Here is a 72,089-nt window from a genome sequence, read left to right as displayed (position 1 = left end):
TGAAATTACCTTAAAGTGATTGCAGTTGTAAGGATAATATGAGGTGGCCTGTCCTCAAATAAAGCTAGCTGTGGATGACCAACAATTTTGGTGACATGGTGAGATGTTAGTTAAGCATATTGAGGGTAGAAACTAGTAAGTATTGTGACGGATGAAGACAGATGTTGTACCAGGATTAGCTTTAGAAAATGCTGCAAGTTCAGACAAGACAGAAAGCAAGAGCCAAAAGTGAAGAGAATACAATAAATCTTTTAACCAAATACTTGATTACCAGGATTTTAACACTGACTATGAAAGTAGCATTCTTGAAAGTTGAAAAAAAAGGAGACCATAACAGTATTTTTAAATGAACTTTTAGTCTGAGATTGTCCTTCCTCCAAATGTGCAACTCCCATTACTCTCAGCTGTACCGTGGGCTGAGGGGAGGGCAGGATGCAACCTTTTGCTGTCACTGCTGAGTGGCAGTTCTGTTAGTACTGTTTCAGTCAAGAATCTGTCAGCACTTCCTATGGAATTTATACCTGCCCTATAAAGCACACTCTGCTGCTGGTTGATATACAGTCTACCTCCTAAGGAGTCATTACTATCTATCACTTCAATGATCTGCTGATAATGGGGGTGTATCACTTATGTGTGTAATGGGTCTGAAAGAAACAGGTCTATTGAAATTGCAGAGAGTCTGTGGAAAACGGTAGGGAATCAGTGGGAGTGCCTCAATGCTCCTTGAGATCCTTGGGGGCAATTATTAACAGTCTTCAAATGGGAAAGGCTGTTAAAATCTCCTTCATTAATCAAAGAAAAATCAAACATGCCAAATCTGAACACCGTGTTGTCTAGACAATGGTAGGTACAATTCAGGCTTTTTATTCTGGCATTTGCTGAAGGTTGGTGGATTTTGGCACAGCCATTGCAGAGCTGTAGGAACTTGACTGGTGTTTTTCCAGTTGGATTTGACTCCCAGTCTCTGCCTAAGACTCTTTTCTTTCACATATCAGCTATGTTTGTAGGCTGTTTCTATGCATATATGAGAGCTGTGCACAGCACGGGTGAGTTAAGGACAGAGCAACAAACCTTAACTCTGACTTCCCTGGCTGCTCTTAAAGCATTAGTGTTTTTAAACAGCCTTTTCTATTTCACGAGTGTGCAGCCATAGACATAAATATAAATATGTCTGTCTTTGATAAATTGAAATCTTAACAGGTGTGTGAATCCTGGCCAAGATGGTTATGAGCTGGTCAGTATATATTGCTTGCACTTGGAAGTGGTATGTTAAGAGAACACTTGGCTGTTTCACTGCTTTATAAATAGATGGATTTGCTATTTCTGCAATCTGCAGAGTGTAAGGAAGTAATAAATGGGTAAAAGTAAGTATAGATCTCGTCTCTGAGTCGTGTACATGAAATTAATTGATTCCACAACATGTTCATTCCTATCATTAGCTTTTCTGATCTTTTGTGTCATTTTAGGTTTGACAGGAACAGCAAAGAGGGCAAAGATGTTCTAGCACTGCTAGTCCTAGACCTCAGAGACCCCAGATCAGTTTCCTTTTTTTTTGCCATAGACTTTCTGCATGACCTTGGGCAAGTTTCTGAGCCTGGTTGACATCCAAAAAAGCACTTAGGAACCTGAAGTGTAACTGAAGCTTAATTTAGGCATCTTTGTTCAGGGGATTGCTCCATGAAAATTCAGTCTGCTTAGGTGCCTGAGAGGATGTGGATGCCATGGCTTTGGCCACAAAACAGAACAAAACAAAGCAAGACAGACAAAGATCATTTAAAGGTGTTCCAAATCCTCAAATGGACTGAGAATAGAAGGAACCTCATTTGGAGTCTACTTAGAAATGACAAAACATTCGTATCCCTGAAGGTGCTGGCCTGCTAATTTGTCCTCTGAGTACCTAACATGAAGAAAGACCATTGAATTCAGAACAAAGTGTGGAAGTTTTAGCACCATACATACACACACACACACATATATATATAAATATATAAATATATTTCAAGCTTAGAAGGAGAAAGACCTGTCTTCTACCTTTTGTACATCTCTCAATGGATATAATGCTCTGAGTAGTAAGAGGAAGCGGCTTCTCAGTATGTGGTGTTTAAAATTTACTACCTGTAACTCTGGTCTTCTCCGGGGTAAGAGAATTGCTGTCCCTATTGTAGAAGCTGTGTTACTGTGCAGGAAGGACAGCTGAGATTCACAAGAGAAGGAGTTACCTATGCAGGCAAGGACACATGACAATAAAGTGTGTGGTTAGGAGGCAGAGCCCTTGGTTCTGCTTTCTGCTTCCACAGAAAGTGTTCACTGATTTCATTCAACAACTGTAACACAATGTGGGGAAACTGTCCCTGAATCGTGGCACTGACAGGTTTTGTGTTCACAGTAAAATATCTAATTGGAGTTTGAGCTGGTGGACACCTTCTCTGAATTAATGAAGACAGGAAAACATCAGGGAGGATATTTCTTTGCCAAGTATTGCTCCTTGGGCTGTGGTTGGTAGAAACTCTTGAAGAGTGATTGCCCATTGGAATGGGCTGCCAAGGGAGGTGGTGGAGTCACCACATCATTGAAGGTGTTCAGGTGGAGACTTGACAGAGTGCTTGGTTGCATGGTTTAGTTGATTAGGTGGTGTTGGATGTTAAGTTAGGTGTGATGATCTTGAAGATCTCTTCTAAGCTGGTCTATTCTATTCTATTCTAATCACAACTCTTGCCAGGTTCAATGTACTTCTCTGCCTTGCTCTGAGAAAAGTTTGGGACGTTATAATTCCTGAGTTCATGTTTAGGCTATATCCACAAGTTATTTTTGTTCCAGAGTCCTCAGCTTTTCTCCCATCACTACACACTTTATTTGCTATGTCCCAGCCAAACCTTGTTTTACCTGCTCTCAGCTCTAGTGAGTCATCTTGCATTATGTCCTTCTTCTCTTTTCCTTTGCTATTGATTTGGTGATTGAGAAACTCTCAAAAGGCTGAGACACAAGTTTAAAGTCTTCAGATTTAAGAGGGTTTGAAGTCTAAACCTCTTGCTTTCCAGGCAGATGTGTTCTGAATATTTACCTCCTGGCAATCATGCTCTATCCTCTGCTACCTGATGAAAATTCCACTTTTCTGTTTGCTTTAGATGTCTTTGTTTAGTCTCAGATTTGCAGTTTTGAACCTGCAGAGATACCAAGACCACAGACATCTTTAGGCAGGACAGGTAGGATTAGAGAAAGCCTTCATATTTAGTGCTTTGTGTTGATTGCTGTGAATCCTGTTTCTAAAAGCTGGATCTGCTTTTCATTACAGCAGGGACCTGATTCTGGGAGCCATATGAGGGAGGTGGGAGATAAGTTGTATTATGTTCTTCTGCCTCTGAGGATTAGGGTTGTAAAATAAGGATGGCCTAACTTGCATTAACAGTAACTGTGTGACTGTATTTTGAGCTAGGACAGTACAATTCAAGCAGTATATGCTGCTTGGGTTTCACAGTAACAGGGAACATGTGAAGAAGAAAGAATTGTCCATTGAGATTAAGTGAGTTCAATTTAGCTTACATCAAAAAATAAAAGCCCTTTCTTTCTCTTTCCAAGCATTTTTTTGGTCTAATATAGGATCAATAGAAATCAGTTATGTTCTGGTGCACAGCAAAGTGCCTGTTTACTACATGATCCTTCCAAGTGATCTCAGAACATGTCTGAACAGACTTTTCAAAAGCTCTTCTTTCTATCCACCCCATTGTCTCCATGCCCTTGTCTTCTTTACACTACCGTTTTTCTATCATATGGTGTACAGTTTATATTGGAGTCATTGCAGTTCATGTGCAGACACCAGCATTAGCACTCAACTCATGATAATGTACTTGCAGCAGTATGGGACTGAGGGTGAATTTCGCCACCTGGGTGCTTATAAAGCTTTCTGACTGCAGTTTACTTGTGGTTTTGAACTCCAGTTTGCCCTAGCTACACTTACATGCTAATGTGGCATTTTTGACAACCTCTGCACAAGGCTTAGCCGCTGTGGTTGCTTCGGACAATTACCTACCATTTGATGTGGCTCCCTTGTTAAGTGGGCTTTTGGGTGGTTCTTTCCACACCCAGAGTAAACAAAAGAAGTAATTTTTATTTTTGCCCACAATGAGTAATAAAGGGAACTATTTGGTTAAAAATTATGTAACCAAAACACATCTTAGAATAGAATAGAACTAACCAGGTTGGAAGAGACCTTTCAGATCATTGAGTCCAACCTATCATCCCAGACTATCTAATCAACTAAACCATGGCACCAAGCACCCTGTCAAGTCTCTTTCTAAACACCTCCAGTGATGGTGACTCCACCACCTCCCTGGGCAGCCCATTCCTATGGCCAATAACTCTTTCTATGAAGAACTTCCTAACATCCAGCCTAATCTTATTTATATATACATACATATATATATATAATCATCATATATATATCCTAACTAAATCTTATATACATAAACAACATACTTACAATAGCATAATTTATATCCCCAAATGGATTTTGAAATTAGGCTGAACAAAAGATCATGAAATGTCCTTTGAGCAATTGACTCTGTACTGTCATGAGTGGCTCATATAAAAGACATTTTCCATTTGTGATGTCCATGAGTCACAATTACAACACACATGTCTGAAAAGACCAGCACTCCAGGACAACTTGGCAAACATATGACCAAAATGAAATGTATTTCATTACAAATATTGGTGGATTAAATCACCTTGAAGCACAGAAAACTATTTCCTTATCAACTTCATTCTACCCAAAGCACTGTGATCTTGGGTCAAGCTATCAAATGCAATAATATTATTGGAATTTTGGAAAGAACATTAGTAAACATGGAGCTTTCTTTCTATACCACTCTCTTATCTAAGAGATTGTTTTGCATAGGAAAGTGTATACACAGAATTTGGTGGATCATAGAATTGTAGAACTGTTGAGGTTGGAAGAGACCTTTTGAGATGATCAAGTCCAGCCACTCACCCACTACTGCTAAACAACTACAGCTAAACGATGTCCCTAAGCACTCCATCGATATGTCTTTTAAATAAGTCCAGGGTGGTGATTCAGCCACTATCCTGGCCACTCTGTTCCAATGCCTGGTAAACCTTTCTGCAAAGAAATATTTCCTAATATCTAACTTGAATTTCCTTTGGAACAACTCGAGGCTGTTTCTATTTATTTTAATTTGGAGATAAAATAGCCTCAATTCACCACATGAATTTTAGAAACCATATTTCTCATAATTTTGAATCCCTAATTTATAGAAAATATTACAGAAAGTGTGAGAACTGTGATTTAGCAAAACTGTGACTGTATTGCTCCATCCATTAATTCTCAGTGTTTCAGCTAAAAAAAGGGTTGGGCACCATGTGCAGAACTTATTTCGTTACAGAATAGATATCAGTCTTAGTGTCACTTGTTTACATATCTTTATACTCAAGAGAGGGAGAAGTGTATTTGCAGGGAGCTTGGATCATCTGAACCATTTTAAGCACCCCTTCAACGCAGAATTTAGAAGCTGCTCAGGCCAAATGCCCTACGCAAAATCAGGAAAGGTGGGACACCTATCTCAAGAACTTTTATAGGACACAGCTCATGATTTTATGAAGCTAAGAGGCTTTACCTGTTAAGTGTCCTCTGAAGGAAGTGGGAAGCCTAATTGGTGAGAGTACATGACATAATGGTACCGCAATAATGGTAATAATAATGATAAGGCTGTGCCTTAGAGATGTAGTTTCTTCTGTAGCTTCTTTGGTGATGATCTCAGCTTATATTAGAGATGAGATTAACCCTAGCCTTGGAATAGAGATCTGGAACAGATCTTCAACTGGTGCAAACCATGGTAAAGCTCCATTTGAAAGCACTGGAGTGATGCTACTTACCTTGGCTGAGGGTCTGTTCCATCTGTTGTTGTTTAACTGTAGACAGAATGACATCTCTTTGTTTGACAGCTACCAGAGAGATAATCATAGCAGGCATATCTCTCTCTGGAGATGGATCTGTGCCCGGGTTATCAGTATTCAGATATATCATCAGATTAACTTTGAGCTTGGAAGCTTGGAGTTGTATTCTGCAGATTTTTTTTTCTTTTCTCCCCCCCCCCCAGCCCTGAAGTACTGTACAAGTTGGGATCTTTCCCCCCCCCCCCCAAAAAAAAAGCCTTTTAAAATAGATTAATCTGTTTTGAGGCTAATTTCATCCTTGAACTTTCTGATTCCTGCTTTCAATAATTCACATTTAAAACAAAGTGAATCATTAGCCTGATCTCAGCTGTGTTGAGATATGTTACTTTTTTTAGCAGTGATTGCAATTATTTCTGTTGTGTGGTCACAATGGTTGGGTCCTGTGCTCCAAATTATTGATCCAATTGGACCACAATTCCTCCCTGAGTTTTTTAAAATGGTTTTTCAGTTTTATATTCACATATTCTACTGCCAGAAAAGCCTTTTCAAGTCTCCTAGCAAGTGATTCCAAAGTGGGGCAGAACTGCAGACTGTTTTTTGCTGCTCTCTTTACCTACAATGTTTAAGGTAACCCTCCTGCATGGGCAAAAGTTTGCTACCTATGACCAGAAAGCATTTTTTGTTTTGCTTCTTGAGATGCTTCAGGTAGAATTTTGAGAATGGAAAAGCACCTTCCATTCCCTCTAAGATCCAAACAGAAAAAAAAAAAAAAAAACCACCAAAAATTTGTTTCAAAGGTCTTGTCTGTCCTCATACTTTGAGCAAAATTGATCAGTCTTCCTCCTCCATTACTTCTCCAGCCATCTACCTTGTGTGCCATGGACCTCTCAGATGACTGATTCCCAATCTACTGAGAGCAGTGCCATGCACAGAATCACAGAATCAATCAGGTTGGAAAAGACCTCAGAGACCATCAAGTCCAACCTATTACCTAACACCACCTGACAACTAAACTATGGCTTCAAGTGCCACATGCAATCCCTTTTTGAACACCTCCAGGGACAGTGACTCCACCACCCTCCTGGGCGGCCCGTTCCGATGGCCAATTACTCTTTCTACGAAGAACTTTCTCCTCACCTTGAGCCTAAACTTCCCCTGGCACAGCTTAAGACTGTGTCCTCTTGTTTGGGTGCTGGTTGCCTGGGAGAAGAGATCAACCTCAACCTGTCTACAACCTCCCTTCAGGTAGTTGTAGACAGCAATAAGGTCTCCCCTGAGCCTCCTCTTCTCCAGGCTAAACAACCCCAGCCCTCTCAGCCTCTCCTCACAGAGCTTGTGCTCCAGACCACTCACCAGCTTTGTTGCCTTTCTCTGGACACTTTCAAGTATCTCAATGTCCTTAAATTGAGGAGCCCAGAATTGGACACAGTACTCAAGGTGTGGCCTAACCAGTGCTGAGTACAGGGGCAGAATGACTTCCCTGCTCCTGCTGGCCACATTGTTCCTGATGCAGGCCAGCATGACATTTGCCTTCTCAAGGAACTCAGTATCTATTTTTCCCTTAAAGAAGCTACTGAAGAAATAATGCTTGTGTATTACTTTGGATAACTGGCCTGAACAGTCAGTGTGTATCTAAATTGAGTAAGCTCATGTATTTTGATAGCCCTTGTTTCCATGATGGTGACATCCCTCCCTTCAGCATGAACCCATCACAATCAAACAATATAGTTGTGATGACAAGAATTATCCATTGGGAAGGCAAAGAGAGAGAGGTGAGAGGTGCACCTATGCCTTTTCAGTTGGCATGGCACATTAAGGCAAACTTAGCTCTTTTGTAACAAATTATTAAGATCTAAAATATTACGATTCTGAAAGTAGGAATAATGCACGTGTCATTTATTCCTCTAAATTGGTATTTAATCCAGTTCCTTTTCATGCAGGATTACAATAAATAAATAAGGATCTAGAGAAGGAAAATAAAGATGTTAAATAAGTTGCATATCCACAATTTTGTCTGTAAAAATCAGAATATTTCTTTTTCTTGATTTCTAAACTGGAGTATTGAAATCAGTAACACTGACATTTGAAATCTTGTGCATCTATGTTTCTGATGGTGTAGGTACTCATTGATGCTGGTTATCACAGTTGCAGCTCTTGGATTTCTGTTCAGAACCTTCCCATTTGTAAACTGAGCTGTCTCAGCATCTGGATAGATCTGCAGTTTGGGTATAACTTCACACAATGTTATGAAATTTAAATTCTTGCCCCTCCTATGACTTCCACAGAAATTTCAAGGAGAAGGCATGAGTACGTGAAAATTATGAGGATTTAAACCTACTTCATCTGAGAATACTTAAAACTTCAATAAATTGTATCTTCTTTGTGTTGTCATTTTGGTACAATTGCTGGCAGCTAAAGTAACCATATTTCTTCATATTTTAGATTGTCAGTGTTTGTTTCTTTGATTGATTGTAAAAACTGTGGAAATTTTTAGAGGAAAGGATCTAATCACTCCCTGAAACTTGCTCTTCAAATTCAGAGAAAAAAAAAATCTGGATGAATTTCTAATTAAAACATAAAAAAAAAAAAATAGTATTTCTCAGAACCTTGTTAAAATCAAGACACAAGCATTCTGCCTATGAAAGCACCAACACACAATGGGAAAATAATTTAGGGCTTGCATACCATGGGGAAGGGTAGCATTCCTGTGGAAAAGAAATGTTGCTTTTTATGCTCTGATCATGACACATGTGGAGATGAAACACTGCTGGGAGAAAAAAAAATGAGGGATGAAGAGACAGAATAATTCTACAATGCCATACAGAGGTAACAAAACCTTAGGTAAGCTCAGATGTCTACCTTTTTCTGTAGATATCTGGTCTCCATGTCCATGTCTATGTTGCAGAAGAACTGCTATTTGAATAGTGAGCACCACAATATGCAGAAAAGCCTCCTAAGGCCAACACAAATTAAATTCAATTCCTCTACAGTTTTCTTTAAGACTCTGTCCACAAGTTTCCAACACAACTGGCAGAATAACAGAAAGGTTTTGATCCTGAGCAGTTTATTATCATGGAGCTGGGATTTAGCTGGTGCTCGTTAAAGAAGGACTCGATGACCTTTGGAGGTCCCTTCCAACCCAAACAATTCTACGATTCTGTGATTCTTCATACCAGTTCTTCTTCCATGAAAGGGAGACAGATTTACTTCTCTGCCTCATGGAATCTTCAGTCAGAACCTAATAGGTGTCATTCAGAAAAATCAGTAAAAATCTCAACCTCTATCATTCATTAAATTGATTCTCATGGTCAAATAGGTAATCACATGTTTTTATTCCCCACCCCCCCCCCCCTTCTGCTTCAAGTCTCAATTTACTCTTTCACTTCAGTGCCTAAAAAAATTATTGAACTTTCTTTAACCTGATGAAAAAATCATGATCCTTTTCTAAGTAAGAAGCAAACCAACCAAAAGGCTTATCTATTTATTTATAACTTCTCCATTTACAAGACTCTTTTTTGGCAATATGGCCAACTGCTATCCTGATATGATTGTAGGAAATATTTATAATTCTGTTAAATGAGGCTGATTAATCTTGACTTGCTTTTCACCAAATTTTCTATAGTTAGATGATGGACTTTGGAAGCTAATCATCTGAGAGGAGAGCTGCTACAAGCTAATTAATAATACATTTTGTATCACTTGGCTGTTGATTTAAATTCTAAGATTGAGTTTTCTCTGTTTTTTTGTGTCTTGCAACAAATGTTAGAATTCATGCAGCATGTGTGGAAGATAATTCAAGATGATGAGTGAGAAGAGGTGCTTGTTCTTAAACTCATTTGCTTCTGCTTGTTTTGGTAGAGGGAAGATGTGACCTGTAGTTGTAGCACCACACTTCCTCACAGTGCAGTGAGGATGGGAAACCTCTAAGGCAGTATTGGAAGAATGAGAATGATTGCATGATTGCCTATAAATCTTCCCTTCCTACCATGCACAGATCTTGAGCTTGAAAATGCAATGAGCTGTGGCTGAGTGGCACTTTTCCAAACTATGCTCAGCACCTGGGGAGGACTGGGGTCTGCACATCACTAGACATATTTTCCCAGTTTTTTGTACCCTGTTTATGCCTCAAACACCTGATTTAGGTACAGAACCAAAAGATTCCAGCATGATGGGGGATAGAAGGGACATCTGGAAATTATCCAGTGCAACCCTCTGCTAAAGCAGGGTCACCCACAGCAGGTTGCCCAGGATCACAATGTCCAGGTGGATTTGGAGTCTCTCCAGTGAAGGAGACTCCACAATTTCTCTGGGTAACCTGCTCCAGGGGTCTGGTGCCCTCACGGCAAAGAAGTTTTGCCTTTTGTTTAGATGGAACTTCCTGGATTCCAGTTTGATCCTTGTCCTGTTGCTGGGCACCAATGGACATCACAGAGGAGAACAAGATGTTTTTATATTTACTCTGGGGACCAGGCTAATTTTCAGCTTGATGGATTGTGTCTCCAATGGGTTGCTTCTGCAAATACGGCATTTTGATATTGATAGGGTATCATTAATGGCAGATTGAGTCAATTCAGTAGATTTTAGTGGAAGTTTTCTATAAGATGCAGAAAGAATGCTGTGTGATCATTTTTTTTTTTTGGTCAGGTAAGAAAAATGCAGTGATTTCCTGGCAATGTATAATAAATGATTAAAATGGAGCATTTAAATGCCCCTTGCAGTCTTTTGATGTACCATGTAGATCTTTGTCTGCTATCGAAATGAACAGTACTAAACTGCTATCTTGCTGGTATAAGCTGCTTCTTTCTCTCTCTCTCTCTCTCTCTCAGAATCTGTCCTAAATACAGCCTGAAAGTTTTTATTTATACAGCACCTGAATTAGCTCAGCTTTCTGTTTTATTTGGATCGAGGACTCTAATGATTTTAAACAGCATGATTCATGTCTGGACTTTATTAAATTATATTCTCAGGGTTCAATCTCCCCTTCCCTCCCCACCAATCCCCCCAGTTTATTTTCCTTTGTTTTCCCATAGGAAAGTTACACAGTATAGTTTCACTAATGCCATATATCTGCTTTCAAATAATGTTATGGATTTAGCAGCGATATTTTGCTATTAAAAATATAAAGCATATATGAAAGAACTTTTTTTTTCAAGTAATCACATTTGATTTTGTTGAGAAATTGTAATTTCCCTGTTGACACCATCATCACCATCACAGTTATTGCAAAAAAAGCCAGACAGAAAGCTGCTTAAATTAATTTTACTTCGTTTTATCTGAATATTCAGTCCACTTTAGGCTCCCTCAAAATGCAAGAATAGTTCTGATCCTTGAATGAATAAAGTAATTTTCTGTGCAGTTTTAAGCCTAGAATATATTTTTGAATACCCCTCTGCAAAGGAGCACTAATTACCATTTATCACCATCCATGATGGTTCTCTATCATGAGTAATAGTTGATTTAAATTCAGCTGACAATGACAATGTCTGGCTCAGGGCACCAAATAATTGCAGGTGATAGTTATTACTGGCCACTGAATGGAAGGTATTGAAGCAAAGTAAGGCAAAAAAAAAACCCAAAACCCCACACCAAACCTTCTCTTTTGCAGATCTTTTTGCAAATCTTTTTGCAAATCTGTTCTCATAGCAAGTCATAACATCATCCTAATTCCTCCCAGCTATCCTTCCCACCCTACTTAATACAAATGACATGACAATCAATGTCACAGATTCTTTCTTTGTGGATTATTATTCTAGTTAATTCCACATGTTGCATCCTCAGCAATATCCAAAAACTATGTCTTGCTCTTCTCAACAGATGAAAGCTTGAGTGCGTGGAAAATATTGACTATTAATCAGATAGACAAACCTCTTCTCTTGCTCTCTCTTTCTTTTTTTAAAATTCAAAAAGAAAATCAAAGAAGTGGAAGAATCAACACAGAACCTAATTATTGTGAGGCAAGGGTTGCTGGAAAGGCAAACAGGAATGCTCATCACTTACTTATGCATTTGTTAGAACTGTTTTTCAGTAGGCTCACTCATATTAAGAGGTGAAATTATACTGGGTATGGACTTTTTGCTCAGTGTGTAATTCATAGCAGTCATGCTCAGGCAAATTTGTACCAGAAAATCAGAGTTTGTGCAGACCAAGAGACAACAGCAGCCTTTGAAAGCTGATCGCTGCACTGCACGTGACCAAAGCTAGCATGTAAATTCTCTCTGTGGCGATTCTGCTTGTGCTGTCAGAGAGGCTGAAATGTGACTTCCAGATCCCTCCTCTTTGGAGTCTTCTGCTACCTGCACTTTCACTAAGTCTCCCCTGAGCTACCCTCTGATGTACTTTTTGGTTGAATGTAAGAATCTCTGAAGTTTAATTTTTGAATACACAGTGCGTAGGATTTGGGGATTAATGTGGTAGACAGTTTGACATTAGCTATTAGATATAAGCCAGGCCTGGGCAAGATTGTTGCCATCCTCAGGGCAGGCTGAATAAGTCCTCTTTCTCAGAGAAGGAAAAAAAAATAAAAAATTCAATGAGCCTGATATGTACTTCCAGCAGTAGAGGCACTGGCATCTTCAAACATACTTGTGCTTCCTCACATTAATTCCTGCTGAGTGATTTGGAAAGATCAAGTAGGTGAAGCAACTGCTTTGAAGGAAAGGACACCACGAAGAAAAGTGTTTTAGCTGTTGTAGAAATCACAGAATCACAGAATGTCAGGGGCTGGAAGGGACTTCAAAAGACCATCCAGTCTAACCCCCCTGACTGAGCAGGATCACCAATACCAGGTCACACAGTAATCCATCCAGGTGGGTCTTGAATACCTCCAGAGAGGGAGACTCCACAACCCACCCTGGACAGCCTGTTCCAGTGTTCTGTTACCCTCACAGTGAAATAACTTCCTATGTCTCAACTTCCACCGTTGCCCCTTGTGCTGTCATTTGACATCACTAAGCCAAGCTCTGTGCTGGACTCTCTCAAGCAGTTTCCTGAGGTCCTTCTTGATCTGAAAGGGCCAGAACTGGACAAAATATTCCAGATATGACCTCACCAGGGTAGAGCTGAGGGAAGAAGAACCTCTCTAGACCTGCTGGTCACACCCCTTCTGATACACCCCAAGATACCATTGGCCTTCTTGGCCACAAGACCACATTGCTGGGTCATGGTCAGCCTTCCATCCACTAGGACTCCCAGGTCCCATTCATCTTCACTCCTCTCCAACAGGTCAGTCCCCAACCTATATTTGTCCATAGGGTTATTCTTTCCCAGGTGCAAGACTACACTTGCCCTTGTTGTACTTCATTAAATTTCTCACTGCCCAGCTCTCCAGCCTGTCCAAGTCTGGCTGAATGGCAGCACAACCCTCTGGTGTGTCCGCCACTCCACCCAGCTTCGTGTCATCAGCAAACTTGCTGACAGTGCACTCTGTGCCCTCATCCAGGTCGTTGATGAATATATTGAACAGACAGGCCTCCAACTAGACTCTGTCCCATTGACCACAGCTCTCTGACTTCTTTCCTTTAACCAGTTCTCAATTCACTTCACTACCTGATCCTCCAGACCACACTGCCTCAGCTTAGCTGCAAGGATGCTGTGGGAGACAGTGTCAGATTCCTTACTGAAATCAAGATAAACCACATCCACTGCTCTACCATCATCTACCCACCTGGTTATGTCCTCATAAAAGGCTATCAGGTTGGTCAGATATGACTTCCCTTTGGCAAAACCATGTTGACTCTTCCTAACGGCCCCAATGATATGTCTAAGGACAGTGCTGAGGATAAGTTGCTCCATCACCTTTCCGGGGATGGAGGTGAGGCTGATCAGTCTATAGTTACCTGGGTCCTCTTTCTTACCCTTTTTGAAGACTGGAGTGATATTTGCCCTTCCCCAGTCCCACTTCTCCAGTCTGCCATGACTTACCAAAGATGATGGAGAGTGGTCTGGCAATGACCTCTGCCAACATCTGGAACACAATCAGGAGTTGACTTTGCTGACAAAACCTCATTTTAAGTGTTAATTCATAGCCTAGAAGAGTTGATGTTATATTCAGAAAGTGGGAAGCTTGTCTTTCTTTTTTGTTTCTTTGGTGGTGGGGAGGGGTTGGGAAGGTGGTGGTTAGCTGTGTTTGTGGACGTGCTCGAAGGAGCAAATGATCCTTTGGTTAGGAAGGGCATTCATTGTTTAACGCCTTTACATTTATGAAATGAGAAAAACAATTTCTTTTTTTTTGTAGAGCTAATCTTCTAGCACCCTGTTTAGGATGCCAACAGCAAAAATATAGATGTCTACAAATGTTCTGCCATGTGTGCCTTTCATCTTCAGGTCTGGTGCAGCAGTTGTGTCCAACACACTCAGGGGCAAGCACTGTGTCTCTAAAATCTGCCTTTATAAATTATGGATGTCATTGTCTCACTCTCCATTCTTAGACTATAGATTTGAGAAAGTAATTTAGCTTTATACCAGTTTTTTGGGGGTTGTTTAGTCATTGCTCCTGGGTTTTAACTGTTTCTTTCAGACTCATTTCAGACTTAGTGCATCACTGAATGTACACAAGCATGAAGGAACGAAAACTATCAGTGGCTTGGTCAGATTTTCTTCCTCTGGGACATCTATAGATGTCTGGGAACAAGAAGTCTCTAAAAGGTTTGAGACTTGATCTTGAAGATGGGCATTTTCATCTTTTTTGTTCAAGTTGCTAGCTGGTTCAGTTAGTGGCAGACACATTTCTGTCTGGGCTGCGGATTTGAGGCAATGTTCTTTGCATAAACTGAGGTTTTAGAGGAGCTTCCCCTGCATTGATCTTTCATTTGTGAAGCTCTGCTGTTAAATTAACTGCTGACAATGTCATATAGAATTGGGGTGAAGATTAATCTATTCTTCAAGGATTAAATTTTCTCATTTTTCAGACTGGAATACTCATGCAGTACTAAGCACCCCCTTGTCAGAGCCACCCCTGAGTTAATGGTGTAGCACAGGATGACAGCTTAGTTCCTCTAAAATCCTCCTTTTTTTCTTTTTTTTTTTTTTTTTTTTAAAGTTGGAGCTTTATATAGTAGATGGCATAGTAATCCATCACAAGCTTGTGACCAAAAAGCTTCTCTTATTCAGGGAACTCTAAACCTTTTTTAACAATTTCAACTTGAAATGCTGCTTGGTATCTGCATGAGTTTTGTTTCATGTTTCTGCCTTGCTACTTCTTGTAACTTCCCCTTATGTCACACCCTGTCAGCATGATGACAGGTCTCAGTGCTCGAAGCATCAACCAACACCTGATACACCCAGATCCGGGAAAATCCCTCCAACAGCAGCTGCAATTCTTGACCTAAACTGAGACTCTCAGAACCAAACCGCAGGGAGCAGTGTACTGGAGGCACTCTTCCTTCAAGTCATTCACACATCAAACTGTTGTTTACAAGAGCAGGGAGAAGGGAATTTCTTGACTTTATGTTGGTTTTTTTTTTCATTGCCTCCTGATTATCTGTCCTCAAAGCATTTCACACAGGTAGATTTCAGCTTTCAGAAATTCACTGACATGTCTATCCAGAAAAATTAATACTAGTGTCCTAGTGGTGATATGGGGCACAGATATATTTGTGTCAGAAAAACACAGATACAAAATCCATTGAAGTACAACATTTGAAACTGTGCAGTGGCTTGTGCACATAAATACACAGTAATATGTTTCTAAAATCACAACATTTGGTAATTGCTCCCAGAATTATTTATGCATGGACTTTCAAATCAGTGCAAACAGAGATGGCATTTCTAAAAAGCAAACAAGTGAACAAAACAAACATAACTCCACTGAACCTGGTCCAAAATGTGACAATTATTATGATACATCTTGTTCTTTTCTTTCTTTTTTTCCCCCTTAATTATGTAATTTTCAGTTTCACTTTTCATAGAGTTTGTCTTTTCACTTTATTTGTTTAAAAAAACAGGGTTTATTTGAAATCTGAGTCTCTGTGGGGTAGATGAATATGTGGTACAGGCTTTTTCCTTTATTATTATTTTATTTTTCTTTTTTATCTTTTTTTAATAGCTTGCAACTGTCCATTTATTTGACAGTTTGCAGAGAGTCACATACACAGGATCCTTATAATGGCACTAAGTGACTGGTCAGGGACACTGACATGACCATAATTTAGTAGAAAGGATTTGGGGTGGAGGGGAGTTGGGGAGTGGAGAGAAATGAAAGTGTAGGATAATGGACAAAGCGCCAATTCCCTTGTTTAGCAGTTTTACTGAGCATCCTTATTCCTATACAGCTCTTTATTACTTCCCCTTCCACTTTCAGCAACCCCACAATCCCTTACCTCCATCTTCCCTGCCCTTTTCAAATTCTTCCCTTAATCCTTCCCTTAAGGAATGAAGTGTTTGCTGCATGCAGATGCTTCCTGTAGGCCGGGGGGCGGGGAGGGGAGAAATGAAACAAACAAAAAAACCCCAAAGCTGTAGTTTATTAAGAATTAGATTTGTGTTAGGACTTATATTCAAGGGTGGGGACTTCAAAAAATAAAATAAAAAAAAACACCCCACATTAACAAATAAACAACAAAGCATTGCTGCATGCTATTTGAAATTTAGCATACTAGAAAGAAAGTAAAAGTTTTGATGTCAAGTATGTAAAAGGTTAAAAGTACCAAAGAGGGGATTTTTTTAAATCTCATTTTGAGCATTACCATCATGGTACAACTTTAGCTATGCAATTGCCTACTTAAAATAATGTAATACCAGAAAGAAGTAGTAGGTCATCACCAGCCATGGGACAAGGACACCAGGCAGATCTAGATGTAACTGGTGGGCTTTGAAAGGTGTATGAAAACAGCGGGCAGTTGAGCCTGGGTGTGTTGCAGACTGGGAAGTGACTGTTCTGTCCTCATGGGCTCTCTTTTCCTTCTTTTGCTAAGCCCACCCAGTTTTACTGCCAATTCATGGCCAAGCTAGATCCAAACCTTTAGATTCATCTGTGTTGATGGAAGCTGTCTTACTGATTCTGGGATGTGGGGATAAGGAGTTCATGCAGAGGGCATCCTCCTCTTTGCCAAATTTCTCTTTGTTCTGCAAAGCATGAGGCACAGAAGTTTCAGTAAATCATTATCCTGTCTCCTTTGCTGTTCCATGTTATACATTTTCCATTGCAATGCCTTTCATTTATGTGATGGAATTGTTTCTGTTGTTGTTCCAACTTAATGGCTGCCATTCCTTTTCCTACCTTTTATTAGTTTTCTGGTTCCTTGACTATGTGTTCCCACAGCCCCCCTGTTTTTATAGACATTGTGTTAACCTATGAGTTTAAATGAATGGTATATGGAGTGTGGAATTCCCCCACAAAACCACCATGCTGTTGTGATTTTTCATGTAGGGCATAAATGCCTCCTGACTTCATCTTCTTCCCTCCCCCACTCACTCTCCCCACCCCCTGCCTTTATGTAAACGATGCAGAAATAAAATTAAAACTCTCTCAATAAAACCTTTACCTGTCAAATAGCACAATTTTAAGCCAGTGTAGCCTGCCAATGCTCTTGATTCCACTCCAAGAGCTGCAAATAAGAGAGGATATCTGAAGTAATGATCTTTTATTATAAGGCTCCTGTCATTCCTCTGAGTATATTTTTGCAAAAGAAAAGCAAAGAAAGATCTAACAACAAAACAAACTCCCATCACACTTCTTCATTCCTTTCTTGCTTCTTAGGCAAGGAAGTATGTCACTGTAAGGAAAAAGCTCCAGGAGGCCTCAAAAAAGCCATTATTCCTACAATGTTTACATGCCTCCCTCGAGTATAAAATCCAGACCATTGCACAGGTGGGAGCAAAGGTCTGAGGGCTACTGAAACTCTGCATTTCAGCAATGCATCACATTGAAAAGAAGCACCTGTGCTTCATTATTTTGTGCTGACACCCTCGTTCTGTGGTCCAGGGGTTAGATACCTTTCCCACCCTGCTTTAACTTGTTTCTGAGTAGTGAGAATCCTGACCTTCACAGCACATTTGCATCATCACTGTTAGAGGGGCAGACCATTCAGATGTTCTAGAAAAGAGTACCTGACAGTTTGCAATACATGATGCTTCTTTGCTGGTTATTAGTAGATTTGCTCCTGAAATTGAACAGCCTCAGTGAAACATAGAATAGCATAGAACAGAATAGCATAGAATAGCCTGAAGTCTCCAGGAAGACAAAGACAAGGGAAGACTTGAGAGACTGTGAATTAATGGAAAAGAACAAGTGGTCAAATCCCACAAATGCAAATTGCTGCATTCTTTGTATTTGTATAGACCTACTTTTGTGAACACCCAGTTTCCCCTGAACTCTTTATTGAACACAATTCCAGTTCTCTAATACCTTTATCAATGATTTGCAGACTACATCAAGTTGGGTGGGAGCATTAATCTTCTTTAGAGTAGGGAGATTCAACAGAGGTGAGCTAGGTGGTCAAGAGGGTCAATAGCATACTGGCCTGGATCAGTATCAGTGTGGACTGAAGAACCAGGGCAGTGATTGTCTGCATACTGGGCACTGATGAGGTCACACCTCTGTGGGCCCCCTCAGAAAGGAAACTGGCAAAATGTGATGAAGAAAAAGCTGAGGTACTCAATAACTTCTTTACCTCAGTCTTCACTGCAAGGGCTTCCAGCTACACTCCTGATGTTATGGAAGACAATGGCAGGGATGGGGAGGAAGAACTGCCCATCATAAGTGAAGATCAGGTTCGTGATCACCTGAAGAACCTGAAAGTGTTCAAGTCCATGGGACGGGATACACTCACGGGTACTGAGAGAACTGGCAGATGAGGTTGCTAAACCCCTCTCTATTATATTCCAAAAGTCCTGGCAGTCTGGGGAAGTCCCCACAGACTGGAAAAGGGGAAACATTACCCCCATTTTCAAAAGGGTAAGAAGGAGGAGCCAGGGAACTACAGGCCTGTCAGTCTCACCTCTGTGCCTGGAAAGACCATGGAGCAGATCCTCCTGGAGGCCCTACTGACTCAGAAGAATAGTGAAGAGGTGATTGGGAATAGTCAGCATGGCTTCACCAAGGGCACATCCTGACTGACAAACCTGGTGGCCTTCTATGAACAGGTGACAACATTAATAGATGAGGGGCGAGCAACTGATGTCGTTTACCTGGACCTGAGCAAAGCCTTTGACACTGTCCTGCAGCACATCCTGGTCTCCAGACTGGTGACACATGGGTTTGATGGGTGGACCACTAGATGCAGAAAGAACTGGCCACACCCCAAGAGTGGCTGTCAATGGGTCCATGTCCCAGTGGAGGCCAGTGACAAGTGGAATCCCTCAGGGATCAGTCCTGGGACCAGGCTTGTTCAGCATCTTTGTTGGTGCCAGGGACAGTGGCATTGAGTGCACCCTCAGCAAGTTTGCTGATGACACCAAGCTGTGTGGTGCAGCAGACACGCTGGAGGGAAGGGATGCCATCCAGAGGGACCTTGACAGGCTGGAGAGGTGGGCATGAGCCAACCTCATGAGGTTCAACGAGAACAATTGCAGGGTCCTCCATCTGGATTGAGGCAATCCCAGGCACAAATCCAGGCTGGGCAGTGACTGGCTGGAAAGTAGCCCTGAGGAGAGAGACTTGGGGGTGCTGGTGGACGAGAAGCTCAACATGAGCTCTCAGTGTGCAGTTGCAGCCCAGAAAGCCAATCAGATCCTGGGCTGCATCAAGAGAAGTGTGGCCAGCAGGACAAGGGAGGTGATTCTCCCCCTCTCCTCTGCTCTGGTGAGACCCCACCTGGAGTACTGCCTCCAGTTCTGGAGCCCCTATTCCAAGATGGATATGGACGTGCAGGAAGGTGTCCAGAGAAGGGCCACGAGGCTGATCAGAGGGCTGGAGCACCTCTCCTATGAGGACAGACTGAAGGAGTTGGGGCTGTTCAGTCTGGAGAAGAGAAGGCTCCGAGGTGACCTAATTGTGGCCTTTCAGTATCTGAAGGGGGCCTCCAAGAAGGCTGGGGAGGGACTTCTCAGGCTATCAGGCAGTGATAGGACTAGGGGGAATGGAATGAAGCTGGAGGTGGGGAGATTCAGGCTGGAGGTGAGGAGGAAGTTCTTCCCCATGAGAGTGGTGAAGCCCTGGAATGGGTTGTCCAGGGAGGTGGAGGAAGTTCTTCCCCATGAGAGTGGTGAAGCCCTGGAATGGGTTGTCCAGGGAGGTGGTTGAGGCCCTGTCCCTGGAGGTGTTTAAGCCCAGGCTGGATGAGGCTGTGGCCAGCCTGCTTTAGTGTGGGGTGTCCCTGCCCACGTCAGGGGGGTTGGAACTAGATGATCCTTGTGGTCCTTTCCAACCCTGAGTGATACTATGATACTATGAAATAAGGGGTTCAGTTTTGGGCTCCTTGCTTCAAGAAGGACATTGAGGTGCTGGAGCAGGTCCAGAGAAGAGCAGCAAAACTGGTGAAGGGTCTAGAATACAAGCCTTCTGAGAAAAGGCTGAGAGAACTGGGATTGTTCATTCTGCAGAAAAGGAGGCTCAGGGGAGATCTCTTTGATCTCTACAATTCCCTGAAATAAGTTGTAGTGAGATGGGGGTTGGTCCCTTCTCCCAGGTAACAAGCAACAAGACAAGAGGAAAAAGCCTTGAGTTGTGTCAGGGGAGGTTTAGGCTGGACATTAGGAAAAATTTCCTCCCTGTAAAGGTTGTCCAACTGCTGGAATTGGGCTGTGCAGAACAGTGGTGGAGTCCCCATGTCTGGTGAGATTTAAAAACAAGTAGGTGTGGTGCTGAGGGACATGGTTAAGTGGTAACCTGACACTGGGTTAACAACTGGACTTGATGATCTTAAAAGTCCTTTCCAACCTAAATGACTCTATGAGTATTTTAAAGAGTAGGAAGTAAGAGACACAAGACTGTGAGCTCTTGTCAGGCAGTAATGTATTTGTGTTGTTCTGAATCTTGTGGCACACAGGTTCATGACTCAGAGCCCTGGATCTTTGTGCAACCTTAATAAATTTTAAGTATAAAGTTAGTCTTAAGCCTTAATTTTCCACTGTTTAGTCACAGTTTCCATCTCAGTTATATGTTATAACCATCAGCTGATTAACAGCATAAGCACTTAGTACAGGGCAGCAGTTCAGAAAAACAAAAGTATAATCCAATTCAGACTCAAACACCTCAAGAATCTAGGTTTCAGGCAAAAACTCTCTGGGTGCCTACAATCATGGGGATTTGGCTTATTTAGTGGTTTCCTTGTTCAGCAGGAAGTCAGTTCAGCAAAGAGGTATCTCCTTCTGGGATCAGGAGACCAAGCATCCAAACACTAGAGCCTCTCACGAGCTCTGTTGTCTAATCCTGGACTGAGCTATCTAATTATCCTGCACTGATTAGTGTACAGTCCTAATCTTTTGTACAGTAGCTTGATCATTAAAAAGCTTCCCAGAAGTGAGAGTAGGAGTGGTCAAGTATGTCTTATACTGAGAAGTTAAACTATCTGTGACAGCATAAGGTCATATTTTTAACTCCAAGTCTCTGCTCCCCAGACAGAATCTCCTGCTAAGCTTTGGGTTTTAGAGGAAGGGATTCAAGTGCTTACCTCTGACCAGGTTACAAAAAGTTCTCAGCTCCTTGTCTTTTGGTTGTCTGATGCAAGTGAATAAGAAAAGCTGTGTCCTATTGACTTCAGTGAGCATGATCCCTTCCCTATCTGGCTTCAAAGGATTCGAGACAGTTTTATCCCAGAACAACAAAAAGCCATGTAGGGAAGACAAACAGAGTAGATATTATTACAGGAGTCTGGATGGGTGAGGAAAAAAATGTGGATCCCCTACCCTAACGTTTCTTCTCAATGGTAAGGTGGTTGGTTGAACTGAGCCTACAATTTGGTACATGTGGTGGTGGAAAGATGTTTTCCACCTGCCTTCATCATGAAGACCTATTGATTCTCATACTCCTAAAGTTCTTGTGTTACATCTGTGCTTTAGTGAGGTCAATAAGTAAAGTCCATCCTCATCCAACATACACAACCACAAAGCCAGGCAAAACATTCCCTTGCAATTCAAGTCTGGCTGCTCCCAGGGTGGCTCAGAAAGCTCCAATGATCCTGGGAGGTCTAATCTCCAGGGATTTGTGTGCCTGCAGCTCCCATCAGACAGGAGGAAGCACCATTTGTCCAGTGCTCTGTGTGGAAATCATTATTTTTCCCTCCTATTGAAAGCTGGCTGCTGGCTTTTGAAGGGTTCATACATACTACATGAAGGCAGTTATTGATAGAGATCTGAATTCTCCACCTCCCTTTTCCCTGGAGCTCATCGTGCTGCCTGCCTGGAGCCAAGCTGCCTTTTGTTTCCTGACCTGGTAACGCCAAGAATTATGAATTTGGTTGCATGAGGTCCCAAAAGCAAGTGCAAAAAGAGTGGAAAATATTCTTTTACATGCTTTCCTCATGTCCCTATAGAAAGATGTCTAAGTGAGTAGTTTCACACCTTAAGCACCACCATCACTGAGACCTAACCTTCAGCTGCAGACAGCACTGCTCACAAAACACCTTCTGGGCCTTCTGGGGTTTGTGGTTTAGACCCTCACTGGTCGAAGCACTGACTCTCCATCCAAGGCTCCTAATTCTGCATGCAATACAAGCAGAACTGGAGCAGTGCTGTTCCTTCACAGAGCTGGCTGACAGATTTTAAGTGTTAGAGATTAAAGTACCACAAAACACAGAATCCTGACATGTTGCCTGTCCTGAATGCCCTTGTTCAGTACATGAGTGTCTCACATTAGCAGCGATAAACAGCTTGCTTTCCAAATGAGAACTGAAGTTCTCTCGAGTGGTTAGATGCCTAAACATTATATTAAAGACCTGAATTTGAGAGATTCTGGTATTCCCACTAAATCCAAGGGAAATGATGCTCATCATTTTATAAAGGCTGGAGCATTAGGGCTCAGTAAGAACCCTACTGTGAAAATCAGTCTCAGAAGTGGGAGGGAGGGTTGATATTAATTAGTTTAAAAAAAAAAAAATAAGAGAAAAAGAAAACAACCATTTTCTGTACTGCACCCTTTTTGTTTATTTTTGTCTTTGTGCAGTATGGTTGACAGGAATAAAAAAAGCTCTGATTTCTTGTTAGTGTTACATGCTAAATGCTTTGCTTTATCCTTGGAGGTAGTAGCAATTTACTATTTTTCTTCTTAGAAATAAATACACGAAGCATTCCATAAGATGAGACCTCATTACTCTCCAACAGGAGATACATTTTGCTGTCTTTTTTCTGTGCACAGCAAAGTAGACACCCAGTGTTTTACAGAGTGTGATTCCATGATAAGCGTATACACCACTGTAAGCCCAGAACTCTCCATCCTAATATGTGTGCATGACATTCCAAAACCCTTTTCTTGCTTCTATGGTCATTTTCTGAAGGTGGGATGTATCAAGGAGACACCTTCAGAGAAGGAGATTTCACTGTTACTTAACACCTTCAGAGGTATCTTGGAGAACTGGTCTTGTTCCAGGGAGTGTGTTGAAGCATACCTTGTTGAAATGGTCTGGAGCTAGCCAGAGGCAAGGGAATAAGGTCTATACATGAGGATAAGATGAGGAAGACTAATTGCACTCCTGGGAAATCCTGCCTTGGATGACTATATTGTCAGAATCATTGATCTTAGTTTTGCTATCCCTCTCTTGAGAGGAAAGGAGGAGATTCTTGTGTGTTATAGCCAGAGAAGGAATGATACTAAATATAATTTTCTTTATAGAAATAACTATGGTGGGAATTGGGTGCAAAAGAGTGCTTGCTTGCAAGAGGAAAGGAAAATGTGTTATAAAGGGAAAAGTTATGTTTTGTTCAGTGCCTGCAGGATTTAATCATAACCCGAAGGTGCCAATAGTATTTATTTTATGGACCTAACATCTGTGTTCTGCAATGTAATTGGGATTTCAGGTTCAACATGGAAGAACTCTGTTTATTTTTCCACCTTCTTAGATTATTCCCCTGTTTGTGCTAATTGCCCCTCTGTGCATGTGGTCCATATTGTCTAACTCTTGCACTAGATAACTCAATTTGCGCTCTGCTTGTCTCAAACACACCTGCAAAAACCTGTAACAGCTCTTAAAGCTGAAGATGTTTCCCCAGCTCCCTGTAACACAATAGTCATGACTACCTGAGGTATCATCCTGAAAGATAGGGTAATTACAGCTGAATATACAGGGGGAAGGAATGCAGTGGTAGATAAAATGTAACCATTTAAGCATGTGGAATGATCTGGGCCAAATAGCAGTGGTTAATGTCATCGACCTCCTGGAATTACAGAGTTATTTCTACCAGCTCATTGCTTATTATTTAGACATACACAGTGCTGTGAGTTTAATCTAGTTTAACAAATAAAACAGTTATTTTGTTTGGAGTGAAAACTTCCCACCCTGGATTTTGCAATTCTTAAAATACCTTACACTGGACATGAGTTGAAAAGCAAATGTTGGTTGGATAAAGTGGTATGTTTTGGTGTGGGAGAAGATTGTTTAACAGCAGTGTGTAAGGTTAGTTCTGACTGGAAATGCAAAATGACCAAGACTTAGTTTTTTTTCATTTGATTATTTATTGTTTTGTGGGGTTTTTTGGTATAGTTTGTTTGTTTGCTTTTTAGATACTTTTGGTGTGATGGATTTAGTTATGAATGCTAGCAGCTCTCCAGGAAAAATCCAAAAGCAGGCAGAACTGGATCTGTGCCTGATGAATCCTAAAACTCTTTGTCACACATGCTTTTCACTTTTTATTCTAAAACCTGGAAATGCCAGTCTCTCTGACCTGATGAAGCTGCTTTGCATCATTCTGACAGCTTGAAGCAGGCTTAACTGGCCAATTGAGGATTCCATTTTCAAGGCTATAATGATTCCTATGATAACCTGGTCTGGCTGCTGTCTGAGGGTCAAATTATTGCATGTTGACTTTCTACTAATTCCATGCCTGCTAGAATGGCTTTCTGTGGTCAAATGCATGGTAAGAAGAGGCCTGAGGCTGCACTATTTCCCAGCAAGTATCGTTAATGTAGAAAGTGAGGGGGGTTTAATAGAACTTTTTGTTTCTTCCTATGGCATTTGGCAGTTCCTATATTTTGCTTTTTAATTCCTCTGTTCTTGAAAACCAAAGAGATGTTTTGGGACACAGGTGAGGGAAAAAGTGTTCAGAGTGTGATACTTTATGACAGTGCACTACTGGGCTGCTGTGCGGACATTTACACCTGTGCAAGAGCCTGGAGTCTTGTGTGCAAGTACAAAAAGAGGCTTCTGATGAAGAAAAGCATTTTATAAGCACTTATAATTAAGGCTATAAATGATTCCATAATGTGCAAAGCCATGCAGACTGAGGCCTGATATCTCCTTCACATGAATAAGTGATTCTTGCTTTTTATTCTGCTCAGCATACACATTTGAGATATTTTCAGTAAGGAGCAAGCACACTCTGCTGAAGAAAACCATCTATTTGCATCCTTGTAATCTTTGCACAGCTGTATATCATGATTTCTGATCTGTAGAGTTCTTCTGAAATGGATGAATCTGGGACACCTGAAAGTCAGCTGAAGATGTGAAGGCAACAGCTCTGCACAGGCTGCTTTGGTTCATTTCCTGTAATACAGGACTCTGATATGGTTTGTTGATTTGTCATTGTCAAGAAGTGTGCAAGAAGGCTAATAAATACAGCAAGGCTGCTTTCCTAATCTCCAGTGTCATCGGTATTGCCCCTTTCTTCCATCTTTTGTTATTAATCAGTCTGCAGGTATGTTTTCATGAAACACAGGTTATTTCATGACACTGAGAATAGACAGATTCTCAGATGATTTTATGCAAGTACACACATTCCACAAGGTAGAAGTTTCCCCTTAGCCACTGAACTATTGAAATTGTTGCAGGTGAAGGTACAGCAAACAATTTCCTTTGCTTCTCTCTCTTCCCTGCCCCCCCTCCTTTTTTTTTTTTCTTCTTTTTCATGTAATTACACAAGGAAGCAGAATCAGCAAGAGTTCAGGGGGTTCAGGGTGTTTTGTGTTTTTTTTTTCTACGGGAACAAGTCACTGCTGAGGTCAGATCATATTCATGAACCTTGAAATATCTATCTGCTAATTGTTTGTGAAAAGCAAGCTCAGTAAAAATGGAGTTGGCTTAAACCAGAAAACCACACAGTTATCTAAGAGTTTAGAACACAAATGTGAAATTAAACATCTATTTAGGCAGGGAGCAACCAAGTCCTCTTGCCATCTCTTCAGAGAGACCATCTCTCTGAAGTTTTCAGTAGACATCAATCTATGTTAAATGAAGTTAAAATGGAGCACAAATAGCCCTTTGAATGATATATCTCTTGTGAAATGTCAAAGTTAAATACATGGCAAACAGAATTAAAATATCACAATACTATTCAAGCTCAGAAGAGGTTCAGTGCTAATTAAATACTGGACAAAACTTGGTGTCTATTTTATTCTTAATGGCTTGTCCATCTTCAGGAAGTACTCTTTGTTAAATAATGGACAGAACGAGGACTGCTGGGGATGTGCTTTGAGTTTCCCACCGTCACGCCGAAGATTTGCATCTCTCTGAAGGGCACAGCCATTCGTGCTGCTTCCCATTTATATTTTTAAAGTAAAGATGAAGGGGGTCATCCTGAAAGCCTTTGTGCCACTAAAAATAAGGCTATCTTTTTGCCTTCCCGCCTGTTAATTCTGTGACAGATAGCGGCGTTATTTTTAAAGGTAGCCCACCCATCTCTGCCCCCATTGTGAGAACACCCCGTGTGTGGGTTGGTCAGATGATAACCATGTGGAGCTTTGTGTGGGCCCTTAGTCAAATGGGCGCGAGTATCGTTACTCAAATGAGTATTCATAGCCACTACTTGCTTTATATTTTTTTTTTTTTCTAGAGCACCAACAAAATGGCAGAGACGACAGCTGCCACATCATATACATACACACACTCCTACACAAACTATGCTTTGTACATCAGAAGCAGCATAAATACCATGGCATGTGGCAGTTGCCATGGCAACGTGTTTTTTTAATGAATAGCAGATGGAATAGGCATGTAAAACTTACATAAGTTGTTAGTAATTTGTAAGTTACTGCAGACCAGCTACTGCAGTAAACTTTTTGTTTTCACTGTTTCTATTTTTTTCCACGTACAGTGTTCAGTCACTCCTTTTCTTCCCACTGAGTTTACCCTGATCTGGAATATAGGCTATGGTGGTGCATAATAAATAGCAATGGCTATTTTTTTTTAATTTTTTTTTTTTTTTTTGGTGGGAGATATTCCATAATGTAGACAACACAGAAAATAATGCAGCTTAGCACTCTTGTATTTATTTATTTATTTATTTTATTTTTACTCAATTATTTTGATGTAGCCTTTAATGGTAAAACTCTGACACTGTAAAAACACGGCAGCTTTCGTCTGCAGATGCCAAATCTTTCCAAGTGGATAGTGAGCATTAAAAAAAATGGGGCGGACAAGTAAAACTATCTGCATGAAAATTTGTGCTTTGATTCAGATTCTGTCTGCTTTGTTAGGCAGCAGAATTTAATAATTTACTGATCTTCAGGGAGAGATAATGTGGAATGCTCCTCACTGTAAAATTTCAGCCAGTAGAATGCTGAAAAAGAGTTCTTCAAAATTTGACCTGTGAGCTCCTTAGGAGAAGTGAATAACTGGCTTGATCTTTGCAGGTAAGGTCAGGCAACAGTAAAAAAGAACTGCGCCCCCCCAGCTCAAGAAGTATAGGGAACTGCTTGAAAGAGTTCAGGACACATCCATAAAGATTCTGAAGGTGGTGGAACATTTCCCTTATGAGGAAAGGCTGAGGGAGATGGGTCTCTTTTTCTTGGAGAAGAGGAGCCTGAGGTGTGACCTCATTCATGTTTATAAAGATGTGCATGGCAATGTTAGGAGGATGGAGCCAGGCTCTGCTCAGTGATGTCCAATGATAGGAAAGAGGGCAACAGATGTAAACTGGAGCATAGGAGGTTCCATATGAACATAAGGAAAAACTTTTTCATTGTGAGGGTGACAGAACACTGGAACAGGCTGCTCAGAGATGTTGTGAAGTCTCCGTCCCTGGAGACACTCAAAAGCCACCTGGATGCCTTCCTGTCTGACCTGCTCTAGGTGATCCTGCTCTGGCAGGGGCATTCGACTAGATGATCTTTCAAGGTCCCTTCCAACCCCTAACAGTCTGCAATTCTGTGTTAAAATGGACCTTCCTTGGTTCTGTGAGTAGCTCACCAATCTTCAGCATTTCGCAGTCAGAAGATCTAGGACAAAATCAGCAATGATGTAAGCTCCTAAATCCTATTTGGTACATGATAGATGTTAAGTGCCTACACCTACATGTTTCTAAATGTTCGTCTGACCTGGGCCATGCACCTTGTAAAAGAGGCAGCTTCATTAATTCAAGGGAGATTGACATTAGAAAAGGAATAATGGGAGCAGGCTCTGTCCCCAAAAAGAAAAATGAAGTGACTTACCAATATCCATATTGTTTGAAGGTAACAACAAATATTCAAATTACTCAGTTCTGAACAGCTTCTTGGCGGGGAGTTAGCAGACACATATGGCTAAGATTATCAGGCAGCTTTTAAAGCGTTTGCATCCTTGACTTTGGCCCACTATCCTCACCATTTGATGGGTTTGTGTGTGAAAGTCTTGTAGGCTCATGTAATTCTGGGTTAAATGAGTAATCTTGTTCCCTGAGGTGTTCTTTCTACTGGGGAATATTTCTCAGTGTCAGTATGGGTTTCAGGAGTGATGAAAGCTGCCTCTTTTTTTTCATACTGCTCACTGGCTCCTGACATCTACTCCTGGTGGCACTGTACCTCAATTTTCTGGTCAATGTCACCCATTTACTTTGTTATACATCTTTTGATTTTCCCTCTGCAACCACTTCTCTGACTACTGCCGCATGGAATCATAGAATCATGGAATGTTTCAGCTTGGTAGGAACCTTTAGAGGTCATGTAGTCCAAACCCCCTGCAGTCAGCAGGGATATCTGCAACTAGAGCAGGTTGCCCAGAGCCCCATACACAACTTGATCTGTAATGTTGCCAGGGATGGTAAATCTCATCTTTCTGGGCAATCTGGGCCAGCATCTCACCACTCTCATTGTAAAAAATTTCTTCCCTCTATACAGACTAAATCTCCTCTCTTTTAGTTTAAAACTATCACCCCTTGTCCTGTCACAACTGCCCAGAAAGAAAAGACTTTTCACATTGTCAGTCACCTTCAGGTGTTGAAAGTCTGCTGTAGGATCTCTCTGGAGTCTCCCCTTCTCCAGGCTAAACAACCCCATCTCTGTCAGCCTGTCCTGACAACAAAGGATTTCTAACCCTACGATCAATTTCGTGGCCTCCTCTGATTCTTGTCCAACAGGTCCGTGCCTTTCTTGTGCTGAGAACTCCAGAGCTGGATGAAGTACTTCAGGTGAGGTCTTGCCATCAGAAGACATTATTTGTATTTAATGCTGTCTGGCATTGCAGCTTCTTCTGGATTGACCCGCTTTTTCCTGTTCATAATAGCGATGGTCACAGAAAGGCTCGTTGCATAGTACAGTCATCAAACAAGAGTCTTCTAGTTGTGACATGGTGAAGTATTTCTGCTGAACCCCATGGCGCTATAAATCCTCTTTTTCACCATCTCATAATTTTATGCTCGCTTCAGAGGATCAGGACCAGAAAGAGCAAGGTTATCACAAAAGGGAAAGTAAATAAACCAGGCTCTTTCCTTTTTACTGTTATTGAGAACTCCAAAGTCTTTCTTTTATTCTCCAGGGGTATATTTTCAAAGCAGTAGAATTGAACACGCCATTCCCATGCATTAACCATAACTTAAGATACACAGGTAGATCTATGCTAATTGTTCCTTCTGATGTTCCAGGGGAGTTATAGCTGGGTAAAGTGAACACTTGATTTAGGCCTCAGAATTCAAAGTCTTAGAAGTTATTTTCACCCACGAAACAGCAGATAAGAGCAATTACTGCAGTCTTCTTATCTCTTTTTCCAAATTAACCCTTCATTCTGTAGGAAGCTAAGTGAGAATTAAATGTTCCATCTTCACCATGGTGGCATGTATTTTTAAATTTACATTTTATTAACAGAGTAATTGTGGACTTAAATTTTGTTTAAATGGTATGCTTCATATAACTGCTAAGTAGCTGTTATACAATTGTAGAGAAAGCTTTGCAAGACATTGAGACACTAATGGCTTTTCAACCTCAACAAGACACCTAATATAAAAAAGACGTGAGAGCCTTGTAATTAAAACAATCTTCTCAGTGAAACTGTTGATATAGAAAACAATCTGTTCTCCTTTACATTTCCTATATTAATTCACTGAAAAATTATGAATAGTACGCTTTGTTAAGGTGCACTTTAGCAATTTTTATGGTATTGAGAGCACTTTAACTCACAGTGTTACCATGAAATTGTATTGAATATTGAAATTTATCAGTATTGGTGTGAACTCAAAGTACATTGTTGGACATCTCCATCAGTAATCTTAGCATCCTTGCAGAACTCCTTCAGTAACCCAGAAGCCCTCACCAGAAAAGTGTACTTTGGGAATCTGACACTCCAAAGATCTTGAAGCCAGTGGATGAATGCAGGTTGAGCAGACCTAGGAGCCAGTATGGCCTGATTTCCTATGGATAGCTATACCAATGTCTACGAGTCTATAAGCTCTTTCCTGAGCTGGAGCATTCAGGGTAGCTTTATGTTTTCCAACAGTCCTGAAGGAGAGAGCTCAATAAAGACAGTGCTGTCATTCACCACTCTATTCCTATGAAAATTTGACTTGGTAGGCTACATATTCTTTAGATTTTAACTTCATCTGCCTTGTTTCCTCAAGAGACATCAGCCATTAAGTCTTCCCTTCTACAGCAGCACCAGTAATAAATGTTTCTTGTGGTAGGGCATGGTTAACCTTCTGCTGTGGCTTCCATGAGTGGTGGGTGTAGGAACAGACCATGTGACTGTCCTCTAAAGGTCCAAACCAGTAGACTTAAGACACCACAAACACACCAAGCAGCAGTGAGAGCAGATATCAGAAAGTCCCCTCTTGATGGTGCAATATCTGTAGTAAAGAAATATTTCAGGAGGAAGGGGGAGCTTGATACAGTATTGGATCAGAATAGACTGAGGCCACCTTGCTTATAATAATGGAGTTCAAATAACGCATATTGCACAAGTAAGCTGTTGTTTGTGTTAAAAAACCAAAGATTTTCAAATCAATTAAAGAAGTTGTAGCACACACAATCAAATTTTCACATGCTGCCATACATGAGAACCTGTACGTGCTGTCTTCCTATCATCAACCAGCAGTGTGTATCTCCATCTAAATTCATCCAGAGGCTGAAAAGAAGTGTCTTAATATATTAAATCAGTTAATTCATATTAAGGTCTTTGGACTTTTACTCAATGTGAGTCATAGTCCAGTCATCACCATTAAAAAAGTTCAGCACAGACTTTGGATTACAAGGCTCTTATCTGAGACTATCCATGTCAATAAAGTCTTGTCCATAAGCTTACCGCACACCATGTTGCCCCTCTCCTCCTCAAGAGCTGTGGAAGAACCTCTGTGAATTAATTTCAGGTTAAAATTGTTTCCTATTGCACTCTCCTTCCATGGACTTGCTAACGTGCCAATAATCAGCATGCTATTTACTCCCTGATTATAGTAGTTGCAGGCTGGGCACACTTCATATGTTGTGCAGCACGGTGTACCGGTGGTACTTGCTAACCAATAATTGATAATGTCACCAAAATGATAGTGGTTTTTCTTCATGCACATACTTATCAAAGATTCTTTGTATCCACAGATGAATAGTCTCCTAGAAATCAAAAAAACCTGCCTGCTGCATTACTTATGAGGCATTCTGCTGTCTCAGTAGGATCTCTGACTCTCAAAATGCTTGCACTGTCTAATAATTAGATTTTGGTAATTCTTTCTCTTCCAGGCATCACGTTTTATTTTAGCAAGTATTTCCCTCCACAGTAGTGCTGTTGAAATTCTGAATTAGGAGAGATACAAAAAGAGCATGTGTGTGTGTGTATGTAAAAACCCTTAAAAAATGCTCCTTGGGGTGTGGAGCCTGCCTGGGATGAAAAAAGTGTTACAAACTTCTCAGTTCTTGATGTACAGTTGCAAAAGGAAATTAGCTCATTTGTAATTTCAGGCAGTCCCCCTATCCCAACACACACAAACCATTAATAATGAGTTGAGAGAAAAGAGATCCAGAGTGCTTGCCTGCTCAAATAGAGCGTGTACTTAATAGTCCTGTTCGTACAAGGCTCCCCAAACCTGCCCACAATGCCTCCAGGGACTCTGCCCGGTGCTCGGTGATGCAAGGATGCCATCACCCCCAGCATTCCACAAAATCCTTCCTGAAAAGAATAAATTAGGCTAGAAAGTCACTACGTGCTCAGGGAAGACAATGTGATCTTGCTTAGAGAGTGGCAAAATATGATTCCTGTCTGGGGCTCCTTAGCCTGCAGAAGAGAGGACTGAGATTGGATCTTTTCAATGCATATAAATATCTATGTGGTGGAGGCCATAAGGATGTGGATGGGCTCTAACCAGAACACAAGTTTCATTTGAACCCAAGGAAAAACTTCCTTACTATGGGGGTGATGGAACCCTGGACTAGGCTGCCCAGCAAGGTTGTGCAGTCTCCTCTGAAGACTTTCAAAACCCTCCTGAATTTGTTCCTGTGCTAACTGCTCTAGAAGAAGCTGCATTAGCCAGGGGGTTGGACTAGATGATCTCCAGAGGTGCCTTGTGATCTGTGCCATTCTTTGATTCTATCATTCTCTGCCAGGTGGGCCCCTGCAGATCCTGATGACACCATCCATATCTTCACATGCTCAGGTGTGGCAGTTGTGGGTGCAAAGTCTCCTTGAACCAAATCTTCAAAAGTGCTCCAGTCTAACACCCACCAGTGTTTGATTCAATGAGTTTCTGGAGACTAATCATGGGCAGGTGGAAGAAGGCAACAAAAATGGGCAAGGAAATGGTGCCTTCAATTGTGATAGAGTGCTTGGATTTTAGTGTATTGTTCTGGGGTGGTAAGACAGTCTATGTGTATCTTTTGGGGAATATCTTGCTTGTCTTACTGTTATGACAAACTGGTATGTTAGTATATTTATCAAATACAGGTGTAGGGGTTTTACTAATTTGAAGTTTTTTGTTTTTTTAATGAAATAGTTAGATTTTTAAGGAGTGTTTGGTACTGAATTAGACACCAAACAGTTTGAACCCTCTAATGCAGATAGTTCTCCACACTCCTCGAAGCATGGTGCACATACGTAAGAATGTCACAGATTGAAATTTACCTATTTATGCTTGACACAAAAGTTGCCATCTTGGATGTTTTTGTTTTGTCTTGTTTTGGTTTTTTGGTTGTTGGTTTGGGGGTGTTTGTTTGTTTTGTTTATTTGTTTTGTTGTTGTTCAGTTTTGTTTTGTGCTTTTTTTCTCCCTTCCCCAGGATGTGCAAGCCAGAAAGGCTGTAAGTTAAAACCAGTTTACAGGGGCCAGCAACCTAGACAAGACAGTGAATATCCACTGAGAGTCCTGAAAAACAGATATAAAGTGACCAGGGTAAAATTACAGGGACCATCAATCCATCAGTCTGCACTCTTTAAGGCAGAGATTGGTCACCAGCTGGGTTCAGAAAGTAATTCATAACCATTACTAACAGGGCTTAGTAGTATATAATTTGATGTACTCTGCGTGCTTTATTCCCTCACCCCAAAAAGAAAGTCTTTTTTTTTATTATATGGATTTCTGTTACAACATTGTCACTTCTCTTCATTTGGAAAGAAGCAGGAAAAAAAATATGGAAGGCCTCTTACAGAAAGCAAAAGAAAGCAAGCAGTTATTGACAGGAGTAAATGCAGTCAACCTGATCTCATCAGGGTTTTTTTTGTTGGGTTTTGTTTGTTTGTTTCTTTGGGTTTGTTTAGTTTTGTTTGTTTGCCTGATTTTTTAAAATTCTATTTTATTTAATGCAGATAGCTTTTTTCCTTACTATTCAGTTGTATATGTGAATGCCCTTAATAATCCAGGATACAATAAAACTAGCTTAATCAAGTCTGCTGGTAAATCTACATATAACAACCATGCAAACTAAACATATAAATAGGCACATTAACCTAAGCTCTGGACAAATCACAAATGTGTTAAAATAAATAAGAATTATAATGAAACCAAAAATATACACCACTGCATTAGAAGAGAATTCTATTCTTATGATCTTAAAATATCCCTCTAATTTGAACCATAATCCCCTTAATACACAAAGAAATGTAACTCCAGCAGATGTGTCAAATTCATGTAATGAAAAGAAGCCCCTTTGTGGATTCACCCTTCTCTGGGACCCATTTTCTCCACCCCATCCCAACAACTGATGCAAGTTTCAGTCATAAACCAACTCAAAGCAAAAAAGTGAAAGCCAGCCAGTGCTTGAAGCCAATCATCTGAACAATAGACAGCATGCCACCATATGGGACAGCTCTTGAACATCCTGTTCTTACAGGCTCAGCATGAAAGCCACAAGAAAACTAGTGACTGGAGAGTGTGACTGTTCCTGCAAAGCAAAAGTAAATGTCAATAAACAAGGGCATCTTCTGCAGTATGTCAAATGCTGATCCACCTGGAAGCCTTAAAAAGGCTGACAACTGGGTTTCTCTCCCCATGACATATTAACCTTTGATGTGCCAAAGGCTTTCCCTCTCTATTTCAAGAAGAAAAGACTTAGATGTGTCTTCTTTCACCAGGCCAACCTTTAAAACAGTCAATATGCCATGACCTTTTTAAATACTAATGAGATCTTATGACTTGCAGAGTGGTTTGGTCACAGATGTGTGAACGGAGGGAAGAGGACATCAGGTGACAGATGACTGTTTTTACGGCTGTGGCGTTTTGCTCCTGTGCCAGAGCTCCTGAGATAGCAGATGCGTTGCCCCATGCATTGTACCACAGCAGCTTGGCTTTGAATATGACCATCCACTTGTCTCTGTGTGCAGAAATTCACCTTTTCAAAGGAAAATCTGAACTTGCAATATTAGCAGGACTGTGTTTGTGCTCATTTTGACACTGGGAAATGGTGCAAGGGCCCACCTCTGAACAAAGCAGCTTAAAACTTTCAGATAATGAGAACTACAGGTGATGTTAACAAATTGTTTAGAAAATCAGCAAATTCACTTCAGGAACTTTAAATGGTGTAGAAGGAAAAATACAAAGCAGGACGGTGTGCCACATCCTGTGCAGAGTGATGTCCTCTTAGTAGTGCTGTAAAGTGACATGGAGCGTCTCATGAACCTATTTGATTTTAAATGGTTCTGACTTCATGTAAATCAAGACAGCACCATCCAAGCTCCTGAAAGGACACCTTTTGTGCTTAACTGGTCCACAGTCCAGCCCTTCTGAACACTGACAGAGAGAAGGCCTGTGTTACGGGTGTCCTCTGAGGAATCGATGTCCTTAGGATTTTTCTCCTGCTCTTGGAAGGTGAGAAGGGAGACAAAGGCAGGTCAGTGCAAACAGTCACCCAACTCCAATTTTTTTCATGAAACCGCATGCACCTCTGCAAATAGCTGTCACCCCTTGACCATATGGCTGTCTGTGGCCGTTTGACGCTGTGCCTTTAAGAAAGGGGCACACTGGCTAAATGTTTGTAAAATATTTTGGTATTCTAAACGAATTTCATTGGTAGGATTGTGGGAAGTGAGATTGGACCCAGGGGAGCTGGGAACTTTCTCTCAGTCTTCCTTCCTTCGCTGTCCCTCTCGGCTGGATCTGCTTCTGGGATTCTGGCCAACTAAGATAAGATACTAACTCCTGTGCCAGGCCTTTCTTTCTTTCCTGCCCTGTTAGCCGTCCACATCTCTTTTCTACCTCTTTTGGGGGAGAAGGGAGGTAGGGGGTGAAGGGGGCACAGGGGGAAGCCCCCTCTGTGGGGGGTCTGGTTTCTGGTTGAGTTCATTTGCTGTATATTCCTGTATATATTGTAAAATACCTGTATTTGTTGTGTTACATATCATCTGTTTCCTTGTAAAATATAATCTCATTTCTCCGACTGGGTTTAGCCATGGTCTCTTTCTCAGTGGGGGAGGGAAAGCAGAGCCTTTCCTTTCAAACCACCACACACTCTTTTTTTGGCTCACCAACGTGGGGCTCGAACCCATGACCCTGGGATTCCTACTCTGCCATCTTCAAGAGCAGCAGCATCAACGCTCTTAGAGGAGAACTGGACTAAGTTTGGGTCAGAGGGAGATTGTGGTGTATCTTTGTGGGACAACATGTGCTTAGACTCTTAGATATTTCACACAACTATCATCCTTAGAGTGCCAAGACTTTGATTACCCATGCTCCTTTACAGTTTAGTTCATGGGTACCACTGCTGGTTTCTGAGTCCAAAGAACAGCCATGTGTCTTCATCAGTAAAACCTATTGCTTTTTCTAGAGACTGTCATGTCAAGAATGCTTGCTGGTATCTCTAGTCTATAGAAGGTCAACAGCAGTATCCTGAACAGCCATTTTTAACCACCTTCTGCGTTTGTCTCAGTGGTTAAGTAGTGTTACTCAGCCACTTCATTGTGGCAGTCTGGAAATTTCAAGATTCACTGACTCTAGTTCTATACGGAGTTCTATAAACATTTTTCTTCTCCTGAGGAACTTCTGTGAATTAAAAATACGTTGGGGACCAGAGGGAAGGATGCATATAACAGTAGTGTGCATGTGATTAGCCTGTCTTTGAAGTCACTTCTTTTGCTTTTTGCATATTTTCAGTTGTAAATCTTCATTTCCTGATCTGAAACAATGTTTCCCTTATAATTTAAAAAGCAAGCCATATATCTTGCTAGATATCTGATCTTACCTCTGACTTAAGCAAATAAAACCCCTAAGGAGGCTAACAAAATTCCCTGTCACTGGCCAGTAAAATGACTGTGTGTGAATTAAACACACACACACACACACACACACACACACACACACATATATATGCAGGCATTTGTCCAGTGGTTGAACTTGATGATCTTGGAGGTCTTTTCCAACCTTAATGACTCTACAATTATTGATTCTATTCATGTATTATATATATATATATAAAAACATTAGAGAATCATTGAACTGTCAAGGTCAGAAGAGATCTTTGAGGTTCAACCACTTGCCTAGAGTTTGCAATCCCACCGCTACTGCTAAAAACATACCACTAAACCATGCTCATAAGCACCACAGACACATGTCTTTTAAATACCACCAATCATGGTGACTCTACTATCTCCCTGGGCAGGCTGTTCCAATGCTTGATAACCCTTTCTGTGAATAAATTGTTCCTAATGTTCATTCTGAACCACTCCTGCCATGACTTGAGGCCCCTTTTCCTATCACTTGTTGCATGTGAGAACAGGCTGATCTACATCTCATTCCAGTCTCCTTGGTTGTAGAGGACAATGAGGTCTCACTCAACCCTCCTCTTCTGAAAACTCAACAATCCCAGTTCCCTCAGCTGTTCTTCATAAGACCTGTGTTCAAAGCCTTTCACTGGCAAGGTTGCTCCTCTGTGGACATGCTCCAGCACCTGAAGGTCAATCTTGTGATAAGGAGCTCGAAACTGAGCAGAATATTCAAGGTGTGGCCTCACCAGTAGCAAGGAGAGGGGGGCAATCACATTCTTAAACCTGCTGGCCATGCTATTCCTCTATGCCACTGGCTTTCTTGGCTACCTGGGCACACTGTTGGATCATGTTTAGCTGGTCATCAGTCAACAGCCCCAGGTCCTTCTCCGCTGAGCAGCTCTCCTTCCACCCATCCCCACTATATACATATATCTATATATCTATGTACATATGCATAAACCCACATTTGCACATGAATCCACACTTAGAGAAGTGCACATACATGTCTGTGCATGCATTCTTACTTCAACAGATGCATTACATACATGAAGTTGCACACAGTAAGTTCCAGTTCAGCAGTGTGATATGGTGCTCTGATTCAAGCAGAGCCTCTTGGTAATGTTATTCCTACAGTGGATAAAATATACTCCCCAACTTCTGGAGTGTTTCAGTTGGAACAAGACACAGCATATGCTCTGCTTCATGACTATTTCTGTTGGTTTGTGTAGCAGAGGTAAGCTCTGCCATGTCACTTTGGCTTGTGGGGCAATGCCAAACAAGGAGCAATAATTATTAAAGTCCTGTAATAATTGCAGTTGATGATGATCCCTTCTACTGAGGTTGGAAGTCTCATTGGGACTATCTGCATGCCTGAAGTATTTATTTCTGTGCCAAAGTGTGTGAAATCAGTGACTGTTAGCTCCATTCTGTGAGGCTGGTATAAGATCTTTAAAAAGTGGCAACTTGCCATGAAAAATGTGGCAGGCAGTAAAAAGAGATTTAGCAAAGGCCATTTACTGAGGGAGGAGGACAGAGAAAACACTGACAAAACCTGGCATATGGGATACCCAGAGAGACAGTTGGACCCAACGGGGTCATCATTGCACCCAGCTCTGGTTTTGGGAACCAAGCTGTGCCTGAAGCTTTGGGTTGTTGTGTACCTTCGTATTCCTTCTTAGTCTCCCTCGCTGTCGATCAGCATCTGTGGGCAAGACAGTGATGAGTGCTATATCTACAGCTCTGAAAAAGAAGATTCAGTTAAGGTAGTAAGTGAAGCAAAAGAGCCTCCTTGCAAAACAGCCATGTGTTTCAGTGCCTGCTTCTGCTTCTGCAGGGCTGTCAGAGGACTGTTTGTGCAGCGAATTGTGTATCAGGCATGAGTGGTTAGCTCTGAAGATAAAATGCCATGTGCATGAGGTCACTTACTGAAAGGGAGTGTTGCAATAACTGTCTGAAATCCTCTAGAGAAAGAGGTTTTTGAAGGGAGCCCACAGTGCATGGGCAGCTGGGGATCAGATCTCTGCCTCCTCTGCAAAACAGCAGACATAAGGTCAGAAGCTCCGGAAATGTCGAGAGGCATTCACACTGCTTTAAACCTCTCTTGGTTCTGTTGTGAGATAGAAATTGCTAGAAACTGGGCTGTCTCATTGTGTAGCTGGTGTTTTTGGCTTTCAGAAGACTGGTTATTCCATATGTAGAATAAACACCTTTTTCATTACAAAAAATTTTAAAAATCTCCTTATGCAAGCTGCTTATACCTTTCTTAAGATTGAAGCATCCATTTCCAGCTGCCTGAGACCACAGAAAACAGATATGGCTTTTTGCTTTTCAGTTTGGATTGGGTTCTAACCCTGCAGGATGGTGAAAATCTGCCTTAATTGGGGAGCCAGGTAGGTCATGCCCCTCTACAGCCCCTAGAATATATGAGGCAGTTTAAAGATCCCATAAATTGTCCATAGCACTTGGTGACATCAGTAGATCTGCATTGTGGGGAGGGTTAACAGAGGCTGGATGGTGGGTAGGTATCTCTTTCCAAGTCTAGTTCACTGTCACATTTATGCTGGAAGAATTTGGTACTCCTTGCTTTCCTTCTTTCAAAACTCAAACCAGTTAGCTTGGAATACCCACAGGTAACAGTCATCTAACTGATCTATCCTAAAGCAGATTCTCCATAAGAACTGTGTCATTGACAGAACTCTGCTTGCACCAACACTTCACAGGAGTGCAGGCATCCCTTTAGCTGCCACAAACCACTATAAATCCTATTTGCTGTCTACAACTACCTGAAGGGAGGTTGTAGCCAGGTGGGGGTTGGTCTCTTCTTCCAGGCAACCAGCACCAGAACAAGAGCACACAGTCTCAGGCTGCACCAGGGGAGGTTTAGGCTGGATGTTAGGAAGAAGTTCTTCATAGAAAGAGTTATTGGCCATTGGAATGTGCTGCCCAGGGAGGTAGTGGAGTCACCATCACTGGAGGTGTTTAGGAGAAGACATGATGGGGTGCTTGGTGCCATGGTTTAGTTGATTAGATTGTGTTGGATGATAGGTTGGACTCAATGATCTCAAAGGTCTCTCCCAACCTGGTTAAATCTATTCTATTCTATTCTATTCTATTCTATTCTATTCTATTCTATTCTATTCTATTCTATTCTATTCTATTCTATTTGTCTGATGTCTTATCCATGTTATTTTTCTATCTGATCCTGTTGCCTGTAGTTTGCAACCATGCCTCTGCTTTTAGCCTGTTTTATTACAGAATCATGGTGCTTCAATTATTTGGAAGAGCAGAAGGTTTTCCACACATCCGTTTAAAATATCAGCCACATAAATGTCTCTGGTATTGCAGAAATGGAAGGGTTTTTTGTATAGGGCTAAATAAAAAGATTGGATGAACATCACAGCCAGCTAGTGAAGAATGTCATTTAGCTGATTGAGCAAAGGCACTAGGGAGATGCTTGAAATAGAGAGGAAAAACTCCCCAAAGTCTGACATCCCACATATTTTTCTTATTTGAATCAGTAATTCCAGGCTTCTGGGGCACCCCATTAGTGTACTGTTCATGCTTGGATTTCTGCAACAACTGCCAGGTTTCAGTTCTCATGCCTGCCACAAACTCTTGACATTGATAAAATTATGCAGAGCAAAGGCCACAAGGTTTCCAAACCCTGAGCCCAAACAAGAGAGCCAGAGAAAAGCCAGGCTGTGATTTCAAAATGAAATCTTTTTGTCGATTATCTCTCCACGAAGCAGTCCTCTCTTCAAATAATTTTGTCTGAGTGCAAACATCTAATTTTTTTCCTCCTTAGTTTAATTAGTGTTGGTGGGGAGAAGTGTGCATGTCTGAAGCTACAGAGTGGAAAGAATGCAGATAAGTGTCTTTGATAGGGTCTCTGCAGCTCTGCTTTAGACCAAAAGAAAGTTGATGCTTTCTCTTGTGCTATCAGTTCAGCAGAAAGTTACACGAGCACCACAGCACCAACTTTCCCAAACAAGGAGTAGAGCTGCTCCCATTTGTCCCACAAAGCTATATGGCAATCAACAAAATAATGTTTTTGCACTTGAGAATGTGTGACTTGATTGATAATATCTAATTTCACATGACTTTTAAACAAAACCAAGAGAAAGATATGGAGACTTTTTAGGAGCAGTGGGAGAATGAAAAGCTGAATGAAGAAAATTGTGCTGCACATCATCTTGTCTTATTACTGTTAACGCCAGCAGTCATAATCAAGAGTTTATTGTACAGGGCAATCTGGATGATTAGAAACTGGATTCAAGTTCATAAAAAACATCTTGACATAAAACTCTTTTTTTTCCCCCTTTTCTTTCTCTCTCTCTTCTCCCCCCCCCCCCTCTTCCCCCCCCTCCCCCCCCCCCAATAGCACCAGGAGGCAAATTCATTCCCTCCTTCTGCAACCTCTTTTAATTCAGTGGAATTATACCAGAGATAATTTTAGCCAAGTATCATCAGGATTCTTTTAAAATCATATTTCAAATAAATGTATATTTGCAGAAATCTATTATGTCATAATGAAAGGTACTGATATATTTAAGCTTAAGTTGTTCCTTAGCTTACCATTTGTATATGTGAAAAACTGCAGCTACTGTGACCGGTCAGATTATTTTCTTCCAACCTTCTCTGCAATTACAGAAGAGGTTCAGTTTCCTGTAGTCCCTTCTCTGTGCTTTGCTGGGGTGACCTTATCAGATCCAGATGAATAAATAAGAATCTATTTCTAGAAATCTGGTCATAAAGATGTAGATGTTCTAGAGATGGTGTTCAGACACATCAGAGGGGTCACTCAGGAATTCTTTGTCATTCTTTCACTGAGGAAGATTCTCACTTTGTCTTTCCACAGATTTTTTTTTCTCCTCCTCCTGTGCCTTTTCCCCCTGCTTACTTTCATCAGACTTCTTTTTTTTTTTTCAGTCTCATTGTTCTGTTTTCCTATAAAGATAGTGTTCAATGTTCAGTTGAACCCCTCACTGCTGGGCTTTGTTATTTTCCATCTCAAAAGCAAAATGCTTCTTTACTATTCCCTAAACCATTTCCTTCTGCTGGTGGTTCATTTCACAAGCTGCCTAGTGCTTCAGCCTGCTTAGGCTGTGACTGCTAGTAGTCAAGTTGATTTTTTTTTTTTACCCACTAGTGGTTCTGATCCTTAGTATTTTTAAAGATTGGCTCATGAAAAAGTTTACCACTAGACAGCTTTGTGGGAACATTGCTACTGCTCTTCCCCATCTTAATCAAACAGTAAAAAATGAGGGAAAGGACTTAGTGAGCTGTGAACCCACCAGAGGAGAAGCCCTGAGGAAAGAAGTTTGCACACAAACTTGTGTCTCTGCTTAATGAGTCAATAATGTTGTGTGGTATGATATAGACATACCATGTGGTTATCCAAGTCTTTGTACTATATATACTGCTGTATTAAAAGCATTTCATTCCTTGAAAATGCAGTCATGTCTGGGGTGGTACATGGATGCTCTGCAACAATGAATAGCAACACAGTGTGACAAGACAGGAAAAGAACAATATGTTGAGAAATATATTTAGAGTGTAACTTGATAATATTGAAAATTAAGTCCACATACTCTCCTAGATTTCCAGATTAGGCATTATGTGGGATTTACACAGATTTGAAGTACCTTTTAAATTAAATATCTGGTCCTATGCCATGATGGAATCACTTTGTGGCACTACCACAGAGCTACATCATATTTATTTCTGTATTGAAAAGTTCTCTTTATGAACAGTAGTTGCAGACACCACAGATTAAGATTTCAATGTGGTGTGATACAGCACATCAACAACTAGTTAAGGTAAGTGCTCCACAGTCTGAAATTTATTCCTGTGAAAAGATCCCGTGGCACTTTATCTGAGGGTGGGGATGTTAGTCTCTGTGTGCTGGATCTATTCCAAGATCTACTTTGTGCATCTGGATCACCTCTGTAGTTTCAAGTGGATATACTACTCCTCATTTCACATCCTCAAAGCTTTTGTATTGTTCCTGGCAATACAAAACTAGTAGAAACACTCCAGCCACAGATTATTTTAGTTTAAGAAATAATTGTATTTCTACCAGTAAACTGCAGAGGTTCTATTTCCCAGTGGAAATGGGGATGTTTTCTACAACAGATGCAATATTGTGCCTCATTTTGCACTTTTTAACTACCCATTTATTAGGAAAATAATAATCCTAAATCTCCAACCAGTTTCAAAACAATTTGATTTTTAAAAAGGAAAAGAAAACCAAGCAAACAAAACCCACAAAAAATGCAGAATAATTAATTTTTTTTTCCCATTAAAAGACACAATGCCATATTGCTTTATTTAGCTGATAAGCTCTTTAAACACTGCAATAAAGAGGTGTACTAGGACATGTGCAAGTCAGTGTTAGAAGAGTTCATCTGGCTCACAGAACTACCTTAAGGCAGGAAGTTAAGTTATATGAGAAGCAGCACTCAGGCTTCTGCTCTTGTTCAAAGATAAAGCTGACCATGGACCAGGGACATTATTTATAATAGATGACACGTACAGCACAACTGAGCTCATAAATGTTCCTGTTGAGAAACTATGCACTGAATTCCACAAGACATCAGAGGCAGGCAATGTAACCCCTTTGTACCCAAACTTTTCAAATTCTTTATCAAAATGCAGACCCTCTATGCTGTTAAGTAAATGAATTAGTTTTTCTGATGGATAACCAAAATCAGAGATAACATAGCTGCTGAAAATTCATAATGCCTATGTCCAGGATTTTTGCTAGGTACCACAGTGTTTCTGCAATGCTGAAAGTGCCAAGAAATTCTCAAAAGCACAAAGGTTTCACTTAGGATCAACGTGCACATAATAATTCTTATTTTAAGAGTTACAGCGACTGTAAGGTGGTCAGAGGAGAAATTACAGTCAGAAAATACTGTGCAAAGCCTAATAAGCAGATAAAATTTCTCTGTTTCCTTTCTCTCTCTCTTAAACTATTTGTCTTACAGCAGAGAGGAGGGCACAGCAATAGGAGGATGGTGGAAAAGGAGAAAAAGAGGAGAGTCTTTAAAGCTTGTTTTGTCAGCCTTAGTGGTTTCACTGGGAGAAGAGGAGCATATGCTGGTGCAGACATTGCTGATAAGCAGTGCCCTGGCGCAGATGCGCTCACTAGGAACCCGTGATTCACTGCTTTATGGCAATGACAACCGAAACTCTGAGCTTCCCTCCCATTTACAACACAAAAAACACTTCCATACATCAGGCTTTAATGACTCTTTAGGTTTTTCTCCTCTGCCAGGTGCAAATGACTTTTCATGTAGACCAGCAGCACACTTCCCTCTCCAACTTGTGGTTTTCTGTGGGGTTTGAAATGTGTTTTTTCCCTTCTGAAGGGCCTAGTGACTTATTTCTCTTTCTGGCAGCACCATGCTGGTTCAGGGATGTGTTATGGGGGTTTGGGGTTTTAATAGCTGCCTGTTTCTAAGACTGCTGCTGCTGTGCCATGCCAGGGGCTGCTCCAAGCTTTCTGATTTCTGAGACAAAGCCTGAAGATGAATGAAGCTGTAAAGAAGCCTTGCAAACTGTTTCTGGAGCTCTATTACCCCTGAGTTTAGCACAGTAATGTATTCTTCAACGTGTTCCTCTTTCCAGTATCAACCAGCTGAACCAGCTGAAGGTCCTCCACCACTACATTAGGTGGGCTGATACTTGATGAAAGTTTTTAAAAGGCATCAACCATTTAATAATCATATATTTTTGGAGAACATTAAACCCTCTGTTATGTCAGGCACTTACTGTTGGTTTAACACAATAGAGAGATCAAAGTTTTGCTCTGGAGGGAGGCTCCTATTTCTGTTTAGGATTCTCAGCTCTGGAGTTAGATTTGAATCTCTTCCAAAAACTAAGCAGGAGTCAGTCTTTTCAAAACAGTCATGGCAGCTCAGTGTGCAGTATTTTCCTAGGCTGTAAGAAAACCAGTTTCAGATTTCCATTTGGCTTGCAGGGATTGGAAGTCCTACAGAGGTGTATTTTCCATCAGCAGTGGAGTGTTTGGTGGTGGTATGTAAATCGTTTTAGGTCTGGAAACTGGATGACTGAAGTAATATCTTGGTGTGTTCAAACTAAGTTCCTGGCAGAGCTGCTATTGTTGTTATATGGTTTCCCAGACTGGAACTGGCTTGTGCCTCAGACAGGTGGAATCCATCTCACCCCGTTCAGATAGACATGTGCAAAAGTCCTCTTAAAACCTAACTCCATGCACCTAATTATGGCATTAGGTCTCACAATGCTTTTAAAATCTGGTCCTTTATGTTCCTCACTTTACTTTTTCCGGTGTTTATCTTGAATGATCAGGTGTTAGACACATTGCTGTCAGCTGTGTGCAACTTTCTGGATTTGATTCTGATATTCTAATAGCCATTGCCAGGCAGGCGCTGCACAAAATTGCTGTTCAATTTCTGGATATTAAATTCTAAGTGAGTTCACATTTAACATGTTTGCACTCCCTTTTTGCCTGATTTTCACGTACATCCCAACAAACAGGTGTGGTTGCTGAAATGTTTGTAGAAACAGTTAGAATGAAGAATATTGGTGGAAAACAGATTTTGTATTTGCCAGAAAAGTTGCTGTAAGAAAGGTCCTGCATGTTCAGGGAGTTGAGGTGTGTTACATATCCCTCAAACTTGCTCTGTTTTGGAGGTTCAGCTATTTGCAAACCGCTGATGAGTTTGGAGATCCCTAGCTGTACCACCTTGCCCTCTCCACATCATATTATGGTTCATTTTTCATGCTGACATTGTTCCATCATAAGGGTGAGATGGGTTTTTGTTCCTTCTCTGACTTATTGAGACAGGACAAGGAGTAATAGTTTTAAACTGAAAAAGGGAAGATTTAGTCTAGATGTAAGGAAGATGTCTTTTACAATGAGGGGAGTAAAATACTGACCCAGGTTGCCCAGAGAGGTAGTAGTTATCCCATCCCCAGGACCATTCTGGGTCAGGTTATTTGGGGCTTTGAGTGACCCACTCTAGCTGCTGTTGTCCCTGCTAACTGCAGGGCTATTGATCTAAGCTATCCTTAAAGGTTCTTTCCAGCTCAAACTGTTCTGTGATTTTATGTGTTATATGTGTTGGGAGACTACATCAGGATTTGAGAACAATTAGTGGCCACTCTGTAAACAAATGAACATGCAGATCTATAAACAAATAACATGCAGAACAGGAAGAATTTTTTAAAAGCCAAATTTCCCCTGCCATCCTTGCTGTAACTCCTTACATACAAAATCTTCAGCATACAGCACTTAGATTCAACTCTTTTTGTTTTGAAATCTCATTCAGTGTGCCCCTGTTAACCAGGCCTGGATATATTTTTCCTCTAAGACAAAATCAGTTTATTTCCTGTGAACACACCCCTCTGTTTCCAATGAATCTGCTTGTTTCTCCAGTTTAAATCATTGGGCCCAGATTATGGCTCCCACTTTTTCCTGCTTGGTCCTGGGCTGGCGCAGAGTAGCAGTGTAATAAAGTTCAGAGGATGCAAAAGATCAAAGGAGTCTGAAAAATGACCAAATGTTACTTCTACCTTCACCCAAGAGTTAGTGTTTGTCAGAGTGCAGCTAGCTGATTTTACACTGGATTATCGAAAGGACAAAGCTCTACTTAATAACAGTCACAGAAATAAATTCCTATTCATCACACCTAGCGTATTTCTATGTGAGACAATCATCTGGATCAGAATTTTAGTCTGAATCACATGAGTTCTTTCACTTCTTCCAAACTTCAGATGGTATTTCCACTAGCTTGTCAAGATTGATATGGCTTCAAATGTTTAATGTTCAATGAGAAAATATACAACAGCACTTCTCTAATTTCCTGTATTGATCATTCAGGTATCATCTTCATTGAGTCCAAAAAAGGAAACAGAACATTTTACCCATTCCCGAGCAAAATTCTTCCTCTCTCAGTGTCCTCTTTCCTCTGTCTTCACTCACAAGGCTTTGCTTTATCAGTGACACAGGTAGATAAATTTGTTGTGGAATTCTGCATGCCTTACAAAAATGACAAGGGGGAGAGAGGTAGGGGGAGAGAGGTGGGGGGAGGGAGGGAAAGCGGAATGGTATCCAGGCTCCAGACCTGAGGCCGTCTCCTTTCCAGGGCTGTCAAATCACACCAAGGCCCTGCAGTTCATAAAACAAAGTTCTCTTTATTCCTCATCAGTATCAGATGCAATAAACCTGCATTGTGGAGGTTTATATTAAAAAGTATAGTTTCTTATGATTGAGTGAAGGATCCATTGAATGGTTCATGTTAAAATGGTGTTTTGGCAAAGAACCCAAAGGCACCTATGGACACTCAGAATGTGCTTTCAGTCAAACATTAAAATTCTGGCACAAGTGTTTCCACCTGATTATTTTATATATTTTTTTTTTTAATGCTGTGATATGATAACACTACAATGATACTTAAATGCTGACACAAGAGAAAGCATTGCCAGTTTGGACTCCCAGGCACTGGCAAGCTTTTTGTTATATTTGCAACCTAGCACTCTCTGTGAGCTACACAAAAATGTTCATTGCTTTCAATGGAGGTGGAGAGGAGGGGGGGGGAGGGGGGGGGCGGAGAGAAACAAATTGTTCTACAAAGTGTTGAGTTGGAGAGGCTAAATATCACAACAAATGGAGGATCTGCAGCAAGTCAGAACCTTTCCTTGAAAGCGCAAGGGTTTTTTTTTTCCACTGGATTTCTCTCTATAGGTGCAATCCATTTCCATTCCACCATTATGTCATCTATAATTTACATTTATGAGACAAAACTCTAGGCTTGCCAGGGGAGCAGCTGGAGCTCTCTATTCCCTTTGCCATAGAAAATGTAGATGTGCTGAACGTATTGTGTCTGACAAGCCCCACTGAAAGTACTTCTATATTCTCTGACAAATATCCATCAGCATGTAATATTTATTCTTCTGTTTTAGTTTTCCTGCAAATAATTGACGGTCCCTCAGCAAGGAGTGGGTTTCCTGCTGAGACAGCACCACCTGTACAGCTTTCCCAAGCTCACATCTGATGCTCTGAAATGGAGGCTTTCATAGGGCTAATGGATGAAATGAAGGAAGCAGATGCAGTCAGATACAGAGAAACAGATTTTTCTCCTCAAAACTACATCGTTACAGTTAGCGTTGCTTTGCCATGACACCTTTATGTGACATTTATTGGCCAAACAACCCCCATTCTTTGCAGTACAGTTTAAATGTCTTTACTCTTCCAAGTTTTCTTTTACTGATGTAGACAATACCTCTGATGCTGTCTTTCATGGCTTTCTTAAACTAAAATATTCATGGGTGGCTAGGTACTATGTTGTTTGGGCTGGGCAGCAGGACACACAAGACCAAATAATCAGAAAATATTACCTGTTCCCTCTTTGAAAATTGGATACCTTCCATGAGCATGCCATCATCCCCAAGAAGAACCTGCTCTTTCACAGACACTTTCTGTTTTCACTAGCACTTTCAGACACTGAAGAGATTGAGGTGACTGATGAAGACTTAAATGTTCTGCCCATGGTCCTCAAGATGGGGCCATGCATGATATCAGAAGTGTTGGTGAATCTGGTGCCTTACTGAGGAGCACAGAAATACTACTGCTTTTCCAGGGAAAGATCAAAATACGGCCAACTGCTTTCTGAACCCTGCCACGGTTATTGCACAACTTGATTTGCCAGGTGCCAGGACTGTGTTTGCAGGGCTTAAGAAATTTCAGTTGCACAGAAGCTATTGTCCTTAGTGATTGTTTCTTTAAAGGTAAGTGGCATTTTAATAAACTCTGTAATAAAAGTGTTCAACGCACCATCAGTGGGGCAATTACTGATTCATATGGGGACAAACCCTACATTATTGTGTAGCAAATATTGCCAATAAGTGTCTTTTATGTGTCTACCTCTCTACCTACCATGCAAAGGTAAATGTGTCCCTTGTAGCCATGGTGACAGTCCCTGCTTCCTTAGGTCATCATCTTCCTTTTAGCTCTGAAGGTCCCCCTGTGTGAGGTGTGTAAAAACGATGACACAAGAATTAATTTTATGACTGTTATTTGTTTTACACTAGAGATCTCAGGAAAAAAAAGAAGGAAAAACATGAACACTCAAACACCTTAACCTAGATTGCAGCTCTCCTGTGCTAGCCTAGCTCAGCAGTCAAAGGCGATTCTCGGTTCCTGCAAAAGAGAGAAGCACAAAATCCCAGAAATCATGGAAAATACATTCCCAAGGAGATCAGATGTGATGAAAAGAGGGGAACAATAACAAGGCTGTGAATAACGTGATCATCTTTATGCATATTTTAAGTCCATGTTTGTCTAAGTGCTGGTCATTGTTTTACTGTGATGAGTATTTTAGTAGCAAGTTTAAGGTAATAAACACAGAGTAATACAATTTTGTAGCATTGTTACTACAAGATTAAATGCATTTTCCTATTAAAACTAAGTCTGCAAACAGACTTGGTCATGCTTGTTTAAAATCTGTAAGGGATGAGGTTGAAGAAGGGTTGCTTGAGTTGCTAGACTGGGGTCAAATGTAAATATCTGGATCTATAAACAGTGGTCCAACTTAGAGCACAATACCGCCTGGCCATCTCATCCAGGGGATTTCATGCTCTGTGATCACTAATTAAGCTGAAATAATGGTCTTTCCTTTGTTTAATAACTTGCAGGAAAATATCTTTGGGTCCCTATCTTTGTGACTCAAAACACATTCAAGTGTGTGGGCTGGATCCCTGTACAGTTCAAAATCAAAAAAACACTGGGCCTCATCCATGGTACAACAACTGAGGGCCCAGAGGATGGTCTGGACCATGAAGGACTAGAGGTCTAAGGTGCATCTAAGAGCATTGTTTTTATAAGGATCAGTGGCATCAGAGAGACCTTTTTTACCATGACACAAAAAAAACCCCAAACAAACAAACAAACAAACAAACTCAAAAAAACCTCCCAACCAACCAACAACCCAGCTAACCTTTCTCAACAAATGTAGCTTAGAGAAATGTAGTGTTTGCAGAGTTTGGCAGAGAAATATCAAATGTTCAGGAGAAGATGGCCTGGAAAAGGTGATATCCCAAGGCAGAGCAATGAATTAAGACTTTTAAATTTTCTGTCTCTGTTACAGGATGAATTGACTTCAGTCTTCGTGCTGGGGAAGGAAAGTGGTCTTTTTTTTTTCTGCACCAGCCCCAAATGTTCACATTCAGAGCAGCTATTTCTTTTGTTACTGAGAAGTGAAAAGACAGAGCTTTTTCTGAATGTATTCACAGCCAGTTCTGAGGCAGAAATGAGCTCTGTGATTTTTAGTGCTTTGGATATTAGGATAATTATCAGAAGCTAATGAGTTTTTAAAGGTTTCTAATGTGAACCTATGATTTTAGAACCTCTCTCCTGTCAGAATCTAACTAGGTTACAGACAACATGACATGATCTATGGCCCATTTCTACTAATGACTAAAGCATGAAGGTACAGCCTCCTATGAATAACACTCTGCTGCACTCATGATGGGGAGGAAAATCTAAAATTCAAGGCTCATGCACTGTCACAAAATTGTTTGGGAAGTTTGTGGAAAACTGCAGTATCAACAAGCAAGAATTCTCTACCTGCGTACTAAAATAGAGGCTTGTCAGCAACCAAGTCTAGTTAGGGCGAGGAAAATTTGAGACAGGGAAGTGGATGGTTTAAGTTGTCTTTCTTTTAAGAGCTAGCTCATGCTGACACTAAGAGAAATCTGGTACCATTTGGTGCTTTAATACACACAAAATGGACCAGAGGGGTCAGTCCACTCCTTAGTGGACAAGTACAGACATCTCAACGCGGTCTTCCTAAAATGAGGCACCCTGGCTGGCTAGCTCAGTGGGAGAGCTGAGATAAAATGTGAATTATGCTCCAGTCCTTAAGTGTTTTTCTCCTGAAACAGGGACTGGAGCATCCTGAGAGTGGCTGTGAGAGGAAAGACGTGCTGCTGCTGTCTCTTTCTGAAAGTGACTATGCGTTCAGCTTCGGTCTGGAGTGCTGTCAATTTTGTGCCTATTGAGAGTATGCTTTTTCACTATAAAAAAAAAGGGGGGGTGGGGGGTGTTAGGGAAAGGAAGAAAAAACCCCTTAGGTAATAGAACAGTCAGAATGGAGTCTCATCCATTATCTCTTGAACATCTCTTGAATTTTGCCACCTTTCATAACACTTAAGGAGTGTTGCTAGTTACAACTCAAAAGATACTTAATGCTATGCCTTGCTGGTATTCACCTTAATTATTGCACTGACAGTGTTTTTGTTAACGGTGAGCTATAAAATGACAAAATTAGAACCAACCCTCATCCTCTGTCATACTCACTAAGCCACCAGAATAATAAAGTACAGAATACCTTTCCATGTCAGGTACCAGCACATGATTGCTCAAGCTCTGTTCATCTCCGTAGCAGTGCATAGAATGCGCTGAGAATAAAGAGCAGAGCAAATAAAAAACAAACATTAAAAATAAAAAAAAAGGGGGAACTGTCCCACTCCACTTTCAGTTTTGAGGGGAGGGAGGTCAAACAAAGTGGTCAGCAAGAGTGATTGCTCACCAGACATGTGACAAACATGCTCAGTCTGCACCATTCACTAAGGGGGAAAAAAAAGACACCAGCACAGAAAAATCCACGAACAAGCTTTCCATATAGAAATGTTCAAACCCCATCCAACCTGAATGTAACCTATACACATCCTTGTAATCTATCTATATTGGACTCAAGTTCTTTGGTGCTTTGAGACTCCATTATGTTGCATGTGGTTTCCATTCTCTTGTTTTTATAGCATCTTGGAATTTATTTTAGATCTTTTGAGACCTCTAACCATTCCCTGGCTAGAAAGAAGGGATTTCAGGCTTCGATTTGTTTCAGAGCTTCTCGTTTCTTGTAGCAATTCTTTGTGTGTTTAATTCGGTGTTAGACTTAATGTTCTTTGATTCCAAGCATTGCATCATTAACTAGCTTCATTTTTCCTTTTGCCAGCATGTACTACTCATCTAGAAATAGTGTCATTTCTTAATAAAAGACAGTCTCAATTTTATTGGTTTTGTTCTTTATGCCTTTATGGGGGAAATCTTTCTAAAATTTTAATTACTTGATGGCATTGTTTTTTTGATGAATTATGGTATAGTATGTGTTTCTGGCTCCATTCTTTAAAATGTGCATGGAGGGAGGGGAAATACAGACCAAGTTTTACAACCATAGGCTTGCTTGGCAACTTTCTTAGATGCTTCCAATAGCAAATTTAAAAGGCCATGGAAAATAAACTGTCGGAATGAGACAGACCCTGACATAGGCAGGGCCCGCTTGTGGAAGTAAATTAATATAAAGTCTAACTAAAGTCACCACAGCCAAATCAGAAATGGTGTGTGAGGAGATCAAACAAAGAGTTCCTTACCATCAGTCGTACTCTTTCAGGTTATTTGCTGATCTCTTGGGGAATCTAAGTCTGCATAACTCACACACCAAAGATTAAAGGAGTTATTCCTGGAAATAATGCAGAGCTTTCTTTAACTTATTATTTCTCACTATCTCCAAGTTGTATAGTTTGGGGATTTTGTTTTTCAGTCATGTTTCCCTCTGCTGGGTCTCTGGACTGAATCCAAGACCTGCTTTGTTAGGTATGTTAAACAACTGAAGGAAAGGATAGCAGCGCTTTGTTAATAGTTGGACTTGGTGATCTAAGAGATCTCTTCCAACCAAAATGATTCTATGATTCTATTCCATGATTCTAACAAACCACATTTCAGTCAGTTGGGTGACACAGATAAGGTGGCAAAGTTACATTATTAGTTTAAAACCCTTCTACCACTATGCTTCTAGTGTCATTGGATGAATGAACTGCTTTTTGTGTATATCAGCACAAAGTGACAGAAGCTCTCATCCTTGCACAACAGCTCTGGCGAGACTGGTGCCCAATGCAGAGCCAAGTCTCTACCATTCTCCTTCAGGATAGTGGACTCTGTGGATGCAGCCACAGCAGTATCAACCCCCTGCATGTGATTTCTGAACCTAAGATTTCCATCTGAGTTTCAGGGAGTTTTTCTCCTGTAAGTTCCCCAAAAGGCATAAGAATTTGCTTTAGAAACAGGAGGGCTTCAACTGATGTAACTGGCATTTTCTTTGCTATCCACCATTTTAGCATTAAAGACACAAACCCAGCTGGCATTTAACAACTTCTCACTGAGCAGCTGAGCTGCAGTAGCAATTCTTGTTCTGTAGCCCATGGCAATTCAAAATGAATCAGTTTTGCTTACTCACCAAAATGGGACACACTTGAAATTCATTTGAGCTTCCCTAAAGCCATCTATGAATTCAGCAGGACTGACTACAGGAACATGAGCTGTTTGGTGACACTATGTGGGTCAGATGTGTACTTGCTGCTTGTGCTACAGAACTTCATTGTGTAGCACTAAATATTGCACTCTCTTGATGTATGTCTTCCTTAAGCAGGGACTATGCATATTTATTTACATCTCGTGCTCAAGTTGTTTTACAAATCAGTGGAATATATAATCAGATACTTAATTAGGAGTGTGCACTGTTGAACAGGAAGCCTGTAGTTTCATGGATAGCCTGTGTAGTGGTGCACTACATAACATGGATGACTGGGAATCAATGTTTCCATGTGGTGATCGCACTGCCAAGTACACTAGTTAAACAAAAATTGCATGCTGAGACTGACCATTATATGGCAGTTTTGAAATGAAGCACGAGATTTCTTGCTCATGAGATGAGGCATGGGTTTTCTATTAGCCTAGCACACATCAGTGGCTGTAAACAAACAAAGATGACTCACTACAAATTAAGTGGAAAATCTGAAACTGAAAGCTCTCTGCATCTAGCTTCATTTCTAAGGGTGAAATAGTGGCCAGACCCAGCAAGGGCTCTCCAAGATGGGCAGGATACATTCATGCTTCCAAATTTCCACCCTTGCATAGCCCCACAGGGTTCCCCCCTGCATCTGTGATCCAGCACACAGTGGAGATTGGGAAAGGTGTTATTTCACACAACTGCAACTTCTGCTCCCTTCAGTTTGTGAGGAAGAGCTCAATATTCTTGGTTTCCCTGTTTCATTTTGCATCCATGAGCAAAGGATATAGTGTGCAATGTGGTGCTGATGACTGGCCAGCACATATCATAAGTAGTAGCTGCCATAGACACTGCAATGAGTCTGCTTCTACCCCACAGTCTAAAATTTTTCTTTCCTCTATAATGCTGTAACACCAATAGGTTTCCAGCTCAGGAGCTGCTGGATTTCAGCCATTTGCTCTGTCTGCTCATTTCAGTGCCTCCAGAGAGAGGCTGAATGACCCCTCTGGTTGAAAATGCTCCCCTGGGACCATGGGCTTGTACATGGGAGAACTTTATCATCACTGATCCTGAAACAGTGTAACTTGCTGCTGCGTAAATGTCATGTAAGACTTCCACATAAGGCCACTCTGCACTTCCAAATCCCCTTTTCCTTATTCACATATTCAGGAAACCATTTCCAAAAGTCAGTCCTCACCATAATTGTTCTCCTTTGTACTCTTTTGAGAGTTGCTGCCTATTTGTTCTCCTTCCTAACAGAGCAGAACAATTGCCCCAGACTCTGATAAAACAGCTATGATTGAGACTTTCCAGAGGCAGGTTTCAGCCATGGTTTTATTTGCCTAGTGCCCCCTGTTTACATTATGATTCCAAGATTATCTGCAGACATTGTTCATGGGGTTTTTTTATTATTTAAAAAAAAAAATCTTTCTTTCTTCTTATTTTTTTTTAATTAGTGGTGAGGGTTTGGAGTTTTTTTTTTTTTTTACAGTACTGCTTGCAAAACAGCTCCTAGGACAGCAAGCCTTAGCATGGTGTGCTCATCATGCATATATTTAGCACCATAATCTCTGCAACCAGTGCTTGTTATACTTTTCTTGACGTTTTCTGGTATGCTTTTTGACATCTGCTTGCAAACTCCTGCAGCCTTTTCAGTCCTGATATTCACTTGTTTCATCTGATGTTGTTTTCATAGTCTTTAGATATGCAGATGCATTGCTTTCCTTCAAGTCTTGTCTGTTCACTCATACCGGGACAGCCAGTCCTGGAGGCTTTTTGTTGTTACTCAGACCCAAAATCTTTATAGAGCCTTTTGGGAACAATGTAACTCATTGGTATTTTAACATTGTAGTTATTGTTTTCCTTAAGAAAGTATTGCATAAATACCCCAACAACAAACTGTGAATTATACACTAGCCTTATCCTCTGAGGAGCTGTAAGAATACATAGAAGGACACAAGATGTAAAGTTCTTCCTGTTTTCCTACATAAATCTGACAATGACATAGCATATTGTCAAAGTAGGAGGTACAGTAAAAGATTCCTTTGCAATATAAGTGGTTGGATCAAGGTGGGTTTGTGTGTCCTGTGGTACTACTTGTTGTCAAAAACAGCCATTTGAAACCATGCAGAACTCCAGCAAGCATCACAATTTTATGACATCTCATACATCTGATGTCCTTTTTCTTCTCCTTCCTCTCTCTGTTGAAGATAGTTGAACATTTCACAATTTCTCCCACCGGCATATAGGGCTGTGTGACTTATGCACAACACCAGTGCACACAACTTCTCTTTTCAGCTCTATGTCTAAGCACAGTATTTATGTGTGCAAATATTAGGATCCCAACAGGAAAACAACAACAACAACAACAAAAAACAACAACAACAAAACAACAAACAACAACAACATTGAGCTTTTTAATACTTCTTCTCATGTGATTCTCAAATTACATCAAAAAAAGTAAACCATTAAGCATCACATTCAAATAAACAATGCACAACAAATGCTTTGACAAATCTGTTCCCTTTTCTGTCTGAGATATATCTGAGAAGAAATTTTGCATTCCAACCCCCCCACCCCGCCTTTGTTACTGAAAACTGTTCAGCCACAATGTCTTTAGAAAGAAAACCATCCCCCCCATGAATCCTTTAGGTACTATTTGCTAAAACTGCTAAGGCTGACGGTTTTCTCATTCACTGCCACACTGTGACTGACCACAAGGCATTGCTCCTGCTTAGGTAGCTTTTTGCAGAAGAGAAGGATGTGTTGGCTAAGCAACTTTTGTCAACATATGTGTCATACAGGCATAAATGTGAGTTGCTGTCACACTGCCTACATGCACATACATGTGAATTATGGAAAGACATGTTTATGAGCTGGCTCCATCATTCCTGACTCCATCCTTACACATCTATAGCACACATACCAGGTTAGGGTCTGGAACAATATCCAATTAAATTGCCACGTTTATATTATTTAAAAAAAAAATAAATAAAAAGTCAAGTGCTTACAAATTTATAGCTTCATATGCCCTAAACTTGATTCTGCTCTTTGATGGCCTCTGGTCACATTGGTGTCTATTTAGAGTAATACAACCCAGGTTAGTGTTGGCTAATAATATTTACAGAGCAAATGAAAAGCAATCAATAGTACTGTATTTTTAGTCAATTTGCTACATCAAATAGCCATAAAATATTTGGAAGATGAGGTCAAATTATTCATATGCTCTCATCCTTAAAGAAGGGAAGAAAATAAGCTGCTATTAACTACTATGAGAAAGTTATGTAATACATTAGCTAGAAACCACTATATTTTGCATTACCATATTAATATACAAATTAAATTAACATAGCTCTTCAAGTTATAATCCTCTTCTGAACACTTAGATATTTTTGTTCCCCCCCCCCCCCCCCTTTGTTTTAGTGTTGCTACTTGATATTGATCATGAAAGGCAGGCAAAAACAATCAGGAGACTTTTAAATTAAATGGCAGGATGCTGTATGCTTTACATATCCCTATATCTAATTATTTGTTGCATATTCTAAGTCAATATGTAACTGAGGAACAGAAGATTTAAATTATGCTTTTAACACCTGTGGTTAGGAAGGGGTGGTCTTTATTGTAGCCCCCAAAACTTACAGTCTTTTCCTCTCCCTTGAAAAATCTACCATGATCACCTCTTTTCTTGTTTCAGCAAATCTGCAAGAAACTCATGTTTAGAGCTCGTGTTTGCTGTCTTTCAGAGGACTTCCCACCACCCACTCAGAGCAAATACCTGGACCAGGCTGTGGTACAAACAAGATGACTTCAGGCAAGCACTAAGGTGGCTGACCCGCTGGTCTTTGTTTTATTAGGAGTCATCTGAATGCCTATGAATTTTTCACAGTTTCTTCTGAAGGGAACATATCTCCAATAAATCTGTGTTATAGTCACACTTTGAAACTCAGTGTTCAAATGGGATCAGGATTAGGCAGAATGAGTTCATCTGTCTTTCTTGATTACACTTCATTTTTTAACACAGACACCAAGACAGAAGATCTCTGTTTTAATGTAAGTTCAGCAACAATGTATAGAATATCATGGACCTGAAAACTAATGATTTTTGTGGTATAAGGCACAAAAGGATAAGCAACTGGGAGCAAGGGCACTGTGAAATATGTAAGTGATGCTGCAAGGTTTTCCTCTTCTCTGTATGCTTCTGCACATCAACAGCATTTTTAAACAAAAAAGCAGCACTTTCATCTCGTTCTTTCCCTATGAAAAATTACAAGTGATCTGAGAGCTTGGTCTTATGCTCTACACAAGTAACTTTTGTCAATACTGGGCATACTGCTCTTTATTCTGTTCTTCAAAAGTGTTTAAAAATCCTCAAGATTTTTTTTTTTCTTCTGGTAAAAGAGCCATTTTCAATAAGAAGGAAGAATTGACAGGGCGTTTTTTTTTTTCTCTTCCTCATTTGATAATAGCAAATATTTTTACAGCATGAGAAGATATCTGTAAATGATGATCATTCAGACTTTGCTGTAGAGGCGGGGGAGGCCAAATGGAGAACTGATTTTCTACAGAAATTGATGTCTCCTTAGTTCTGTAAACATTGAGCTAAAGTACTTGACTTCCTGAGGTGAAATAAGTTACTTCCAGCAGTTGCTAAGATGTCATTAATAATCATACGTGCAATAAATAACAACATCCGAATTAACTCCTAAGAGATATATGGCTGCAAATTGCAGCAACAAATCACCACGTGTATAAGAGAATGATCATTACTCCAGTGTGTACAAAAGCTGTTTTAACAACTGTATTCGTCATGGTGAAGCTCACCCTAATTAGCCTTTCAGATTCCCGAGGGAAACGTCTGCAGAGCATTTGACATTGCAATGTTTGATCTAGTGGGGTGGGGTGGGGAGGGGAGGGGATGAGGGGAAAGGGAGTTTTGTTTCTAAACCTAGAAAGCACGGGGCCACGAGCTTAGCTTTCAATTAGGTCACTTCTATTAATGGGGGTGGGAAGTAAATAGTCCTTTCAGGAAAATAGTTTGGAAGTAAATGAATAATTAATCAGTTTGGTATATGTAAATGTTTCACAAGATAGCTATTTAGTGGCAGGACCATCTTATTGCTAACTGTGTTTGCATAAGTACAAATGTGTGTGAAGAGAAGTCACGGCTGTGCTGCTTTTTCTCCTGCTAGCTCTACACAAGTGGGGTTTTTCCTATCGACCTACCCTGTTAACAAGTGTTGGAATTTTTAGGAAGCTGCTAAAATAATGCAATACGTCAGGTTTTGCTAACCCAGAAACCAGGGAGGCAGATTGAGGTCGGTACTGATACAGAGAATTCAACCTCTGAAAAGATCCTTGGCTGGAATCAGTCAGGCAATGAAATGTCATATGGTTGGATATCCCAATGGCTAAATTGCAGGTGATTTGCTTCCTTCAGGAAGCCTGAAAAACACTGTTGAATTTCTGAACTTACAGAGGAAGATTGAGGTGCTTTAAGGAAGGCAATCCATCACTATACATACTGGACAACCTGAGTAAATGTGCATGTGAAAACTGATACCTCTGCCGCAGACGGTAGCTTTGCATCAGGCTGTTTCCAGGGCTGGCTCTTTTTACAAAGCACCAACATGTCTACCAAACAGAGGGAAGATGGTGATGGTAGCGGGGAAGATGCCCATGTGTTGTGTGACAGCTGTTAGTGCATTGCTCAGCAAGCAGGACACCTGAGCTCACACCAATATTTCCAGCAATCCCAGGAAAGCAGCCCAACAGCAGGCTCAGCGAGATGGGTTTAGAACATTAAAAAGGTGCAGGGTTTAAGCTACTTCCTTTTATTCTCATATGTTTTATAAAGAAATTAGAAACCTTTCTGGAGCAGTAGATTCTGCCATGATTGCAAGTTACCTGGTGTCCTTTTGTGGATTTAAGCCTGTGCTTGATACTTATGTAGCATTCAGCGTTTTTTGCTCAGCCATTTCACCCAGTTCTGGAGCCCCTATTACAAGAGGGATATGGACACGCTGGAACGTGTCCAGAGAAGGGCCACGAGGATGAGCAGAGGGCTGGAGCACCTCTCCTATGAGGACAGACTGAAGGAGTTGGGGCTGTTCAGTCTGGAGAAAAGAAGGCTCTGAGGTGACCTAATTGTGGCCTTCCAGTATCTGAAAGGGGCCTCCAAGAAGGCTGGGGAGGGACTTCTCAGGCTATCAGGCAGTGATAGGACTAGGGGGAATGGAATGAAGCTGGAGGTGGGGAGGAAGTTCTTCCCCATGAGAGTGGTGAAGCCCTGGAATGGTTTGTCCAGGGAGGTGGTTGAGGCCCTGTCCCTGGAGGTGTTTAAGCCCAGGCTGGATGAGGCTCTGGCCAGCCTGCTCTAGTGTGGGGTGTCCCTGCCCATGGCAGGGGGGTTGGAACTATGGAACTAGATGATCCTTGTGGTCTCCTCCAACCCTGACTGATACTATGATACTATGATAAAGCCATGTGCCTGCTGTTGGCAATTATGTTTGACTAAATAGATTTAAAAATCAAAGAGGAATCATCTGGTAAGGCATGCACAGATAAATCAGCACTTTTTTAAAAAGGGAAGCATTAGATAGGTTTGCTGCTGTATTGACAGACTATTGCTCGCTGCAGAATCATATTTCCTAGAGTAAAAGCATTACATGTTTTCACTGTATGGCCCTGACAGCTCCAGCTCTAATGAGAGCAGATTAAAAAAATTCTTTCTAATAGGTTGACACTATAAAATGAGCTTACAAACTAAGGAAATGCAGTGCAGTCTGCTTTTGTTCCTTGTTTAAAATAACTCCTTACTCTGGAGAGAGAGGAATCATGACATGGAAAACATTTGTTGAAGTTTAAGTTTGGCTACTACCCTAAATCATTCTTAGGATCAAATTGACCCAATGCCCACTTCCCATTCCTCCCTTTAGACCCCATTATATATTATATTTATTTATTTTTATAGGCAGGTAGTGCACACTTTGGGAAAAAAAGTGTGCAGGAAACTGTATTTTCATATTTCACAATTTCTTTAAAAGGTATATATTAAATGCCACAGCATATATAAATATGGCTCTTGGACCTTTAGTTATAGTTGGAGGTGGAGACACATACCAGGTTAGGGTATGTACCTATATGTTAAAGAAAAACTGTAATGTAATTGAAATGTAAAACCATTGGCATCCTTTGCATAACAATTATAGATTGAATAAGATTTCTGTATTGTCCTCTGTTGTGCAATGTGGGTTAAGTGGATCACTGACTTCTCTGGAGGTGTAGCTTTGATCCTATCTTTACTTCAGTTTTCTGAAATATGCAATGTACTGGCCCTGTGGAAATGTGACAACTTTTAGAATCACAAGTCTATTGCAGCATAAGGCATAAACCCTGCTGTTGGGGAAGGGCTTGTAGGTAGGCTTGAAAGAGCATATGACCTCAGGATTAATTCCTGAGAGGGTCAGGTTGCAAGGGGTTGAATCAACAAGCACTTCAGCATGTGCATAAGCCCCTTTGAAGCCATTCAGACTGAACACATACTTAAGTGCTTTGCTGAATAAAGGTGGGAACTAATACATTTAGCTTTTAGCACATGCTCAAACTTCTTTTTCTAAACCAGGGCCCAAGTTACTTGAAAAAAATATATAAAAAAATATTATACACACATGCACTGGCACCACATGCTAGGCAGTTTATGAAGAGTAAGTTTTTCCACAACAGAATCAGCAGGAACTATTATTAAACACAGTCATGTCAATAATGTGTAACGTGGATCTGTGAGCCAAGAGGAAAATAGCTCTTGTGCTCAGCGGTCTGCTCTGATGGGAAAATGGGACTCCCCAACACCATGGCAAAGTAGAGGCTACAGAGGGAAAGTGGTAGGTGGGCAGAGATATCACTAAAAACCTAGATGCTTTCTGGAGCATGTATGATTATATATGAATCACAGAGTGGTAGGGGTTGTGTGGGACCTCCAAACATCTTCTAGTCCAATCTCCCTACTAATGCAGGTTCACCTACAGCAGGCTGCACAGCAACGCACCCAGGCAGGTTTTGAAAATTTCCAGAGATGGAGACTACACAGCCTCTCTGGGCAGCCTGCTCCAGTGCTCTGTAACCCTCAAAATAGCAAGTTTTTCAAGTTCAAGTCAAACATCTTGTGTTCTACTTTGCAACCATTGCTCCTTGCCCTATCACTGGCCTCTACCAAGAAGAGCCTAGCCCTGTCTCATGATCCCTACCCTTTAGGTATTGATATGCACTGAGAAGATCTTCTCTCAGTCATCTCTTTTTTCAGGCTAAACAGCCCCAGATCTTCCTTTTCTCCATATGAGAGGGATGCTCCAGTGCCCTTGCCATCTCTGTGGCCCTCCTTTAGGCTCTCTCCAGTAGTTCCTTGCGCCTCTTGCACTGAGGAGCCTAAGACTCTACTCCTGGTGTGACCTCACCAGTGCAGGGCAAAGAGGGAAGACACTGTCCCTTGACCTGCTGGCCACAGTCTTCTGAATTCACTCCAGAATGCTGTAGGGTGTCTTGGCCACAAGGGCACATTGCTGGCTTATGGTGAACTTGTCCACCAGCACTCCCAGGTCTTTCTCTGCAAAGGTATTCTCCAGCAGGCTAAATTCTAGCCTGTACCAGGGTTGGGAAGTATGTTGATCAATAAGAATAAAATAGTAATTTTTAGGTTTTGGGTTGGTTTTTTTTTTTTCCCTGACTTGGCCCATTTTAGCAATCACTGTTTTTCAAGGTGTGCAAAGAAAAATCTACAGAGATTTTTTGCTACTGTGCAGGCCTCTGGATAATGTCCTTGCTTGTCCTTTTCCTCTTTCTTTTATGTGTCAGCAATTATTGACCTCAACCTTCATTTTTGATGAGCTATATAAAACATTAATAAATGATGAGGAAAAAAAAACAAAAAAAAAATGTTGTGGTGCATGATAAAATCACCTGTATTACAAATAAAATGTTCACTCCTGAGATTGCCAGCTATTTTTACATTCAGGGCTTGAAGTGTTTAAACACAGTAGTGCTTTAAATGAAACGAGCAAGAAAATCCATTATCAAATGGGGGTTTGTTAGAAATGGGTAAGAATGCTGGTTCTGCACTCAGGACTGGCAAAATGTGAGTGAGAAAAAAGCTTTTGTTAGTGAAAAAAGATGAATATAGGAGTTACGCTCTGTTTTCAAACCAAGGGTTTGAGACAATAGCGAAACTCAAAAGGAGAAGTGGATTTCATATTTGAGTCAAAGCAGCACTGGGGAGAGGAAGAAAGAATTTTACATAATAGTCCCTTTCCAAGAGGAAAAGGAGGGCCAAGCCCAGAGAGTGGTGGTGAAAGGTGCCACATCCAGCTGACAACCAGTCACTAGTGGTGTCCCCCAGGGATCAGTGCTGGGCCCCATGTTCATTAATATCTTTATTGATGATCTGGATGAGGGGATTGAGTCCATCATCAGTAAATTTGCAGATGACACCAAGCTGGGGGCAGGTGTTGATCTGTCCGAGGGTCAGAGAGCTCTGCAAAGGGACCTTGACAGGCTGGAGAGATGGGCAGAGTCCAAGGGCATCAGATTGAACACATCTAACTGCTGGGTTCTACACATTGGCCACAAGAACCCCATGCAGTGCTACAGGATGGAGTCTGAGTGGCTGGAGGGTGGCCAGGCAGAAAAGGACCTGGGGGTACTGGTTGATAGTAGGCTGAACATGAGCCAGCAGTGTGCCCAGGTGGCCAAGAGGGCCAATGGCATCCTGGCCTGTATCAGGAACAGTGTGGCCAGCAAGAGCAGGGAGGTCATTCTGCCCCTGTACTCAGCACCAGCTAGGCCACATCTTGAGTCCTGTGTCCAGTTCTGGGCCCCTCAGTTCAGGAAAGATGTTGACTTGCTGGAATGTGTCCAGAGAAGGGCAACAAAGCTGGGGAGGGGTTTGGAGCACAAGCCCTCTGAGGAGAGGCTGAGGGAGCTGGGGTTGCTTAGCCTGGAGAAGAGGAGGCTGTGGGGAGACCTTTTTGCTGTCTACAACTACCTGAAGGGAGGTTGTAGCCAGGAAGGGGTTGGTCTCTTCTCCCAGGCAACCAACCAGAACCAGAACAAGAAGGCACAGTCTCAAGCTGCAACAGGGGAAGTTTAGGCTGGATGTTAGGAAGAAGTTTTTTACAGAAAGAATGATTGGCCATTGGAATGTGCTGTCCAGGGAGGCGGTGGACTCACCATCACTGGAGGTGTTTGAGACTGGATGAGGCACTTAGTGCCATGGTTTAGTTGATTACATGATGTTGGGTGATGGGTTGGACTTGATGATCTCAAGGTCTTTTCCAACCTGGTTAATTCTATTCTATTCTATTCTATTCTATTCTATTCTATTCTATTCTATCCTATCCTATCCTATCCTATCCTATCCTATCCTATCCTATTCTAAAACCTTGCTCATGCTTACTGCCTGTGTTGTGTATCTGTTTTTCTAGCAGAGGTTAAAGGAAGGCAGCATCTCTGTAAGGAAGGCAGCATCTCCAGTGCAGTGAAATCACTAATCCACAGTGTCTGAGCTTATCCAAGCCTGTTGTTGCCTTTCTGTAGAGCGTGTTTCAAAGCAAAGACCATTAATTGTCAATAAGACAGAGTCCTACAAAAATCTGCGGTTTTTGCTCTATGGCAAGGCTTCCTACAGGATACAAATAGAGAGAAGTAGTATTTGGTTTTGGTTTTGGTTTGGTTTGTTCATTAGAGATTTGAAAGCTCAGTTGGTTGCATCATGTGTCAAGTTGAGCCCTTTGCACATCTCAGGCTAGGACTTTATTAAAAACAAAAGGAAAGAACCTTTGTGACTTTATTTATTTAATGACACTATCAGTGGTCAAGACAGGCTGTTTTGTCTAGCAGACCTCAGAGGAACCAGCAGTACTTGTCCTTAGTTGATTAGGTGGTGTTTGATGATAGGTTGGACACGATGATTTTTAAGGTCTCTTCCAACCTGGTTTATTCTATTCTACTCTATTCTAATGAGGCATGGGTGGTTGGAAGAGAGACACAGAGCCATGTCCCTGAACATCTTGGAGTGCATTGTGCATGGTTTTGTCCATGCCCAAACATCCAGATGCAGGTTACGACATGATAGATTCATGAGGTTGAGCCCATTTTCCCTGCCAGAATCACACAGTTGCTTCACTGCTAGTCTTCTTTCACTTTTCTTCTTGCAAGTCAAGGTTGCCAACCTACACCTTTCTCCTTAACCCCTAATCTCCAACTCAGAAAGAGAGCTGCAGCAGTCATGACACAAAAGGAGCTTTTTTTTTTCAACATGAAGAAGCCAGATACATTCTGCTCAGGAGTATCTGAGGAAAAGGCGTCTTGATTCTCTATCCTTTCTATCTAGGAGGAGATAGCACTTTGATCCCCAGATACTTCTTCCTACTCTTTGCCCATGTGTTGCAGCAGGAGGCAGAACAGGCACAGGCAGGAAGTGTCTGCAGGACACTTCTGGTTCTTTGTGGCAAAGATGGAAGTGGGTGTGTCAAGCAGGCCTACAAATTTTTAATATTCTGCAGTTGCCAGGCAGCACCTGGCAAGGAAATTCCCCAAAGTGTGGCAATCTGGGATGATTACAGCATTTTGTGGGAACTTATGCTGTGAGGTAACAACGATTTAGGTGGATAACTGAGCAATATTGGTATAGGACGCACTATGAAAGACAAGTTAGCAGTCATGGATGTCTTTAACAGTTCTTTTTATTTTGGTGGGGGTTTTTTTATTTATTTATTTTTCAGAAGTGAGGGGAGTCTTTCTTTGAAAAGATAAGGAATATGGTGAATCCTGGTGGTGTGCAAATGAATTTCTGCAGCCGGGACTTATTGCAAACCCACAGGTCCAGCTGTGTGCTGCAGCTGAGTCCCTCCTCCAGGCCAGGATGAGACCTAGACTATTTTCTGCACTGACCCAAGATGCTTTTCAAAAAAGCCCTGCTGCATGCCTCAGAGGAGACCTAGGGTACAGTTTGGCCTGTGCAGGATGGCTGAAGTATTGGAATCTAGCAAAGTGCCATGAACGGAGCAGGAGATAGATACAGATGTGCACCCTGAAAATCCATAGGCTTTCATTGTGGATCCTGGCTGACTGAATTTGCTGCATTGTTGCTGGTTAATTTTGAGTGAATTACCCTTTTCCTGAGATCACAAGCTGTCTTGAAGCATTTTATGTGGGCAAATGAGCAATGCTATAGTTAACAAAGTTAAATAAAAAAAATAATAATTAAAAAGCCAGCACAGTATGGCTAAGTTTAGGCACTTAAATCAATATATAGGTCCCTGAAAATAAGTCTGGTTCTCAAAAGGTCATAATTTTTTTGAGAGTGAAGCTAGTAATTTAGGTAGCTACATGTGAACTGAGGTGCCTGAGTTTAGCTAGCTGAGAAGTAACAATTTTGACTTAAAACCAAGCCTTTGCAGAATACATCCTCACTGGAAATGCAAGAAATTTGTATGTGTTGTTTTACAGACATGTTCTGTTCTTAATTTTTCCACAAAGAAACAATGATTAAAAAAAAAAAAAAAAAAGGTCTGTGAGCTTTTTAAAAGTAGAAGATAATTAATGTAAATCAGTCCTTAGAAACAATACAGGCTTATTTTCACATTTGTTTAGGATTAAGCTGCTTCCACAAAGTACTTCCACATGTATGCTAATTAGTTTTATAACAAAACCAACCACCCCACAATGAAGAGTGAAGACAAAAGTCCTATGAACCATGCCTTATTCAATCAACATTTATCTCCAAGTTCCAGGCCAGCAGGGTCCCCTTTGGGCCTAGATCCTGCCGAGCACTCTAGACTCCATTGCTCAGCACGTGACTGAGTCAGAAGGCCTCTGGGTGTTGAGGATGGATAACAAGCATCCTCTTGGAGAGCAGCAGGTTGTCCACATGCAGGAGGTCATAGACATTCCTCAGGTGTACTGCCAAGAGGCTAACCTTTATTTTCCAGTCCCACCCCTGCAAAGGTCAGAGTCACTGTAGGTTTATTCTTGCCCTGTTACAGGGTGAGCGATATAAATTCCTCTCATTATTGTGTGTTCTCACTTTTTTGTTGTTGTTGTTTGGTTGGTTTTTTTTTTACTTGCCTTTCAGTCTTTACTCCCTTCCTGCTCCTGGGACCTGCTCTGTATGGGGTAACAGCTCTTATGTCTTGGCTGTGATGCAGTACCTCTTGATGTGTGTACTTGCAAACACATGCAATGCTAGTGGAGTAATCTTCCATTTTTGAGGGACAACTTCGCATATACCATAAATGAAACCTGATGGGATGTCATTTGAATGGCTTGTTGCATATCCGAGTCTAAGGATGAAGCCAAGTGAGGATTTGATGGCAAGGAAGCAAAAGAGCTGCGACGGATTGGTATAGCCCATGCGGCTGGCAGCAGCAGGCAGGAGACAGCAAGTCCTGCTCTCTGTTCCTGTCTACATGCTTGGCTCTGCCAATACAACTATTTTTGTCTCTGTACTGTAAACTGGATCACTCAAATGACCAAGGTTAAAGATAGCCTCTTTTCTGGAGAGGTAATGAAAGGGAACTTTCTATCCAGCCTTGCCCATAAAGTCAGCACATCAAGCCAAAGCTTTGCAAATTTGAGCAGCTGCTACAGACCAGCCTGGTCTGATGGCCATGTCCATGTGTACTTCGGGGGGGTTTTTTGTGCACTTTGGTTATCTTCAAATTTCTGGTTCCTTTTGAGTCCTGAGCACCCATCCATTGTGTTTACAACACTCATAACAATGCAAACAGATTTTCTTCAACAGAAATCAGAACATGAGGTGAGCTGGTTAATGCATAGATGTCACCTGGAGGTAAGGGCTAAACACCTCACAGGAGGAGGTAAAGTTCTAGTCTGGGGGCTATAATTTATTTTCTGTTTCCTCAGAGATACTATTTTGTTCTTTTGTAGTGATATCATTATTTGAAGGACCAAGGGCATACTTTACCATGGTTTTCTCAGAGACAGGGTAAGCAGATAGACTATGGAAAGAAACAGTGGTAGCTGCTGTTTTCATCCACACTCATTAGTTGCAAATTTAATTCCATATCAAGGTCCTGTAACTGTCTCCTACCACTTGAATATGTCTGATTTCTGTGTCCAGCATGCAAGGAACAGAATCCCCTTTTGAGGGAGGTCAGTAATCATTAAAGATCACACCCCACAACTCTTGTGTATGAAAATCATATTTTGTATGCAGATCAGGGTACATGACTTCTTTTCAGAGTGAAGAGTATCAGACATCTGTCGATACTGCTATTTCTGAATTTCAGTGGATGCTGCATCACACAGCCACTTTGGTTTTTTTGTTGTCAAAGCAATTTCTCCCGCAGCTCTTCAGCTGCCTTTCTGCTTCTGGTGCCTGGTACTCTTAGCTGTCAGTTACTGGATGGACATGTGTTATTTCCAGCAGTGTAACCTCTCTGCTGTAAAAAAAGGAAGCTTCTACAAAGCTGTGATACTCTTTGAGATGTACTCCAATATGCTCTTAGAGTATCACATGGACTTAGTCCTCGTAGGGGTTACAGTTTATCAAAGATAAATTTAGCACCTCATACCAAAGACTGAAAAGGTAAGTGGAAGGGTGTGGTCTGGTGCTCTTTAATTAGTTCAACACTGAAGGATGTCCCAGGTGAAATGTATCACTGACAACACGTGCAGCTCCTCATTCTGGGTGTATCCAGCATGTGTCCACTTACTGCAACTTGTCAGATCTAAAATTGGGGTGATTTATATCAGGAATGCATGGCCAAGAAAATTGCAAGATCATGCAACATAGGTTTTGGGATGGTAAGTGACTATAGATATAAGAGCTATAGACAAACAGGAGTTGAAATACTGGTTCTTCAATCTTCACAAAAATCTTAGAATATGTTAGAAGGAAGGTGAAGGAGAATCCTGTAGAGGACACTACAGACAGTGGCAAGGTGCCAGTGCTGGGTACAGGGGCACATTTAAAAGATGGGATGAACTTACAAGTTCCCCTCATGACAAATAATGTTTCTGTAATTAAAATCATGTTCTTAGCTGCACATACTTCTGTTTGAAGCCTTTCTGAAACAAGAGCAGCCTTTGTTAGTACCCCAAGTTATTTCCAAAGCAGCATAAATCACGGCAGATGGAACCCAAATCAAAAGAAGAGGTAGGAAGAGAGGTACACAGCTGCAACCCGTTTGTGTGAAGCTGTGTGGATGTACTTCCTCAGGCTATGGGAATTGAGAAGGGGGGCAACAAAACATATCTGCAGACCACTCTAAACCTGAGCTCGTAATCTGAAACAGAAAGGACTTTTGCATTAGAACAGGAACTTTCCTCAGGGAGCTGTATGCATCCCAACACAGCAACTTCATAGAATATACTACAGAGGCACAATTTCACTGCATAAGGACCTCTAAGGCTGGAATTAGCATTTCCTCTTGGCTTCCTCCTGGAAAAGTGTCCATCTTCTACTAGAAGATCAGAGCTCTTCCACTGTATCAATGTAACAAAAATGGATAAGGATTTATTTCATCCTGCACAGCTAGTACTTCACTGAAATAAATCAAATTTTCTTTTGACTGAAAAAAAACAACCAAAACCCCCAAAACAAACACATAACCCCCATATATATATATGTATATGTGTGTCTGTGTATTTATATATATATATAATTTATTTTAAAAAAAAAAAAAAGAAAAAAAGGAAGATTCTGCTCTCAGAAGATGAGAGAGTAGTTCATGGACTTACTCAAGGTATAGATCTCTCTAATATGGTCTCCAGAGATTATATGCTTTTTTAACAATTAAGTATTAACACCAGTGCATAGGCTGATGTGATTTTATAGCACAACAGGAATCCCATTGCAGCTTAAAATAGTTTTTAATCTGCTACATGGTATTGGAAACAGCTGGATGAGGGCGGATACCACCTTGGAGGAGATCAGCCAAGCAAGGTTGTAAGGGTGCATTTTCAGAGCAGCGCATAGTGATTTAGCCATGCGACTCCCATTAGTACAAATCACTAAATCACTGCATCACTTTTATATATAACTGCTTTCTTAAAGAACCTAATGGAGTGGTTTCATAGACTGGGTCTGAAGCCCTGTTACACCATGAATATTCGACTAAGCACATGCCTACAGTGGTATTCTTTTCACTACTGTGATTTATTAATTAATTAATTTAAATGTCTTGTGTGAGTATTTTGCACTCTGCCATGTATATTTGCAGTCTTCATCTAGGCTTCAAGTGATACCCTATAAGAGTGGTAGAGTTACATATTTTTCAGTTTACCTTTATTCAAGGATACACATTTCACACCCCTGAACTGTAAGTTTGCATTATTGGTGGATATGTGGGCATCTTTCTGAATAGGCCTAAGGCAGCTCATAAGGAGATACTAGTACTTAAAGTGGAACAACAGATTTAATCCTTTTCTCCGTGCTTAATGGTTAAAAAAATCTAAACCTAATCTACTATTTCAAAGTAAACTGCTATCCACTTCTAACTAATAATACATTTAACTGCTTGACACATCAGCTGGAATGATTAAATTATGCAGCAGTAATGACAGGGAAGCAATGACAGGTGGTACAAACCTACCAACAGTAGTTTCAAGTGCTGGAGGTGGGGGAAGCATTTTCAAATGTCAAGACACCAGGATCAGCCTCACTGTTTTCTTGTGAAACATAGTTTCTGGTTTATACATGTGCTTGCCATCCAATCATCATCTCTTGTCTTTAGTGCACACTTTTTAGATCTGTTCTGACTGAAAAGTACGTGTTTCACAGAATCATAAAATCATTCAGGTTGGAAAAAATCCTTGAGATCATTAGGTCCAATGATTAACCCTGCTCCAAGCTCACTACTAAACGGTGTCTTTGAGACCCACATCTAAATGACCTTTATACACATCCAAAGATGGTGACTCAACCACCTCCCTGGGCAGCCTGTTCCAATGCTTGGCCACTCTGTCAGCGAAAACATTTTTCTTAATGTCTAGCCTAAGCATACCTAGTGCAGCTTGAGGCTGTTCCCTGTTTTGGGGCATTAATTACCTGTGAGAAGACAGCATCACCTACTTTCAGCCACCTTGTCCTTGCAGATAGTTGTAGATGCAATACAGTCTCCCCTCAGCCACCTCATCCTGAAACTAAATGGTCCCAATTCCGTCATTTTCCAGGCCCTTTAACAACTTAGTTGCTCTTCTTTTCACCAGCTTCAGCCCCTCCATGTCTCTTCTATTGAGGGGCCCAAAACTGAACATAGTCCTCAAAGTGTGGCCTCACCAGTGCCAAGTACTGGGGGACAATCACTTCCCTGGTCCTGCTGGTCACACTGTTGCTGATACAAGCCGGAATGCCAGAGGCCTTCTTTGCCACCTAGGCACACTGCTGGCTGATATTTAGCCTCTTGTTGGTTAGAACCCCTAGGTCCCTTTCTGACAGACAACTTTCCAGACACACTTTCCCAGTCCTGTGGCATTGCATGGGGTTGCTGTGTTTGTAGATGTCCACATGCCACATATGTAGATGACAATATGTAGGACCAAGTAATTTTCTTTCTTCTCTTTATGTCAGTAGAAGGATGCGGGAAAGAAAGTGTGTTTGCAGGACCGAGTTTAGGCAGAAGCACACTGAAAGAAGAAGGTCCCCCTTGGAATAAACACAAATCCCTGATGATAAGCACAACATTGTATTTTTTGTTTTAGGTCAGTCTATGGAGAGAGGCGTATAGAAGGAAAGATATCATATTTGTACTTCTTTCCTTCACAAAACTGTAGTTCAGGATTTCTTAGACAATCACAGAATCACAGAATATTAGGGGTTGGAAGGGACCTTGACAGATCATCCAGTCCAACCTCCCTGCCAGAGCAGGATCACCTACAACAGATCACAGAGGAATGCAGAAGAAAAAAAAAGAATCGTACCCAGGAACCCAAAATGCAGAAGTAACCAGAACAGGAAGCCTCCCATGTTGCAATCTGAACTTCAAGCTCCTCAACACTTTTGCTCCAGTTAGCACTTTCACGTTTTGAAGCTGGCATGACTGCAGCATGGTAAGCATAACAGCAGCATGTTCAACTCAATCCGTGACACCCACCAGTCCCCTCTTGTCCAAGCTAAAGAGCCCCAGCTCCCTCCCCATAAAGAAGATGTTCCATTCCCTTAATAATTTTTGTGGCTCTGTGCTGGACTCTTTCAAGCAGTTCCCTGAGGTCCTTCTTGAGCTGGGGGGGGGCAGAAGTGGACACAATATTCCAGATGAGGCCTCACCAGGGCAAAGTAGAGGGAGAGGAAAACCTCTCTCGACCTACTAACCACATCTCTTCTACTACACCCTAGAATGGCATTGGCCTTCTTGGCCACAAGTGCAGACTGCTACCTTATGGTCAGCCTTCCATCCACTAGGATACAGCATTCAAGAGTTTTTTTTCTGTAGTCTCATTAGAGCACTGGGGTCTAGTGGTAAATTATGCTCAGAGTTTGAACCACACTAGAAGTGGTTTCTGATCTTCCTTTTCTAGGGAAAGCTGAAAGCAAGTTTTCTTGCAGTGTTTTCTTAAACCAGAAGCCATGCATACAAATGATTTTTTTGAAGCTCACCACAGCTGGAAGAGGTCTCCGTGTCATTTTCAGTTAGAGCAAGGCTGAGAAAACCATTCCCACTAAGTTGTTGAAATAGTCATTGGAAACAGCTCCAGCATTGTCCAGAACCCACATCAAGGTGCAAAGTCACTGAGGGATATCTCCGGGTAGAGATGTTAGACATATCTGCTGTATTGCTTCATTTTAGACCATTGGATTTTCAACAGGGAAACCTCAGTTCAAACAATTTAGGGTCAACCAGACAGAAGAGCCATTTAGCTCTTGAAGAACCACTTAAGTTGTTGAGGATGTCAGTCCTGATGAGGGCTGAGGGAGGATCAGGGGGTGCAAGTTGTAAGCAAACCTTCCTGTAGTG

The sequence above is a fragment of the Dryobates pubescens genome, chromosome Z (assembly GCF_014839835.1).
Source record: "Dryobates pubescens isolate bDryPub1 chromosome Z, bDryPub1.pri, whole genome shotgun sequence".
Lineage (NCBI taxonomy): Eukaryota > Metazoa > Chordata > Aves > Piciformes > Picidae > Dryobates > Dryobates pubescens.
This window is presented reverse-complemented; position numbering follows the sequence as displayed.